Raw genomic sequence first — 72,089 nt, 5'->3', positions numbered from 1 at the left:
GCAAGAATTCTGATTTTTGCAATGACCAGATAATGATCTGTATATAAATCGCTGCCTCTATGTACTCTGACATCTGTTACATCTGGGCCTAACTTTTTATTGACCATTATATAGTCAATAATTGATCGCTGTCCTCTTGCAGTCCATGTAAATTTATGTATGTCTTTCTTCTCAAAGAAGGTGTTAGTAATTTTTAATTGGTTATAGGATGAAAATTCTATCAATAATTTACCATTTTCATTCAAAGTTGGTTCTCCTTTATTTCCCACTATTTCTGCAATTGGTTTGTTTTCTACTCGGGCATTGAGATCACCAGCCAACTTTTACATATGTTATCCAACACTGATTGAAGAACTTCATAAAGCTGTTCATATTCTTCCTGTTTGTTTTCTTCAGGAGCATACACAGCTACCAAGGTTAATTTCCCTCTCTCTACCTTCAACCTCAGCACCAAAATCCTTTCATTTATAATGGTGTAGCTTTCTGTTTTGTTTTTCCACTTCCTGTCTATTAATATTACGACTCCTGCTACAGCTCTTTTATCCTGCGTAACTCCGTTGTAAATCATAGTGTATTTATCAATTTCTTTTGTTCCTTGTAATTTCTTTTTTGTCTCAGTAATTACAGCAACATTAATTTCTTTCCTAGCCAGCTCTCTATCCAGTTCTTCTTCTTTTCATTTTATGCCTCTCACGTTCCAAGTTCCCAACTTTAATGTATCTCTAATTCCAAATCGTTTGGCCTTTGATCTTGCCTTTGTCGTCATCATAGAATCCGTCCGGTTATTCATCTGAGATTTATGAGTGAGGTAAGTTTTTAAGTGGAAGAGTTACCAGCCCTTCGCACAACCCCCAACCTGGAGGACCAGGGACTCTTCTGTAGGGGTTACCATACCTTAGCCGAGGGACCCAGTTTTAAGGCGCCAGGTACTCGCCCTCACCCATCCCCATGAGGGGTAGGATTTGCTGGTTACATTGACAGATGGACTGTCAACTAAAGCATTTCTTGAGTTTTAATGGCAGCACTTACTCTACATCAGTGCAACCCCCAAGACTCAACAACCAGCCATTGACCCTCCTCCTTTACCGGGCTTGGGACCGGCACTAGGAAATCCGAGTCATTCCTAGTGGCGGAGTTGTAGCTACACATGATACAGATATCTGGAGTTTACTAGCATTCACCGATGAACTTATACTGGAATTATAAATAGCTATTAACCCTATCATGCGCACCGACCTCATGTGGTCCATAATACGTGTCTTATTCATTTCCCTTTAAGAATGCATACAAAGTAATGTCCCTTTAGAGCTAGTACTATTGTGTTTATGTATTGTCATACATGCTAAGTTCCTGAAGTAAATACGTCCACATAAAATAACTAAATAAACTAATTATTCTAAAAATATGTGTTCTATCTAAGAGAATTATTTTTTATCATGCATTGAATTTATTACCGTTATGTTATCTAAGAATTTTGACAATGCATGTCAAGCCTTTACAGTTTTCAAGAAATGAACCTGTCATTTCGTTTGGAAAATGTCATTGTATTTCTCAGGGTCTCAATGAATAAAAAATGAGAAAAATGTATTTTTTCCGCTTCGAAATTAAAATTTGTGCACGATAGGGCTAATGAAATACCATTCATTTATAACATAATGCACTTTCCGTTGCTCCTTCTGCACTTCCTAATTACACCATCACAGTGCTTCGAACCCCACTGTCGGCAGTCCTGAAGATGGTTTTCCGCGGTTTCCCATTTTCACACCAGGCAAATGCTGGGGTTGTACCTTAATTAACGCTATGGCCAATTCCTTCCCACTCCTAGCCCTTTCCTATCTCATCGTCACCATAAAACCTATCTGTGTATGTGTGACGTTATGCAACTTGTAAAAAATACCATTACGGTGATTAGTGGGCAACGTAGCTTCAGTAAAATAGAACTCAGAAGAACATGTTGGCACTCCACAATAAGCTAGGACCGTTCGTCAGCTTTAGTAAGCATCTGAGATAAGAACAAAAAATGTCAAAAATATTTGAACTCTCTCAAATGATGAATACTTTATGGAAATCTGATTGTGTTATGATATTAAATAGGCTGAATTCTGTAGTGAGGTGAAAGTGTCTGTTCAAGAAAAAAATCTTCGCACTTACACATTTTCATATGTTTTTGGCCATAGAAGACGAGAGAGAGAGTACAGATTGCTTGGTTGTTCCCCTGTTAGTGGCCACTTACGACATGCTGTGGGTGCAAGTGATGCATCCCTTTTGACTCCACCCGCAGGGGGGATGAGAGTTCCGATAGATCGAAAGAAAAATGAGTGAATAAAGGAAAGAATAATTGTAAGGATCTTGAATTATGAGGAAATGAAAGACATTATAAACCAAACCAAACCAAACCAAACCAAACCCCATGGCACTAGAGCCCTTGAAGGGCCTTGGCCTACCAAGCAACCACTGCTCAGCCCGAAGGCCTGCAGATTACGAGGTGTCGTGTGGTCAGCACGACGAATCCTCTCGGCCGTTATTCTTGGCTTTCTAGACCGGGGCCGCCATCTCACTGTCAGACAGCGTCTCAATTCTAATCACGTAGGCTGAGTGGACCTCGAACCAGCCCTCAGGTCAAGGTAAAAATACCTGACCTGGCCGGGAATCGAACCCAGGGCCTCCGGGTAAGAGGCAGGCATGCTACCCCTACACCTCGGGACCGGCGAAAGATATTATAGATTTCGTAAATATAATACTAATCTAATAATACGGTAATATATTTTATTATTTATTATTATTATTATTAGTCAGCCCTGTGGTGTAGACTCAGCGCCTATATCACTTATTCCAAGACTCTGGGTTCTTTTCCCGGCCCGTTCAAGGATTTTAATTCTGGACTGAGAAGTAGAACGGGGCTCACTCGATACGAGATTTACTAAAGATCTTAGTTACAGGAATAAAGCGCACAGTGAGAAGACGACGCTATTGACCTGATGACAACAGAAAAAGTCAAGGCCCGATATCTCAAGAGAATTCTAGGCATTGGGAAGTCAGCCCCTTCAAGGTTAACATATCGTCGCTTCACCGGTAAAACGTTGTATCCCACAATACTCTTCCTATCCATTATTCTCCTTAAGACTGGTCACGCCTCCCAGCCACATATGGATACGCAGTCCATCAGAACAATGTCCGTTGTGTTCGTTTTCCTATGTCGACGATTACACGAAAATGAACCCTACATGCATTGTACACTAGGAGTGCGTACATAAGTAATGCAAACGTACATTCCTACAGTACGGTACTGTAAGGTTCATTTTTCTTTACACATGGGCATAGGAAAATGAACACAACAAAATTTGTTCTGATGGACTGCATATCCATACGTGGCTGGGAGGCGTGACCAGTCTTAAGGAGAATAATTGATAGGAAGAGCTTTGTGGAATACAACCTTTTACCGGTCGAGCGACGATATGTTCTAACCAAAGAGGATTACTTCATTGACTATATCAAAGCACAGTTTTGTCTACCAAACACCAAGCACTACGAGAATGCACGCCGAACCTTAAACGAGAAACGAAATGCTATTTTGTCCGACTTCTACTCCATGGACGCCATAATGACGGAAGAGTGGAAGCAAGCAAATTACGAACTACGGCACGTAATCACACTTTACGCCACTCGTGGATTTCACCACAGATTCTGCTAAACCAAAAACCTCCACCAGGCGAATGAAGACTGTAATTCTGTAACCTGGGCAACGATCATTGTGAATGATACCATGCACAAAACTGAAAAATGAGGACAACTTCAATAATAAGAATAGCATTAGCATAATTGACCATCTGTACAAAAACTGTTTTTGCACATTGTGTGCTTTTCATTTAATAATAATAATAATAATAATAATAATAATAATAATAATAATAATAATAATAATAATAATAATAATAATAATAGACGAACAGTAGTTGCCATGGTTACGGTGGTGTCGGGAAATTGATAACGCTGATTCTAGATATACCACCAGCCTATAAACATATCCATGTTACAACAACTTCTCCATAACTATTTTAAGTGTGAATTAATGTTAACGTGAAGTTCTGAGAATAACACGTGTTTAAAATATGCGTAAATGAAATGGCGTATGGCTTTTAGTGCCGGGAGTGTCGGAAGGCATGTTCGGCTCGCCAGGTGCAGGTCTTTCGATTTGACTCCCGTAGGCGACCTGCGCGTCATGATGAAAATGAAATAATGATGAATACGGCACATACACCCAGCCCCTGTGCCAGAGAAGTTAACCAATCATGGTTAAAATTCCCGACCCTGCCGTGAATCGAACCCGGGACCCTTGTGGCCAAAGCCCAGTACGCTAACCATTCAGCCATGGAGGCGGACTAAAATATGCCTGTTGCAATAAAATGAGCTGAACTAAAATAACATTAACTTCAATCATGTATGTCGCTAGATAGAGTTTTCAACTTTCATAAGCGGCCGATGACCTAGATGTTAGGCCCCTTTAAACAACAAGCATCATCATCATCATCATCATCATCATCATCATCATCATCATCAAGTTTAATAAGATAATTAGTGGATGACTTACGTTCCACTGCTTAAGATTCCTAACATCTTGAAAAACTGGATGAGGGCGCCAAATATCGTAAGCGGTGTTTTGTAAGTAATTTGCACTGAGCCTACTTACTACTCACCTCTTTTGTTCTCCTTTGTTCGTATTCTGTTTCTTGTTACTTTCATTGTCCATTGATACTGTCTATTTACCGGACGTAAACCCTAGGATGGAACTCTTGCTGGCTAATTAATCACATTGTACATACTGTTCACATAAAAGCTGAAGCTCAAAAATCACCGATGGTTTACATGGCAACCCTTTCCAATGAAAACGCTCTAACAACAATGAGAAGAAATAACGTGGTGGTGGTTGTGATGGTGCCCATTATTATCTTGAGGAGAAGTACGAGATGGTGGTGTTGATTATTGTTTGAAGAGAAAATGTAACAGAGCAATCATCCTCTCTGAGTACGAAGTAAATTGAAACTGAGGATACAACCGAGGAGACGAACACAACGGAAATAATTGTAATTATTTAATATTGTAACTTTAGGTGGGATAGAGGCACCTTCATGTACGTGGAGCTATGCCTTCTTTTTCCATTCACCATTCATGAAATGTATAAACAGTTTGTGGAAAAGATAATAATAATAATAATAATATAAATAATGGAAAATAGCATTCAAAAATATATTTTCTAAATATTTATACGACATAATTTTAGTCTTTAACTACCCTGCATGGTAGCCGCGATCGTTAAAGTGTCAAGTCGCTATGGTTACATACCATGGTTAGCCGATTCGAGTCCCATTAGATAAAAAATAGTCATCAATTTTTTTGCCGGCAGGGTAGAAGTGGTAGTCCACATTTTCTAATCACTAGACTGGTTACCAAAAGCCTGGATTTAATTCTAAACCTCTCCGCCGTGTTCGTAATGAAGTCAGGACACATGACGCTGTTTATGGTCCGAGCTCGATAGCTGCAGTCGCTTAAGTGCGGCCAGTATCCAGTATTCGGGAGATAGTGGGTTTGAACCCCACTGTCGGCAGCCCTCAAGATGGTTTTCCGTGGTATCCCATTTTCACACCAGGCAAATGCTGGGGCTGTACCTTAATTAATGCCACGGCCGCTTCCTTCCCAGTCCTAGCCCTTTCCTGTTCCACCGTCACCGTAAGACCTATCTGTGTCGGTGCGACGTAAAGCCAATAGCAAAAAAAAAAGCTGTTGATGGTGATTGGTAATCCAGAGCCTTGACCAGACACCGTCGCGTTATTGGATATGAGAAGGCTATGTACCGGCACCACGTTTCACCGCATCATCATCTACCTCATCATCAACCAACATACAGGCGTGCACGCCGCCCATAGGAGTGAAATAGAAGGACCTGTAGAAGGTGATCAGAACATATCGTCGCACAGTCGGCACTAAAAGCCATACTATAAATAAAATAGGTTTTAATCAACAGATACAACATGGTATATATATAAATATAAATCATTATCATTTTCATACAGACTATGAAAGACGTTGGAAGTTTAATTGGGATAGAATGGCTTCTTCTCTGCCCGGCGATCTTTCCACCCGTTAAGTTAACCTGTCTAGTATGGGCTACATCAAATTTGTTACTTTCATCGACCTGTCTCAGTCTCATCCTTGGCTTTGACAATATGCAAGTGACTGAGGTATGAATGATACTAGTAATACCATTCCTTATGCAGCCAGTCCCTGTTATGAATGGTGTGAAAATATCGCTCATAGGGTCGGTTGGTGCATACATTTCAGTGGGCTTGGCAGAATGATATGTAACAGCAACGGCTGGCTCGGCGAGGAAAGCAACGGGAAACTACCTCACTCCTCATTTCCCTAGTACGCCTCTTCAGTGACGCCTAGGCTATTTATGACAGTTGTTGGTGGAGCTGCAGAGGATCAAACCAGCCTTCGGGCTGAATACCCAACATAAACAAGTTAGCCTGGTACTCATATTTGGTGTACGGTGAGAATTGGCCGTGCGGTTAGGGGCGCAGCGTTGGGCTTACATCCGGAAGATAGTGGGTTCGAAACCTACTGTCAGCAGCCCTGAAGATGGTTTTTCGTGGTTCTGTTCCTGGTACATGTTCCTCTCTCCTTGGAAAAAGAAAATTCGAAAGATTTTCTTATCTTAATTACCTACTCTCCTTGTGGAACATATTTCTTGAGGTTAGGGGCATATGGGGTGACACATGGCGAAATTATTCCATCATTCTTCATGTGACTAATCAATGCTCTTGCCTCGTCTCGATATTTCTCAGGAACTGGATATTCTTTCCGTATAAGGAGAACTATCATTAACGTTGAGGTGATACTCAAAACCTTGAATTTCCCCTGGTTTCTCATCAAAGACATTGGGGTATAATTTATAAACTACTTGTCTAGCCGAATCAAGCTTTGCTTCGAGTTCTGGCTCTTCAATTGCACTGGTTAAGGGTCCTAACAAAGAAGCGCCGACAACGGAACATTCATCAAATGCGGACATTTCCTAGTCCGTTCCAGGATTTCCCATTTTCAATAGCTTTACCACGGCTAGCGCATCCTCGCATTCAGCGAGCTTATCCATGTCGCTACCGGGTTCTTCAGCAGGGGTTCCCTCTTCACGAATTTCCGCATCATAATGATCCACCAGCTGCAATTCTACAGTCTCAGCGTTGCTTAAACTGACAAGATTCGATTCGTAATGTATAGTTCCCTTATACTTGATCATGAAGTCAGATCCCAATACAACATTGAAATTGAGACGTGAAATTACAAGAAAAATATCTTCGAAAAGTCTTCCAGTTACATAAAATTCTATGAATGCTTGTAGTTTACAATTAATGTTGCGATCAGGTACCACACCTCGAACCTTCAGTTGAGCTAGAGGCATTAGTAAGACAGTGTCTTTCCCCAAACAATCTCTAAGTTTGTCCGAAATAAGCGAAACTTGCGCACCAGAGTCGATTAAAGTCATCACATTAAGTTTCTCGACTCGTATAGATATGACGGGCAATGATCTCTTAATTATGAGCCTATTCTGATGTTCATTCTCAAATAATAATTCGGAATCATCAACATGCCAGTACTGTACTTCTGTGAAACAAATAACTTGATGATCGTCCCCTTCTTCGTTTTCAGGCAATCTCCAATTTGGTTGATCGGAGTTTTTTTTTAAATAGCGCCAGTCGATCTGAGGTCTTTGTCCTTCTCTTCTTGAATTCTCACATGCTTTTGGTATTCTAATGATGTGGCTCCAAGATCCTCATTAATTCTGTTTCTGTCTCGAATGTATTCTCGGGTTTCTTTCCATCTATTTTCAAGATTTTCCCTCCGAGCACTTCTGGCTTCTTCGGAAGTTATCTCCGGTTTTCTCAAGGGGGTCTCGTTCTGTACGTAGGTTGTCGCTGATCCGTTTGCCTTTGGAATTTCCTAAACATAGGAGGAGGAGTACGTGAATTATTCGCAATGTTTTCCCTCGGTGTTATTTCTTGCTCTGTAGTCTGCACCTCGGCTGAATTATTGGATACCCCTTTCGGTTTTGTACTCTTTGGAGTTGACTGCGAATTAGCCGTGTATAGTCGTCTTAATATAGCATCCAAATGTTTAAGTGTTTGGATGTTTGCTGCCAATAATATTTCCTGTACATGGGACGGAAATTGAAGTGTCATTATTTGAATAAGTTCTGGGACCTGTAGTGGAGGATCCAGGTATTGCATCTTCTTCAATTGCATCAAACAATAATCTGAATATCTCGATGTATTCACTGATGTATTGTATTTTCGTGAATACAACTGCATTTTGACGAGATGCTGTGTCTCTGTGTCCCAAAAACGATTTAATAATGCCTTTTTAAAACCATCATAGGTCTTGAAATTGTTCTTAAAGGCTATGAATCAAGATAATGCTCTGCCTTCCAACAATTTAGATACTGTGCGTAATTGCATATCTTGTCTTATGCGGTTTCCTTGAAAGAAATCCTCAATATTTTGAAGAAATTCTCTAGCAGTATACTCGTCTCTACCCGAAAATTTAGTTGGATTGTCGTCTTGGATTTTAATGAGTGTCTTGGTGTTAATTGACTCTCTAGAGGTACCTCGACTGGATATAAATGATGAGTTTTCCATTAATCGAGGAGACTTCTTCAGCAAGGGTATCTACTTTTATCTGAAATGAGTTACCAAGAGTTTTAATTTCAGATTGGAAATCAGTTTTCAAAGTTTGAACATCCTTACCAGAAGCGGTGAGTTGTGTGTGTGTACTGTCCATTTGACTCGTGAGACGCTTGTCCATCTCGGCCTGTGTGCATTTCATAAGTCCCACTTCCGCATTGAGTTTGTTTACGTCCGATTTGAACGAGTCCTTAAGGCGCACTTGGATTTGTGCCATTTTTATTTGAGCCTGTAAAATATGTCCATGAGACTCTTGGAATTCGGCTCGAAGTTCTTTTAACTCCTTAGAAAGGGATTGAACATTTTTGAGATCTTGATCAAATGATTGAATAACATGACCTTTAATTTCTTCCTTCAATGTTTTAAGATTTTCTACGAATTGAGTTTTTATTTCTCCTAACTTGGATTCGACTTTGTCATTGGAATCCTTGAGCCTCTTTTCTAAATTAGTGCTTGCCTCACGAAATCTTTGTTCGAGATTAGCAGTTGATTCAGCAAATCGCTTATTAATGGATTTACCTGTTTCTGAAAATCTTTTTTTCAAAGAAGCTTGTGCTTCATCGAACCTTGAATTGAGGTTATTAGCTAACTCTTGCATTTTATTATGAGTGATTTTTTATCTGTAGACCTAGTTGTTTGTTAGTCTGATCAACCCTAGCATTTGATTGATCTATTTTTGTACTTAATTCCTTGATTTGAATACTTGATTGAGCATTTGATTGATCTATTTTTGTATTTGACTCCTGGACTCGAGTACTTAATTGTTGGATTTGAGTGTTTGATTGAGCACTTAATTCCTGAATTTGAGTGCTCATACTAGTGCGAAGAGTCTCAATTGCTTCTAAAATATTGTCCATGATGACAAATGTTTATAATGAACTTGAAAATTAATTAAGTATTCTGAGGGTCAAAATTGCAATTGACTATGCATAATATGACAATGCCTGTGTCTGCTAGCGTTGTCTAAATAAATTCCCATATTATATCGAATATGGTATTTAAAAATATGCTGTTATGCTTCGTATCTTGTAAAGCCTAAGTAGAACTTTATTCAATATCCTGTTAGATTTCGTGCTATAATATCTAGCACAGTTCCTTTGGAAATTCCTAAGTTGTCCTTCCTTTATTATTACGCATGAGGTGTCGTTACGCATTTGTTGCTAGCGTGGTATATCTCCTTTCGAGTCCCCTCAAGATGGGCGACCATTTAATAGCTCTCTCTGTACCGGGAAATGATTAGGGATCTGGGCATGAGAATCTTCACATAGGGGTGGACGGCTCTTATGGAGCAGGTACAGAGAGGCATACGCCGAGCAAAATAATAGTTGGGCTTAAAGTTCAATTTATTCACCATCATGTATTTATGGGCAATGTTTCCTACATTACTATTCCGCCGGGCTCAGTGGCTCAGACGGTTAAGGCGCTGGCCTTCTGACCCCAACTTGGCAGGTTCGATCCTGGCTCAGTCCGGTGGTATTTGAAGGTGCTCAAATACGACAGCCCCGTGTCGCTAGATTTACTGGCACGTAAAAGAACTCCTGCGGGATTAAATTCCGGCACCTCGGCTTCTCCGAAGACCTTAAAAAGTAGTTAGTGGGACGTAAAACAAATAACATTATTATTATTATTACATTACTATTCCTGCTCCTTTTCACGAAATATTCGTTTCGTTGGCAAATTATTTAAACATTAAAGCAAGTTCCTTTACAAAATTTTCGTAATGCAATGTTTACCTGATTTAAGAACATGATATCCACAAAAGATTGCCTTTATCTTGAGGTTTTGAAAATAATTTGTTTTTACGTAAGTCACCATAAACTAACTGAAATGAATGTCTTTCACCAGAAGATCAAATTCAAAATTCCAAATACTGAATTGTTTCCCTACAGTATTTTTAAATAATAAATATCACTTGTTTCCTACAGTCTTTTTAAATAATAAATATCACTTGTTTCCTACAGTCTTTTTAAATAATAAATATCACTTGTTTCCTACAGTCCTTTTAAATAATAAATCTCACTTTAAAATAAATACTCTTCCACTTTCAAAGTTTGTGAAGTTCTCCCTAAAAGTTTTTATACGTATGAAAAATTTTACATTTCGAAAATAACGCAAACTAGAATTTAGTAAAAGTCTAGTTTCCAATGAGCGTTGTAATAATTGTTCGTAAAGCTGCTAAACGAAATCACTGATTTTACTGCTCCACTTGGCAAGAAGAAAGTTTGCTTTGTGGAATTTTATGCACTTGTTTTGAAAGTGGTTTAAAATACACTTCATATCACTTGTTTTACTGGAACTCAGGACTGGAATGTAGACAGCTGCTGGTCAGCGAACAGCAAGTTGTCACAATAGGCAGCCGGTGTCGTGAAGTCATTACCATAGCACCACGCCCCATATCCCATGTTGATACCGCAGTTCCATTCCCTCGTTGACACGTCCCACGTCGACTCGAGATTCAGCTTGTGTAGCGGCAGGCAGATATGATAATTACGAGAAATAGGCACTCGTCAGGATTTCGCGCGTCACTGTGTAGTGTAGCGAACACAAGAAAGTTCAACTGACTGTGATTGCTTGGTAGTGTCCCATTCAAAATAAGTCGTATTTGCACTTCATAAATGTGTGCACGGTATTTTGTTATGTGCACTTGTTCACTGTTCTTAACACTAGCAGCACAATTACGAAAGCTCATTTATCGGAATAACTGTTCAGAGGAAAAAAAAGTTCTAATATAGTCATTGGTATGACACACGAAGAAAAGGTATATTTACAACAGTAGAAGTGTTCTAAACACATGCATGTTTGTGTATTCAAATAGCTACAGTGTTTTGAAGAAGTCGTCTTATGCAGCACTGTCTTGTTCACCCGAGACGAATGCTTTAATGCCGTTTAGAGTTAATCACACTTGTATTAAATACCAATCTTTAAACACCTTCATTGCGTTACTTGCTTTAAAAGACTAAGTATTTATGTATTTCACTGGAAAATTGCGTTAATATGCACCCGCTTTTAAATTACAAATGTTCCAATTTAAAAATAAATCTGGTGTGAGTACAAGTTCTACACACTCGCTTTCGACTGAGTTGAAGTTTAACTACATTATACCACAGTTTAAGTTACTGTCACACATTCTCGAAATAGTCCTAGTAGTTCGTGAAAACTAAGTTCGTATTTTCATTTTCGAAAAATTTGTAAGTCCAAAAGTACCACTTTGAACACAAGTCTTTTGACGACAATTACGGCAGAGTTGTTACCGGCGAACCTCACTCGTGGCGGCTATGTTCGAACCTCGGCGTAGTCATTCGCGTACAACATCGTGTTGTTCCTTCAGCTGCGGGTTGTGAACTGACTTTTACTTGGCGAATCCCTGTCCTTTTATACCATTCCTTTCCATGCAATCACGCGCTGTACACGTGATCGGCGCGTCATAGCAATGTCACTTCCTTGCGTGAAGCTCGTGACGTAGTTACTCGCTCTCACTCGAAAGTTCCAGCTGTGACTTTGTTTACATCGCAGTACCTCACGCTGAAATAAATTATGTTCCAGACCGCTGGCGGTTCCTGGTACAATATATTGTTAATAAACGTACTTCCTCCTAAATTGTGCAATGGTACCAAACTGCAGACTATGTTCCTGCTCGAACAGCTCATAGAAGCGACCATCTTTACAGTTTTTCTTCAAGGAAAGATGGTTTCTTATGCAAACAATTCCTCTTATCTCTTATTACTTAATGATTCCACTTCCCTGTCAATACCCACTTTGCAATGGCTATAAGTAAGGCAGCCTATGGAGGTGGATGGCGTTGATTTCAGGATCGACTGTTTCTCTCACGTTAAGCTGTGCGTAGCCTATTGGCGAGGGAGCACCCCTCAGCTTGGCAGATTCTACAGCCAGAAGGTAGAACAGAAATTATCGCTTAGAGGAGAATTCTGTAAGAATATATTTATGGTAGTGGTGATGATGAAAATGGGGTCATCTGTTTATCTAAGGCAGAAAAAAGTGGCATCTACTTTACTTTCTCTGTGTTTACTTACGGACAATCGTATGTTCTATTCAGTCTTGTGAAGAATCCAAAACATGTACAAGCTGGCATTCGAAATACAGTGGAACAAGACCAAAAGGGCGAAGGAGTATGAAACACACATTGTTTTAATACGGATGATTATGCAAGTTATGAACGATACAGGCGGATAGAAGAGGGAAACCATGTTATGTAACACTTGCATCGTTAATTCTGTCTTTAATTTTGTTCCGTGTGAGGAAAAATTACTATAATATTAATTCTAACTATTCTATCTATACTTCAAGCAACATTCTTCTAACATTATTTCATTATTATGGATGTGCATGTTATACATAATATTGGTGGAAATGTTGGGGTATGAGGTGTACTTTAATATAAAGACAACATTGTTCTGTGGCTAATTAGGCGTTAGGTCTAATTCTAATTGTGTTGCGTTTTCCAAGAAGTGTTGTGTTTGAATCACTTGCTCTCTTTTACGGAATGCAAAATTCGTTCGATTCAAAGACAAAGTATTGCGTTTGGATCTGCTGCCTTCAGTGACATAAAAATATGGTAAGGTGTTCCGTTCCTTAAAATTTCTTCATTTGTGTTGCTGTAATTAATAAACCACAATTTTAAACAGACATTCGATCAAAAAGTAGCTATTATTCCTTCCGTCCACTCACCTCAAGCACAAAATTAAGACCGTATTTGGAACATGCACAAAGCGACTTTTGCGAATTTATTTATGTAGATTATTGGGTATATTAGGCCTATATAGTCTACTAAGAGAGGAGTTCTTCTTAGTATTTGCTTTACGTCGCACCTACACAGACTAGTCTTATGGCGACGATGATACAGAAAAGGGCTAGGACTGGGAAGGACGCAGCCATGGCCTTAATGAAGGTTCAGCACCAATCTGGTGTGAAAATGGAAAACGATGGAAGACCTCCTTCAGCGCTGCCGGAAGTGGGGTCCAACCCACTATCTCCCGAATGCAAGCTTACAGCTGCGTGACCTGCCGAATGGCATAGAAGACAGAGCGTTGGCAGATTCGAACAAGGCTCCGTCCGGTGGTATTCGAAGGTGTACAAATACGTTAGGCATGTGCCGGTAGGAGAAAATTCCGGCACCGCCATGTAAAAGTACTTAGTTGGACATAAAACCAATAGCATAAAAATAGATAGCAGTTAAAATTAGTAATGTTAATTAATTACATACTGGTTAACATTCTACGCAACTGAGACGCTCACACTGGGCAAGATGGCTGGAGAAGTTGGAAAGGAAGTTCTTCAGACAAATATGGGCTAAGGGACAGAAGGTATACAAGAGCTTAGAACATATTTCGAGTGTGATGTGGGAAAAAAGGTTGATATTCGTAGCACAGCTAATTAAGATGGGTGACAACATTTAGACCAAGAAGTTCTGGAATTCCACATGCTTAACGGGAAGTATCTACATGAGGTAATTCAGAGAGGAATGGAAGACAATTCGTACAAGGGAGCGAAATACATAAACGACAGTACAGGTAGGTCTGGCTACATGATAATGGTGGAAAAGTCATAAATGAGGAGCATATTTCCAAAATGTCCTCAAATGGAACAACATCAGGATCAAAATTCAAACCTTGGAAGCAGAGAGAAACAGGAGGAAAGAGAGTGAATGAAGAGGCTTTGAGAAGGAAGAAAACGCGCTAAACAAGTCGTTGGTGATCCTGAGAGCTCAAATCAAATAAACAAAATATTGGTTGACTGCAAGACAGGTATAAGTTAGTTAATTTACAATTTGATTTACGTCGCAGCGGCACAGATCTGTCTTATGGCGACGATGGGATAGGAAAGTCCTAGGAGTGGAAAGAAAGCGTCCATGGCCTTAGTTACTGTAATGTACAGCCCCAACATTTGCCTGGTGTGAAAATGGCAAACCACAAAAAGCCATCTTCAGAGCTGCCGACAGTGGGATTCGAATCCACTGTATCCCGGATGCAAGCTCACAGCTTCGCGCCCCTAACCGCACGGTCAACTAGCCCGGTACAAGGATAAGTATCGCTAACTTCGTCAGAAAAAATAGTATTTATTTCTGCAAATACAAGTAGATAAAAATTGAGGACTAGTATTAACTTATTTCAGTATCAGTCATGCATTTCATTACATATTGCACGCCAATTACACTCATGATTAAACATTTTCAAAAGCCTGGCGTAATAATAATAATAATAATAATAATAATAATAATAATAATAATAATAATAATAATAATAATAATAATAATAATAATCATATGGCCTCAGCTACCGTATGCAGACATTTCAATTTTACGCCATCTGGCTGTCTGCTCGTCAATTTCGACGTTCCGTTTTACTCTAGGCCCACTGGATGGCAGACCGAGTAAACCGAAACTCTCTTGGGCGTCTATGGCTGAGATTTAATTAATTTTATCAGGTAAACACTAAATGTGTCACCAGAGATCTTTTACATGCCGACATCGCGCGACATGGAGTGTCGAATGGACTTTCTCCGCCCTTCAAAAATCCGACTACTTCTGCTGGGTTTGAATCCGCTATCTTGGGATCCGGAGGCCGACACGCTACCACTGATCCACAGAGGCAGTTAGCCCGGCGTAAGATACATCCGGGTGATAACGGCTGGCTATCTCAAGAATACAAACAGGAGACAAGTGTGTTAACGATCAATTGTATTCTTCCTTCAAGGCTATTTAAATAATTATAATCACCAAGAACTCCTTCATTATCCGACAGTAATTGTGTCATTTACATGCCTTCAGCTAATCTCAATGAAGTTTGCTGCTTGTGCAGGAAGTTCTATTGTTTTGCTAGCCTTATGAAATGCTGCCTTGGTATTCACCACTACATTGTAAAGTACTTCCTACATGGATCCTCGTACGTGTATCGAATTATATTCATACTTATAATGAAGAAGATCACACTATAGCTTTAAATAGAAGAATGCGGGCTTAGAATTATACTTACCATTGGGTACACCGAAGTTCTTTTGTCATCTTCTAACTCGTCTGTATATCAAATTATCTAGAAATAAGAGAATCACATCAAATATGATCATGTGAATGCATACGCACATACATACGTTCACCTGCGTACAGTATAGGCATCGTACATACCGTACAGTCCGCCTCTGTGGTGTAGTGGTTAGCGTGATTAGCTGCCACCCCTGGAGGCCCGAGTTCGATTCCCGGCTCTGCCACCAAATTTGAAAAGTGGTACGAGGACTGGAACGGGGTCCACTCAGCCTCGGGAGGTCAACTGAATAGAGGTGGGTTCGATTCCCACCTCAGCCATCCTGGAAGTGGTTTTCCGTGGTTTCCCACTTCTCCTCCAGGCGAATGCCGGGATGGTACCTAACTTAAGGCCACGGCCGCTTCCTTCCCTCTTCCTTGCCTATCCCTTCCAAACTTCCCATCCCTCCACAAGGCCCCTGTTCAGCATAGCAGGTGAGGCCGCTTGGGCGAGGTACTGGTCATACTCCCCAGTTGTATCCCCCGACCAAGAGTCTGAAGCTCCAGGACACTGCCCTTGAGGCGGTAGAGGTGGGATCCCTCGTTCAGTCCGAGGGAAAAACCGAACCTGGAGGGTAAACAGATGATGATGATGATGACATACCGTACAAATATACATAAATAAGGAATAAAAGCATATTCATCATCGCACTAGCCATGAAAACCCTGGTAGGGGTGGAACGTAAAGGCTTCCACTACCCGTATCTTCGACGCTTGGTGCGGTAGAGTCGTTATCTGCACGCCCGGCCGCCTTCGCCCTCAAGAATAAACCTGCCGCTCACTTTTGGTGTAGGTTGAGTGAACCTCAGGGGCATGTGTACCTCCGGAAGTGGAAATTTCGTTTCTTAAATTTTTGACTTCCTGTTAGGGAATCGAACTCATTACTTCCGGGTGAAACAAGCCCCACCCGTACCAGGCATATACAGTATATATATGCAGATATTCATACATACTTAAACACATACCTTTATTGATTTAAGGTAAAGTACGAGGCATGTTTTTAAAGTAAGTACCGTTTTGATATAGAAAATGTAGTAATGCAAATTTTCAAATAATTATTTTTGTGTATATAAGCCTGTATCTTAAAGTAATTCTCAACATAAGTTCCCAGCATATTACGGCACTTGTTATATCTGAAACCAGCTTCTGAACTCCATCCTCATAGAAATCTGCCACCGAGCTCGATAGCTGCAGTCGCTTAAGTGCGGCCAGTATCCAGTATTCGGGAGATAGTAGGTTCGAACCCCACTATCGGCAGCCCTGAAGGTGGTTTTCCGTGGTTTCCCATTTTCACACCAGGCAAATGCTGGGGCTGTACCTTAATTAAGGCCACGGCCGCTTCCTTCCGACTCCTAGCCCTTTCCTGTCCCATCGTCGCCATAAGACCTATCTGTGTCGGTGCGACGTAAAGCAACTAGTAAAAAAAAAAAAAAAAAAAAAAAAGAAATCTGCCGCCTGATGTGGCAGCCAGTGCACCGCGGTCGTTTATAGATTGCCATTATCGCCGTGGCGCTGATCTCCTACATGCTTTTTCAAGTTCAGGATCAAGTGATAGTGACCAAGTCTTCAGTAATGACAGACGGTCGCCCACTACGCTTCTCGTCGTGACATTAGTACGGCTTTCCTTAAATGCTCTGACCCTTTTTCTTATCATTTCTTTGCTCATAGTGTGTTCTCCATGCAGTTCACTAATCTGCTGATGAATTTCAACAGGTTTTGCATTTAGAAAAGAAATCACAGGGCGTACTTCACACTCGGCGGGACGGTTAATTGTCAGAGGCATTTTCAATAAGCACAAACAAACGTAAATACGAGTGAATGCTACCATAATGGCGTTTGTGACTAGCGTGCAGATATACGTAATGAGTGCGCACGATTTGAACGACAACCGGAGTTCTGCAGCGGCCATATTTGGAAACGGTACTTACTTAAAAAACATGCCTCTTAAAAATGGGTCCCTAACGGTACCATATGAGGAGCAGAGTTTATATTTAAACAGTCAAATCGTTGATTTTTCTAAGAAGACTCCAACTGCAAACTTGGGCTTCATTCTGCAGTATTTTCCTTTTGCTCTTTGAATCAATTTGTACGAATGTAAGGCGTCAACTTACGCATCACCGGGCGAATTGCCCATGTGGTTAGGGGGGCACAGCAGTGAGCTTGCATCCGGGATACAGTGGGGTCGAACCCCACTGCCGGCAGCCCTGAAGATGGGTTTCCGTGGTTTTCTTTTTTTTTTTGCTAGGGGCTTTACGTCGCACCGACACAGATAGGTCTTATGGCGACGATGGGATAGGAAAGGCCTAGGAGTTGGAAGGAAGCGGCCGTGGCCTTAATTAAGGTACAGCCCCAGCATTTGCCTGGTGTGAAAATGGGAAACCACGGAAAACCATTTTCAGGGCTGCCGATAGTGGGATACGAACCTACTATCTCCCGGATGCAAGCTCACAGCGGTTTTCTATTTTCACACCAGGCAAATGTTAAGGCTGTACCTTAATGAAGGCCACGGCCACTTCCAACTCCTAGGCCTTTCCTAAACCATCATTGACGTAAGACTTATCTGTGCCAGTGAGACGTGAAGCAAATTGTAAAAAAAATAATAAAAAAAATACGCATCTTCAGATACCTTAACCACTCTCGTATGTTTTCATTTCGGAATGATTAATCGTAAAGCAAATCATGTATCTCAAAGACGTCAATTTCATTAAAACCACACCCACACGAGCGTATTTAAATGAGGTTCATTGCGTGTCATTGTCTCGTGATGATGGTAGCTTTACTGGCGAGTAAAAGAACTCCTGAGGGAAAAACTTCCACCACCTCTTTACCTCCGATAGCCGTAAAGAATTTCGGACCAGTTTCATCAACCACTGTTAAAAATCTGCTAATGGAGCGTTATTTATAATACCTTGTTGAGATTTTAGAATGGCGCTATGGAAATCGCGTTTCATAGAGCACTATAACAAGCTTCTTAACCAGCGTGGCGCCGTCGTCAACCATCAGGTCAGCATTGTATAGCAATAACATTATTTCGCTTTTCTGAGCGGTGCCAGGCATAAAGTTATTCATTTGTTACCTTTCTTCTGTACTCGCTTTGCGCGGAATGAGAGATTTCATTTAAAACTTAATTTACTTGTTTATAGGACGAGATACTAAATTAGACTACGCGCAGAAGTAAAATATAATGGAGGGTGACGGAAAAATCTTCGGGGTTGTCATTTTACTTCACTGGAGAAAAAGATTGTCACTTCACTTATCTAAATTGTGGAGCGCTTTAGAATGTAAAAATACGGCTGGTACATACATAAAGGGAGATGAGAAGACGTGGAATGTGTTAGAAAATGAATTCAATAGCCACTTGAATGCGACGACGCGGTCACGAAAAAAATACCAGTACGTCAGTCTGAAAAGAAGCGCTAAAGAAGATTATTCGAAGGACAAGTTCGAGCAGCGGTCCAAGACCGGAGGCGGAACATTTTTCCCGGCATCTACATAGATGACTTTGAAGATATCGCATTAATCGGTGCGGAAGTTGAGCCTGTTCGTAATGACGACGACTGCGATGCAGAATTTCACGGCATGCCACCATTACTTCTTTATATTCAGACATTAGAGTTAATATCGTTATGTGAAATATTGCTTTAGTTTTAAAAAAAATCGTGTTTTGTGTAATATATCTCTTTCGTATTACCATTGGGAGATGTTTAAGCCGAATTTTACTAACTGGACATATCATTGATAATTACAGTGGCATAATTATATTTTATATTAGGCCTACCACGTTATACATGGTGTAGGCTACATGTGATTATATCTCTGTTCCTTTGAATTTATATTTCAATACAAGTATTTATTACATGTTAATAATTTAATGGAATATTAGTTTGTGTACCTTAGTACTACAATTTACAACATTGGATTTTATTTTACATTATAATCAAAATATGGTTAATTGTAAGAGAGGACCTAGAGCCCTAACTTCGCCGCTGAACAAGGCACTAATAAATAAATAAATAAATAAATAAATAAATAAATAAATAAATAAATAAATAAATAAATAAATAAATAAAAGTCTTTTTTTTGCTATTGGCTTTACGTCGCACCGACACAGATACGTCTTTTGGCGACGATGGAAAAGGAAAGGGCTAGGACTGGGAAGGAAGCGGCCGTGGTCTTAATTAATGTACAGCTCCAGCATTTGCCTGGTGTGAAAATGGGAAACCACGGAAAACCATCTTCAGGGCTGCCGGCAGTGGGGTTCGAACCTACTATCTCCCGAATACTAGATAATGGACGCACTTAAGCGATGAATAAAGTCTATTAAAATGTATATTTGTTTGCTGGTATCGAATGGACTCAAAAACTACTGGACCCATTTCGCTGAAACAAAGACTTATACTATAGAGTGGCCATTTCATTACTTCTCCTCCACTGCTACAGCACTTGATCATCTCGATGTTTAAGAAGCTAGAGTAAATACTCCTTAATTTTAAGATGGTAAGGAATCAATGAACCAATGTCAAACTCAGCCAGATGCCCCATGGTAACCTCACCCTTCCCCCACGTCGCGAGCATTTCACGAGATGTTGCTTTTGTTATTGGTGGTGGTAGTAGTAGTTGTTCTAAGGGAAGAAGTACAAAAGAGGAACCATCCTGTCTTAACAGGAATCAGAAGAAAATATAGAATAACGAAGGTATCGGCAAAAGAAATGGGACAGGTTTTTCTCCGGGTACTGCGGTTTTCCCCGTCATCTTTCATTCCACCACCACTCTCCAATATCATTTCATATATCATTCATTAATCATTGACCCAGAGCTGTGCGACAGGCTTCGGCAGCTGGCACAATTCCCACCCTCACCGCTAGACAGGGGCTTCATTCATTCCATTCCTAACCCGATCGAATGACTGGAAAACAGGGTCTGGATTTTCATGTTCAGTGCGGATAAAAATCATGAAAGTGAAGAGCCTATCATAAAAAAGTAGAAACAATGACAGACTCAGCTAAAGGCCCCATGATCGCCAATCAACGTTATGAAGTTGGGAGCAAATGAGGGTTACTTCTTCTAACCACCTTTTGCAACAGGCTAGGGATACCATGGATGGAGGCCTGTTCTACCTCCCACAGTAGTATTTTACAGCAGGGAGGAGATCCGGTTGATATTTTCTATATTCCCACCAAACGGGAATACTTTCTGAACTATAAATCATTACATCGTGTTTGTAGATTGGGAATACATCCAGGGTGACGTCAAATTTTGTTCGCTTTTCTATATGGTAATTTATTCTCTGATGAGGATTGTTTTTCAGGATAGACAAGTAGCTCAGTACGATGAACATTTCTTTCTGATCGATCTCATGTTTGCTACTGACAGTGCCATCTTCCCTGATACTGATGCCGAAGCTACTTAGAGCCACTCAAAAAATGAATGAGAGCATAGTATTGTATGTTCCTCGCATGTATTATTATTATTATTATTATTATTATTATTATTATTATTATTATTATTATTATTATTATAGGATTACCTTACAACAAGTGTATTTGTGTACATATACGATCCTTCCTCGTCAGAGGGTTAGGTAAACTCTCTAGCACTTTACACAAAGTTCTCCCTCAACCGTAAATTTATCACCAAATTCCGTTTGTGTGCGACTAGCAGATTCGGGTTTGTAAGTTTCACAAACAAAAGCTCTCTCTCTTCTAAGGTAGGATGACTCACCAACCGGAAAGCGCGTACTCTGTGCATGGTAACTCAGCTGTGCATAGAGATCTCGCTAAATAACAAACACAAAGGTAGAGACAAATTGATAAAATCTTCAAACAACAACTACCGTACAGAACTGTTGCACTGCCATGGTTAAGTATTCCATGCAAAACAGAAAATCGTATACAACTCAACAACTGATGCACTGCTTGTGCTTGCGATAACATTTCATCATTATGGTTTAATAATAATAATAATAATAATAATAATAATAATAATAATGGACATTTCTCCTAAGGATATCCAGGAGCGTGTATTGCTTAAGGAAAAACTACGTACACACAAAGGTTTCCAGGAAAAGCCGAAGCTGAAGACAGGGAAGGTGTGGACCCAAGAGAGGAAAGAAGAACACTGGAGACAAATGCAGGAGGACCGGGTGGCAGTTAAAGCTCAAAAAATGTGACAGTTGGAACTGACGTGGTCCCTAGTTGGCCGGAACGAAGAAAAAAGGAGAATAGCAATAATAATGTTAATAATAATATTAATAATCTTTCTTTCTCTCTTAATGTGTTTACCATCCAGGGTCGGTTTTTCCCTCAGACTCAGCTGTGGATCCCACCTTTACTGCCTCAAGGGCAGTGTAATAGAGCGCGAGACATTGGGTCGGGGATACGAATGGACAGGAGGACCAGTACCTCGCCCGAGCAGCCTCACCTGCTATGCTGAACAGGGGCCTTGTGGAGGGATGCGAAGATTGGAAAGAACAGGCAAGGAAGAGGGAAGGAAGTGGCCGTCGCCTTAAGTTAGGTATCATTCCGGCAGTTGCCTGGAGGAGAAGTGGGAAACCACGGAAAACCACTTCGAGGATGGCTGAGGTGGGAATCGAACCCACGTCTACTCAGTTGACCTCCCGAGGCTGAGTGGACCCCTTTCCAGCCCTCGTATAACTTTTCAAATTTCGTGGCAGAGCCGGGAATCGAACCCGGATCTCCAGGGGTGGCAGCTAATCACGCTAACCACTACACCACAGAGGCGTACAATATTAATAATAATTCCAAAAATGCCCTACGGAATGAAACGAACTATCAGAAGAGTTCTTAATATTCAGTCGGTCCAACACGGTAATTCTATTATGAGGAATGTTCTTGAGGAGAGATAAATATTTCAATACAATGAACATTTCTTTCCTACCGAACTCATGTTTGCTAATGGCAGTGCCGCCCGGCTCCATGGCTAAATCGTTAGTGTGCTGGCCTTTGGTCACAGGGGTCCCGGGCTCGATTCCGTGCAGGGTCGGAAATTTTAACCATAACTGGTTAATTCCCATGGCTCGGGGACTGGATGTAAGTGCCGTCTGCATCATCATTTTACCCTCATCACGACGCGCAGGTCACCTACGGGTCTCAAATAAAAAGTACTTCACCAGGCCTCACCGGAGGCCGCACGCTATTGATTAATTATTATGGCAGTGCCATTTTCGCTGATACTGAGCCGAAGTTACGTATAGCCACTCAGAAATAGAATGAGCATATCGTATCATTATGTTTTACCAAACTTATTTCAAAATATTTCAATTCCCATGTAGATACTGTAACCGTTTACTACCATGCTCATAGGCATGTACTGAGGTCCAACAAATGATATGCTGTATGTCGTTTTCCGCGTCATTTTACCACATATTTGGTCCTAATGAGCATATTCTGCCCAGTTCGGGATACGATTGGCATTGCGCCAGCTCAGAGGTCGAGGGTCTAGCTTCGCGCACAGAGGAAAAGAGAGCTCAGTACAGCGAAACCTTGAAACCGCGCTCTCTATTTGCAGAGAGAAGAGAACAGCCGCGCCATGCGCAGAGAACATACAGGTCAGAAGGCGGAGTCTATTTACAGTGTTTTAACTTAGGAACTGGGGATTCTCAGTAATTTCCCTGTGTATTCATGGATACCAACACATAGTGTCCACTTGTTAATTATAATAATGATGATAAAAGTTTTGATACAAGCTTGTGAATTTTACGAGTAAGGACTCGTTGGAATCGGCGTATTTTCTGCTATTCAATGATGTCAGAAGATGTCTTACTTAATGAAGGGATCGGTATACACGCACCTTAGACAGACGTGTTTAAGAGGAAACAGATGTAATGGGTGCGCCGCTTGGCAGAAGCGAGGGAATCCCCGTTGAATTATCTTTAGCGCGCAAATTTATGAAAGTAAGCTTACGAAATTACTAGAGGTTCAGCGATCGAGTCTACATGAAATTAAACTGATCCAGGATTTAAGAGGATTTAGGAGGTACAAATTTATTACTCACACGACTCTGAGAGATCATTATTAGAGGAGCGAATTTTCGCTCGTGGGCGGGTCCTACCACCTTTACATGCGCCAAGCCGAATCTCTATAAACGAAATACAGAATCAGCCCGACTATCCATTATGATCTGTAATACCATAGTATTTACGTGTCGTTGTGAAAATTCGTCGGTCATTGTGAACCAGTGTATTTAGTTACTGTGATTCAGGGCTTATGGAGAATAGTGTGTGAGGTTCAGTGTTAAACAAAATGTATCAGATCGGTACACGTACCGCGAAATCAGGCCTTATGGTGTGAAACAATTACTTTGGTATTTGAGTAGAGGTGTATTAAATTCCCATAGATATTTATTAAGGGAATGCATGTTCGTGAATTCAGTGACGGCTCATAGGAGCAATATTTAAGGAACAGGTAAACGCCTGATAACGCTCAGACGATTACTGCTGCTCTATTGTATGTAAGTGTGGTTGTAAAGTCGTTGGGTCTGGTCTGAGAGTGAGGTACTGTTCAGAAGTAAATTAGGTAGGTGCTGGAGTTTGTTTCGGGGTCGTGGCTGCTATATGGTAAATCTGAGTGAAGGATGCTAAGGGTGATTATGCTTATAATAAAAAATATGCATATGATGGGAGCGAAGAGAGAGTAAGTTACTGGTGAAAATAATATGATAAGAGAGGTAGTGAAATATGAACACGAAATGTGTTAGGACTAGTGGTGGCTAAGAGTGAGTAAGTTATTGGAGGATTCGTAGTGTTGTCTGTTAGTTATAGATATGTTACGGTAATTAGTGAAAGAAAAAGAAGAGGTGGTATAATTTAATGTGGAGGATGATTGTGATTCGGTGAAGAGGCAGTATGTATAGGGATTTGGTAAATATGTTCTTAAAATGTTTAGTAGTTGTGTATCGTGATTATGTATGGTTGGCAAGTTAATATATTTGGAGTTGTAGTTAGGTTAGGGCGCTTAGTAAATAGGAAGTAGTGTATATTGTAAATAAAATGTAAGGAGAATGTGACACACCAGCACGGCAGATGTTCTAACGCTAAAGCTGGGCTTGCAACCTGAGTAGGTCAGCAGAGGGGTCAGCGTACGGTCTGGATTGTCCTTGGTTGTGAGCCTTGCCGGAAGAAATACGAAGGTTTTTAAACTAAATGTGCCGACTGCCGATGTTATTTTATTTTACCCCGTTTATTATTTTATTATTCTGTTGCCGTTTTGCCATCGCCATTGGATCAACAATAAGGAGTTGATCATGGGCCACATGACAGTGCTTGTGCCAGATTGGCGTAAATTTTATTTTACTTTATTTTATGCATTTCTTATTTGATAATTGCAATTAAGTATAGTTAGGTACTACTGGTTGATTTCTCTGTGTTTTGCTTAGGTTATTTCGGATTTGAACTATGTATTGAGGGGAAGCCTGTGAGGTTTAATAAATCCTAAATTATTACTACTTCTAATAGGAGGTGACGAGATCAATGCTGGTCCCGGGCCAGTCGGATCAATTGGTTGGGAAAACATGGAGAAGATGAAAAAGTAGTCAGAGAGGCTTGTCAGGTGGAACAAAGTAGAGACCTTATTCGGGAACAGTATAAAAAAATGAAGGAGGTAAAGGAGTGCGTGAAAGAGGAGCTGAGAATAATAACGGAGACGGTTGTCCAGAATATTGGTGAAATAGAAATACTAAGGCCAAAATAAAGGTTTTACGGAAGTAGTTAAGACATGTAAAACGACAAGGAAATATGATCAACCAAGAAGCTAGGTGGAAAAATATTTTGATCTATGGTGTACCTGGGAGTGAAATTGAAAAGTTAAATGATACATTGAATAATTTGTTGGACGTTATACAAAACCATATGCAGGTAAACTTCAGTGAAGTAGACACAGATGACATGCACAGAGCGGTAGAGTGAACGGAAAGGGTCCAATTAAAGTTATTACCAGCTCTGATGGCAAATAAAGTTTTATGGAACACTATGAACTTAAAAGAGGAAAAGGTATGGGTGAAAAGGTACATGATACCATTATGAAGCAGAGAATTCCACGTTTACATTTAGGAAGAGAAAGGAATTCAGGACTCAAGGCGTATATACGAGGATTGCGTTTGATAGCTGGCGAACGTAATTGGTGGTGAGCCTCGACACCAGTGCAGCTAAAGGATGTAGATGAGAAGCAGCAGCAACAATGAAGTGAGGCGCGTACGACAGATGAAGGGATGTTCAAGGTTGCTACGAGTAATTTCATTGCTTGTGCAGCAACTTGTGAAACATCAGATGGTAGAGAGGTTCAGTGTACAACAGGGTCGGTGAAAGGAAGTGAAGAGTTAGCTGTACCTGCAAAAGTCGTGGTCGTAGAACTAGCTCCCTGCCGGTTCGAGCCACCTCCTGGATCCAGAAAAGCGTCAGAAGACAGGAGGATAGAAACAGTGGCCAGAGTTTAATGATAAAGGACTTCCGGTCCAAAAAACGTAAGTCACATGAGGACACTATGGACAAAGAAATTATTAGTACACTAGAGATCAATTCCTTAGAAGTAGAAAAAGTGAGGGTAACAATAAGCAGACTAAGGTTACCAACCTGACAAAGTGTAAAAATAACAGGAACTTGAATGGAGACTAGGGTGTGCGAATATAGGAGGATTTTTGAACAAAGTAGGAAACCAAGTGGTGCGACAATTAATGGCCTAAACTGAAAATATTACATTTGTTGAGAGTTGGATTGCACCAGGATATGAAGTCCATGTGGACGGTTTCAAAATATATAACAAGGCAAGAGACGGGAGTGATCGGATGGGTAATTATAAGGGACAATATACTTGAGAAAAATGAACTCATGGAAACAGAAATGGAAGTAGTTCTTTGGATAAAAATAAAGACGAATCAGAAGGTAGAAATGAGCTTATGTCTTGGTTTTGTGCACAGCCCTCCCGAATGTCCCTCATTTACAAACAAAGATTTCTTCCTTGAGTTGGCAACATAAATAAAGGAATACTTATGAAGATATAGGTATTATGCTGATGGGGACTTTGCGAGAATTACAGATCGAAAACCAGTGCTTTGTAAAGAGGTAGAGGAAAGAGTATTTAAAATGATAACAAGTCAAGATAAAGGTTATAATACCTACGGTGAAAAATAGCTAGAATTATGTGGTTTAAAATAATTGTATATTTTGATGGGTGCTGGCCAGGAGATGAAATAGGTAACATGACATATATAACAGAAACGAGAGGAAGTATTATAGCCCTATTGTTATGTTCAAGGGAGGCATTGCTATTCGTCAAGTGGATAACAGTTAAAGGCTGAGCATAATCCAACAACATACCACTAATTATTAATCTGATAAGTATGGGAGAGCATAGCGTGGCTTGTTATAAAGAAAATATTAAAAAGTGATTAGTGCCCAAATATAGATGGAGGGAAAGCCTCAGCAAAAACTTTGAGGATTATTATAAAGAGAGGCGTTTCGAAATTATGACGATGTGGATAAGACTTACGATTGAAAATAACAAAATGGTTGCGACAATACATCTTATAGAAAATACTACATTGATAGCATGACAGAAGATGAGAGTCAGAGAATGGGGCTGTCAATAAATACTGGGTGGTACAATGAAGAACGCAGAAATAAAATAGAAACAACGAAAGCATTAAAATCATACAGCAAGATAAGGGGTCTTGAAACAAGAATTGCATTTCTGTATCAAACAAAAGGAGTGTAGAGAACTATTAGTAAAGAGAAAGTACTCATGGCAGAAGAAGCAAGCTGAAAATCTAAGCAGAGATTCTAAAGAAAGTAGTAAATAGAATTAAGTAATTTAATAAATATATACTTACCAGATATTGTACTATGAGTTGAATCATCGGTAAGAAATGATATAATGGATGCAGACATTTACTCACGGAATTGGAGTGGGAATCATAGAGATAGGATAGGAATGATAGGAGGGGGAGTATTCATCCTGGTAAAAGAAGAATTTGTAAGGTACGAAAATGTTAAAAATGACTAACATGATATTCTAGGAGTAAGGCTCATCTCCAAAGATTATAGGGAACTTGATACCTGTGGAGTGTACAGGTTGGACGAGGGCAGCGCTGACGTAGATTCGGAATTATTTGATAAGATAATCAGCTATGTAGGAAAAGACATGGAAAGGAACGTGATTGTAATGGGTGACCTCAATTTACCAAATGTTAATTGGGAAGGTAATACGAGCGACAGGAAGCATGGCCAACAAATGACAAATAAGTTAATATGAGAAGGGCAGCTGATTCAGAAAGTGATGGAACAAACTGGAGGGAAGAATATTCTGGACGTGGTGCTGGTAAAACCAGTTGAGCTCTATAGAGAAACCGAAGTAATAGATGGTATTAATGATCACGAAGCTGTTTTTGTCCTAGTTAAAAATACAAGTGAAAGAAAGGAAGTTCTTAAGAGTAGGACTATTAGGCAGTACCATATGGCTGATGAAACAGACATGAGGGAATATTTAAAAAGTAACTATGATCGGTGGAAAACGGTAAAAAAGATGTAGGCTTAAACAGACTCTGGGATGGGTTTAAAGCAATTAATGGGGAATTTGAAAACAGGTTGTACCTTTAAATGTGGTAAGTAATAGTAATGACCCACTATATGATAACAGAAAAGTAAAGAGACGAAGAAAGAGGTGTAGGTTTGAAATAAATAGTTTTTTGCAAATAACAAAAAAAATATAGTTAGAAATGGCTGTGGAATAAGGGGAAACAGAAGGAGCCTACTAGAAAATCGAATCTAGCAAAGAAGTCTGCTAAGGATAACATGATGACAATCATAATTAGCAGTCATGGAAATTGTATTGAAAAGTAGAAGAGTGTGTGTGTAGGTACTTTAGGGCAGAAACATGTTCCAAGAAGGACATTCCAGGAATCATTAATGAAGAAAGGGAGTTTGTATGCGAAGGTCTTCAAAAGGCAGAAGTATTCAATCAAATGTATGTAAAGATTGTTGGTTACAAGGATAATGTCCAGATAGAGCAGGTGACTAATACTCAAGCAGTACTAAAATTTACCTATGATAACGACGATATTTACACTAAGATACACCGAGCTTGATAGCTGCAGTCGCTTAAGTGCGGCCAGTATCCAGTATTCGGGAGATAGTAGGTTCGAACCCCACTGTCGGCAGCCCTGAAAATGGTTTTCCGTGGTTTCCCATTTTTACACCAGGCAAATGCTGGGGTTGTACCTTAAATAAGGCCACGGCCGCTTCCTTTCCACTCCTAGTCCTTCCCTGTCCCATCGTCGCCATAAGACCTATCTGTGTCGGTGCGACGTAAAGCAACTAGCAAGAAAATCCACTAAGATACAGCATATGAAAACTAGAAAAGCAGCTAGAATTAATAAGGTTTCAGGGGATATGCTAATGACAATGTGTTGGGATATAGCACGAAATCTGAAGTACTTATTTGTTTCTTGATTGCATGAAGGACCTATTACGATATGAATGGAGAGTTGCTACAGTAGCCCCTGTGTATAAAGGAAAGGGCGATAGACATAAAGCTGAAAATTTCAGGCCAGTCAGTTTGACATGCATTGCATGTAAGCTTTGGGAAAACATTCTTTTTTATTATATTAGACATGTTTGCGAAATTAATAACTGGTTTGACAGAATGCATTTCGGGTTTAGGAAAGGTTATTCCACTAAAGCTCAACTTGTAGGATTCCAGCAAGATATAGCAGATATCTTGGATTCAGGAGGTCAACTGGACTGTTTCGCGATTGACCTATCTAAGACATTTCATAGGGTAAATCATGGGAGACTACTGGCAATATATAGTGCAATTGGATTAGACAAATAGTGACTGAATAGTAATGAATAAACTACAAGGTTGTGAGGAACTGCAAAATGACATCGATAATGTTGTGAATTGGAATGGTATGTTGATAAACGGGGTTAAGAGTCAGGTTGAAGTTTCACAAACAGGAAAAGTCCTCTCAGTTTTAATTACTGCGTTGATGGGAAGAATGTTCCTTTTGGGGATCATTGTAAGTACCTAGGTGTTAATATAAGGAAAGATCTTCATTGGGGTAATCACTTAAATATGATAGTAAATAAAGGGTACAGATCTCTGCACATGGTTATGAGGGTATTTAGAGGTTGTAGTAAGGATGTAAAGGAGAGGGAATATAAGTTTCTGGTAAGACCCTAACTAGAGTACGCTTACAGTGTATGGGACCCCCACCAGGATTACTTGATTAAAGACCTGGAAAAAAAAAAAAAAAAAGCAGATCGATTTGTTCTGGGTGATTTCCGACAAAAGAGTAGCGTTACGAAAATGTTTCAAAATTTAGGCTGGGAAGACGTGGGAGAAAGGAGACGAGCTGCTCGACTAAGTGGTATGTTCCTAGCTGTCAGTGGATAGAAGGCGTGGAATGACATTATTAGACGTATCTTTCTGAGTGGTGTCTTTAACAGCAGTAAAGATCACAATATGAAGATAAAGTTGGAATTCAAGTTGAAACACTGGGGCAAATATTCGTTTATAGGAAGCGGAGTTAGTGATTGGAATACCTTACCAAGGATGATGTTCAATAATTTTCCAATTTCTTTGTAATCATTTATGGAAAGGCTAGGAAAACAACAGATAGGCAATCTGCCACCTGGGCGACTGCCCTAAATACAGACCAGTAGTGACTGATTGAGTTTTGATTGAGTAAGAATGTTTAGAATAGAATAAATCAAATCTGTAGAGATAAGAAAAGTCCAAGACATGTGAATATAAGTCATGGTGAATGGATCAAACATTTCAGACCGCTATTATATGGGGACGTTTGTTGGAAATCTAACATAGAATATACTGCGATTTCCAGGGGATTGGAGTGCATCCCGCCTACTTTAGACCAGGAAATTTCAGTTAGTGAAGTAAAATACTTACTAGAGAAAGGGCGAAAAGGAAATTCAGGAGCCATTTTAGGTACAAATAATTAAATTTGGAAGGAAGTAAGTGTAAATACTTTATCCTATAATGCATAGTAAAAATATTCAAAATATTTGAAAGAGAGTGAGAGTATCAAAATCATGGCAGGAGGGAATCATTTTCCCTGTATATACGAAAGGAAGTGAGAGAAGAAATCCAAATAACTATAGAGGGATAACGTTGTAAGATTCACTAAGTGAGACATGTACAGGGATATTGTCAAAAAGATTTATGGATTGGGCAGAGGGTTGCACAATCCTGTAGAGACTCCAATTAGGATTTAGAAAGGGAATGAGGACAAGCGATACCATGTTTGTTAAAACAATAATGGATAAATATATGAAGAAGAAAGGAGGCAAGTGTACATCACAGCAATCGATTTAGACAAAGCTTTTGATCGGTGAGTAGATGGGCATGTCGTATATAGCTTGTGTCAGGTCGGAATATCAAGGAAGGAAATTAAGAACAATTGAAAATACGGAACATAGGAGAAATTTTCATTTTATGTAAGAGAGAAAGGTGGGGTTGTAGTGGGAGAGATATTTTCAAAACTGGGTCTACTACACGGTTGCCATTTATCAACAATATTATTTTCTGATTTATTAACGATATTTTCCAAACAGGTAGGCTCCATGTCTCGAGAGCCAAGATGTTCCGGGTCTGATCTTCGCAGGCGATATCTTTCTACTCACATTAAAACCTATCATAGTGCGAAAATGGCATTAATGAGATCGTAAATTGTTGCAATGTGTGGAATATAAACATTAGTCCGAAGAAAACGAGAGTTATGGTGTGTAAAAAGGGTGACAAACTCGCAAAATATGAACAATGGTGGATGAGTTAGACAAAATTAGAAGTTCTTAAAGTAATTACCTTGGGACGATCATAAGCAGCAATGGTGGATGGACAGAACAGATATACAAATATTGGACAGAAAGATGCCGAACACCGAATACGAAGTTCAGAAATGTATATTTAATTCAGTAGTAAAAACGAAGTTATTGTATGGAACAGCAATTTGGGAAGTAGCTGATGGAATTGTACGATTAGATGTGGTTGTAATAAATGCACTTAGCAAGAAGTGAGGACTCGCCCCCACACCCTGGGAAACGAAACTTTCTACATTTTCCATGCATCTTTGTTAGTCAGAGAAACCTGAGATGTGCGAAGAGGAAAGAGGATACCCGAAGTCCTTTGAACTAGAATGGTGGACCCCGAAGAAAAATGGCTCAGACAATCAAATTGCTCCAGTTTTAAGCGCTGAAATTTCCCGCTGAGGATATTTAGTCTATCTTGAGAGTTTGTATAAGGTTGCACGTCAACTGGTCTTCTAATAACTGTATCAGAGTGAATAACATTTTCGGTGGACTCATTTAAATTAATTACAACCTAACTGAAATACAGTCAACGTGTGCGACTGATCACGTGTTGATGGCGTGAATAGAAACGGAAGACAGAAAGTGCCGCCATCAAACAAATTACCGACATTAGTTTAGTTGAACCAATGCCAAGTGAATCACACAAAAGGATACGATCGTATACCCACTTTCAGCTTCGTACCGTTATACCAGCAAAATTAGGAACAACGGACACTTGCTAATGACTTGTCGAAGCCCCTTCATTAATTTGTGACGCTCAGTATTACATCGAAGTTGATTTAGAAGCACGTAGTCGGACTGAAGGTTTATAACGTAGAGGTGAACCGAACCCGCAGCGAGTGAGCAGTCAGTCAGTCAGTCAGTCAGTCTACCTCAGTCTATGTCCGATCAGCCGTGTGCGTGTAAAGTATTCGTTTGTATCCAAACGACTTCGAGTGAACGTCAGGTGACCGACTATTCAGGACTGGCATCAATATAATTTTGAAATATAAGTGAATAATCATAAACTATAAGTTATTTATTCACTTTCAGTGGGAAGGAAAGTCTCTAAGCAGATGAGTTAGCTTAATAACCCACCTTTGCCTAGGAGAATGTACGATCTCGTAAGACAATAGCCGAGATAAAAGTAGCAAGCTTGTTTTAAAACAGTTGAATTGGAGAGGCTGAGCAATTAATAGAGGGAACATTTTGGTAAATGACAACCTCTTGTGTATTCACCAGTTTTCAAGTTCGATAGCCAGTCCTTGAGCTCATTAAGAACGTTGCGTTAACCCGACAGACAGAGGGCAATGAACGAGAGTGGAAGACTGTAAACACTTGCTATACCGCCTGCTAGGACAGGTATCCCGAGGACTGAGATTTTATAGGGCCACTTTTTTGCCTGCAGAGTTGACCAGCTGACAGAAAATTATGTAACTGCAGGACAACGTCACACCACCATAGTAGAGTCAGATTATCACCGGGAGTGTGTTAGGTTGACAATTAGATCATATAATTTATTTGAAGAAGAGTGTTACGCGTGTGCAAAAATAAGGCTTGTGTTACCAATGTATAAATAATGTGCCAATTTGGATATTCACCAATCTTCCCCATGACAACGCGCGTGTTTAACATGGCATAAAAACCCCTGAAGGTGTCGATAGGACGGCATGGGATAGCCGAAAGGACAGCTTGGCGACGTGAATACTAGATTATTAAAATTTTGTTTTAATTAATCTGTAAATAATGAACTATATCTGTGACCACGCTGTCATCCGATAGAAATGATTGTGGCAAGTTTAATCTTATGTTGTAGGAAGGACAGATAAAATCGCCTTAAATATAAATGTTATGTCACATACCATAAACGGGCATGCAGTGAATTAATTTTGAAGACAAAGTGAATTAATTTTGAAGACCTGACATTAAGTCATTATCTGCTTAACGTGTATGATTTCATGATATTCAGGTTTTGGGATATCTGCTGTGTCACTTAATAATGTAAATTATATCCACCTTGTCCCGAATTTCTAAGTCATATGAGAATAATAATAGTAATAACAATAGTAATATGTTTTGTTGCGAATGAAATGTTTGTATTGATGGGTCACAACGACAATCATAATTGTCATCATATTTTTATGACGTGATTAAGAATAACTATTTATGCAATTTTGTGGAGTCAGATAATAGGAATAATAATACTGTTGCGATTTACCTGAGTTATTTATCCAACTGTAAGTTATGGGATTTACGATGTTTTCAACATAACGTCAGAATATGAGGATATTGATGCCCATGCAAGGATCTGTTATTGATAGCCATTCGGTAATAAAGTAATGGGAAATTCTAACAAATAATTGATAAATGTTTTGTGTTGTTACGAAAAAATGAGTTAATTGATACAGTGCCGACAGGATGTGTAGAAGTGAGGTGAGGTCTGATGTAAATAAAAATATCGAGTAATAAGCAAATATTGTCACACAATGGAAAAGTAATAAAACCCCGCAAGAGGAGAAAATGTTACGTTGAGGTACCAGTGTAAAAAATCCTGGATTAATAAGTGACGTGTTACGCTCCGTTATGACAGCAAACGTCTACGAGTAAGCATGAGAAGTATATAAATAATTAAATAAATAGGCTAAATAGGGACAAGATGCTTTGTGTTAAAGAAAGGCAGATGCCTGCTTATAAATGCTCGGACACAGGATATAAATACCGTCATAATCACAACAACCAGACGCACTGGGAATACATAGTTGATATTATTAGTTGATTCCAGATTGTTTCCTATGATATGAAGCCGAGTTAAATTGATACAAAATTATTTTATACCTAAAAAATACACCTGTGAATATTATTGTTATTATTATTATTAATAATAATAGTAATAATAATAACAATAACAATGATAAATTAATGATAACAATAATAAATTAATGATAACAATAATAATAACAGTAAAATTAATGGTATATACCTGACATGGTAGCATTTCGCTACGAAGTTTAAACAATAATATTTATGTCTATGGTTTTGCTTGACAGTTCATTTGTAATTGTATCTAAGAAGAACAATTATAGGATATTTTACGAGGATTTTGCAGCCGGATGTATTTTCGTGAAGTAGGTTACATGCCTATTTATTTCAATCCGAATCTTTTGATGTTTAATTTAAGCAACATTTTAAAAGTTTGTTTACAATATTATCGTGACCATGATATGAGATAATAGGACTTGGTCACACACCGTCCATGGTGGGACATTACCATAGCTACTGTGACTCGTGAGATCATCAGAATATTTAGTTTTTTTTTTTTTTTTTTGCTAGGGGCTTTACGTCGCACCGACACAGATAGGTCTTATGGCGACGATGGGATAGGAAAGGCCTAGGAGTTGGAAGGAAGCGGCCGTGGCCTTAATTAAGGTACAGCCCCAGCATTTGCCTGGTGTGAAAATGGGAAACCACGGAAAACCATCTTCAGGGCTGCCGATAGTGGGATTCGAACCTACTATCTCCCGGATGCAAGCTCACAGCCACGCGCCTCTACGCGCACGGCCATTTTCAGTCATTTGACTGACGGGTTGCGGTCAGCATCGTAGCATCGTAGTCGTATATAACGTATATAACAGTCTGATTGGTACGTGATTTTATTGCTTTGTGTAAATAGTATAGTTTAGATATAATAGGGTGTATTCTCTTTCATGTACATATTTAGATGGTAGAACTAGGATAAAATGTGCTTAGCGCTAATTATTTCCCGTGTCATTTACTTTGTTTTATGGTGAACGAGGGAGGCTTCATCCACACTGTAATGTAAATATGAGGTCAGTAACTTAGGGAAGGAAGACAGCTTGGTTACTTCTCTTAAAACAACATTTCGCTTATAGTATCCAAGGAAATTTCAACTGAATAATGAAATAACTGAAGAGGCTCTGTAAAGTGTAAATAAGTAAGGCTTCAAATGTTAAACCTTAGACTTTAAGACATTTCCTTAGTGACTGGGGTAAAATGTCTGCGAATCATACAGACCAGATCGGGTTAAAAATTTGAGTGTGTAAAATGCTAATGTGTAAATGTTAGGCAGGTCTGCTCAGCTAGTCTGAAGGAATAATTAATACAAAATTCAGCCACACGATCCATGTATACAATTCAGTGTTCATAAGTGCTCGTACGTGTTTAAAGTTTGCTCGTATACAAATGAATCATACAGGCTATAGTCAGCTCGTATTCCTTTCATATCCAACTCAGGTCGATTATGCAATGCAATAAGTTGATGTAATTTTATTTGAATACCCATCCGATACTAGATCATAAAAGGCCAGTTGAAGCCATATGTATTTTTGGCTAATTTAATTAACAGTAATATATCAAGGAGCAGTAAACTCCCAAATTAAGGTGTGTTCTCAGGAAACTCCTGTTACTTATTAGAGCAGTTTCAATTCATAAATTTCAGTGTAACTTTTATTATTTTATTTTTATTTTCATAACTTTCAGTTTAAAGATAACTTTAACACTTCTCAGAGTTACCTTATGTAATGAATACTGTATTTGACGTTTTAAAATGAAATATAACTAAGGTTGCGTCAATCATTTAATCAATATTTTACACATTTGGTGTCAGCAATCGATTTCTAATTAGTTAATCATTTTAATTGATGGTGGTCTGGTAAGAGCATTTATTTAAGAGATTTTAATGAAGTGTTGTTATTTATGGCGTAACATAACTACAATTTGAGTATTTTTAATTACTTTTTGTCCACTTAAACTTCCGGGATTTTAGTTAATATCACGTTTATTATACATTAATTAGTTGAAATTTAGTATAGCCCATTCTCACTTAGTACCAATAGTACCCGTAGTATTTGATTCCGTTATGTACGAACTTATAAAGAAGAATCCCGAACCGATCGCGTCCCAAGCAGATGAGAGTCTCCGAGCGGTAAGTATATTTTACTACAGAGCACCGTGGTAGAACCCTAAACCAGATTACCACCACTTCAACGTTACCTATCTTCCTATGTTCAACATTTCAGATCTCTGCCTGCCGTACATTTGGCTGGGTATAGCACACACACACACACACACACACACACACACACACACACACACACACACACACACACACACACACACACACACACTTCCTTTTATTATTATAGATTACTTCGTTGATTTTACCTATATTTTGATAATATTTAACAGAAATATTGTTTATATATTTTAAAAATGTTTGTAACAAAAATTAGTGTTTTAAAAAGCAAACTTTGCACGGATATTTCATGAATTTTACGGTAAACAAGGATAGAAACCTAAATATCGCACACGCCTGACAACAAATCCGTATATTTTTTCTGGTTTACATTCACTGTTATTGATTATCTCGATAAATACTTCATACTGTGGAAGTCCTGTGTGTGTGGGTTAGTGGAGTATAAATACCAGGCAAGCAATTAAAAACAAACGGAACAATATCATCTTCTTTCTTCCTTCGGGGAAACGGCGGCGAAACTTCAGTTTCAGTTGTTTACCGCATCTCCTTCGAACAATATTTTCACATTGAATAACTACATTTCCTGCACAAAATTCAGCAGATTTTTCAATTAAAACTTGATGTATAGGCATAAATATGTCTTATGGCCGGAGATCATATGAAAATTCGTGTCACGATATTAACGATACAGAATGAGTGATGCAATGTTATCTAACAACCGTGCAGGCTGTGATACGGAGTATTGATGGACAGCCATGACTGAGAGACATATGGATGCGTCATGTATCATAGAGGCCTCCTCTCATCACACTCAAGCGAAAATGAGTGTACATACAGTGTTCAATACCATATTTACTGAGTTAAATTAAGTTGTTCGTCTTGTGCAACACTCTGTATAAGAATTTAAAGATTCTACGGTGAATTAACAAATAAATGCATGTCAGGAAACAATAAGTTTAATAATTTATATTTATTCTGCCATCAATTTACAGATCAGTAAAAAATATTGCGTATTTATTACTGGTTAATATAGCTCCAATTCATGTTAATTACGTAATAGTAATAACGTTATTCTTCTTAAGATTTACTAACCACCGACGTATTTCAGGACCTTCAAATATCGCAGGACTGAGCTGGCATCGAACCCACAATCTAAAAATAAGATGGCCAACATTCCTTCTTCTGAGCCACTCAGCATGTCGGTGTGTCAAAGGAAAGAGTGTGAGTTAAAATAGATGAAGACAAAACATACCTATATACATATCATTTTTATATGTGTAACTTAGTTCTCAAGGATCACGTATAAAAATACAGTACTCATATTCTTAATACTCTCAAGAACACTGGACCCGGAAGGTAAAAGTTGATGCATCATGAGGATAAGATGGAGAGTACTGTTATATTAGGTGCACAGGTCTAAAATATGTGGATGATTTTGAAAAGCGAGTGCCCTGCTTTTGCTTCCTTTCCTCTGGCACTCGAGTAAATAATGAGTTTACGCAAGTTGTTAAACTTACCTCGAAGTGGAACTCAAGTTTCAATTTGCCAGAGTTCCTGGGCGAAAGTTTAGAGATCAGAAACTGTTCAGGTTTTTTTCACCAAAATTCACTACTACTGTAGTCGGGCCGCACGTTACCTCATGTGTTAGAATCCGAAAGTGTCATTGTTTGGAGTTCTGAAGCTCCCAATGGATGTCTTGAGGATTATTCCGTCTACGTATTTTTATTTTCACTCCTTGAAAATATTACCGCATTGCCTAATTTCCAGTCTCATAACCATTTCTCCCAATAAGATCAATTCCAGTGTTTCCTCTAGTCATAACCTAGCGTTGGGAACCCGGTCAGGATGACTGAGGCCGGAGTTTAGTTCCAGGATTGTAGCCAGTTCTTTTTCCCCTTCCTCATTGTCTCAGAATTCAACAGAGGATCCCGGCACTCCATCATGCAGATACTTCTGAATTCTTGGCGTTGGCCTTTGGGCCTCTTGTTAGCCTATTATTACAACTACTATACTAGGCAAGTGGGCCTCAGAACCTAGACACGTTATAGGACAGTTACATCACACGTAACTTACAGGATGATACAAATTGTAATAATAATAATCATAAATAATAATAATTCGTGATCGTTTGATACTGGTTTTCGACATAAGTTTTCTGTGTCTTTTATGCCATAGGCGTCAGTAATTTTGTTTTGTCTACAATCCATAGATAACAATACGAACAGGGACACTCGATATATTTGTTTACTATATTTGCATTTGCCCTAAGTGTCAGTCATTTTGCTCTATTTCCAATCAATGCCATGGGAACCATGACGAAGACGGGCACTCTGCATGCTATCATCGGCGTCGCCTAGCACTTGGAGTCTACATTTCTGGTTGTCATTCCATTCAACGTATTTTGATCGGATAAGTATTATTACCTTAATTCTTATGACTGTGTGCTGTTAATAATCATTTATCTGGCGCCGTACAGAGGTAAACAGCCTTGCTGAAGTACGACGGGAATCTGCTGCTTCTCTTGGGAATAACGCGATGATGATTTAAAAAAAAACACAAGAATTTGTCAGAAGAGGGTACCGCTATTGGAGCTGGTCCTGGAACGGGGCTTATAAGGAACGATCAGCGACCAGCGAGACGTCGATGCCCTGATGTGGCTCAACGTCACTTTCAGTCGAAACAGGTTCCCTATGTTAAGCACACTCGAATACCAGCCGGCAGCACTAGGATTTATTTTTAGAATCTTCAGCGTAGAAAGCGTGAACCTAACGTACGACGCTACACAGCTGGATTGACAAAATATTGACCTAAGCCTCTAAATTCAATCAGCATCGACCCAACATTATTTTTGCTTAATGAAATCATAGTTTCCAAACTTCATCCCTTCATTAGCATAGTACAAATCTTGCTTGTGATGACTTGTATATTACGTTAAGTTTGAACTATGGAGGCATAGATTTAGTGGATGAATAGGTTTGAACTCTACCAACCAAACCCAACGGCACTTAACGCCCTTGAAAGGGCTCCGGCCTACCCAGCGACCACTGCTCAGCCCGAAGACCTGCAGATAACGAGGGGCCGTGTGGTCAGCACGACGTATCCTCTCGGTCGGTATTCTGGGCTTTCGAGACCGGAGCCGCCATCTCACCGTCAGATAGCTCCTCAATTCTAAACACGTAGGCTGAGTGGACCTCGAACAAGCCCTCAGGTTGAGAGAAAAATCCCTGATCTGGCCGCGAATCGAACCCGGGGCCTCCGGGTGAGAAGCAGGCACACTATCCCTACACCACGGGGCCGGCTTTGAACACTACGCCAGGTCTTTTTGAAATTGTTTTCCATATAGCTCCATTTCATAAAAAGCTGAGAATTCCTACAACCTGGCGCCTCATTAAATCTACGGGAATTTAAACGATATTCTAGTATAACGGTTAGCACTACTAACTGACATCCTCGGAGGCCCTGATTCGATTTCCATTATTGTCAGAAATTGAAGATTATCAGGAGGGTTGGTATGAGCTTAAAATGGTGCATGCAGCTCATCTCAATATGGAAGGGATGTGTCTGGTTAGAACTGCACCACCTCAAGAAGGGGACACTAGTTTAACTTTTTAAAAGTATCGTTATGCCCTACTTAGGAGCACGGTTGAACTTGCTTAGCTGATGTGTTAGCCTTCTTTTCCTCCCAAGATCCCTTCATCCTCTCGCTGAGCTTCGTCCTTCGTTCTTCCGTCCAAGTTATAGTGGCTCTGGTGTTGGGTTTGTCTTCAAACTGGTGATTGTCGATTTTGGTTCTGAATTTACATCTGTCCTGTATAATGTCTTCCGAGATGTTGATTTCCTGGAGATCTCTTTCAGTTTCACGAAGCCAACTGTTCTTCGTTTTAGGTGAAAGGGCCAGGTTCAGAATTCTTTTAGTTAGTCTGTTACTGTTCATTCTGATAATGTGTCTATAGAATTTCAGTCGTATTTTCCGAAGGAGTGAGATACTTTTTCAGAATGACAATATATTTCCTGGTATGCTTTCTTCCTCCATATTCACTCTATCCAAACTGAGCCAAAAATTTTCCTTAAAATTTTCCTTTCCTGTTAGAGACCCGAACACTTCAGGTTTGATTACTGTATTATAGTGACTAAGTTTTGCTTTCCGAGATATTGAATTTTTAATGTATCTGTTCCAAGTGATCCCGTAAGTTCTCTGTAACTTTGAAATTCTTTCTTTATTTGCTTCGCGATTTAAACCAGACGGCTGAATAATTTCTCCCAAAATATGTGAATAGGTTCACCTGAAAGATTTTGCCGAATTTAGTTTTCTTCTTATTATTATTTAATTATTGTCCTTCTCTGTGATGTAGAAGTTAATGTGATTTTCTGCCACCCCCGGAGGCCCGCGTTCGATTCCCGGTTCTACCACGAAATTTGAAAAGTGGTTCGAGGGCTGGAACGGGGTCCACTCAGCTTCAGGAGGTCAGCTGAGTAGAGGGGGTTCTGATTCCCTCCTCAGCCATTCTTCCACTTCTCGTCCAGAAAAATGGCGGGGTGGTATATAACTTAAGGCCACGGCCACTTTTCCAGATTGGGCCTGAATCAAAGCAGTTAATTGTGCGAACATAATGTTTACCTGGCCGTTGGTTTCTTCCTCCGAGGTGACTGCGAAGTCGAAACTGTCTGGGTCCTCGTTGTCCATCAAATCCTGGCGCAACCTCTCTCGCAAGTCCGCTTTGCTCCCAGCCGTCAGTAAACGTCGGGATGCCAGCGCTTTTCGTAAAATCGCCACGGTCATTTGGTCGATCTTCATTGCTGCGTCTCGAAGTGTCCTGTCGCGGTCGCCAATTTATCGCTCTTAAATGCTATTTCATTTGACGTAAATAAGTATCACACGAGAACACGTTCACTTCCTTGTGTAAACTACTTTATTGTCACTGTAAGTCACAACACACAATTACACACAATAGCAAGTGACACTGCAACACTTAATAGCGGAGTACCATGAAGTCGATTCTGACAAGTACAGATAACAGGAACACTGACTCACTCAGTATAACACACACACTCTTGAAATGGCTAGCTCACTGACTGATAGCTCGATATATATACTGTTCGATCAACCGTATAGAATTATCGCTTTCTGGAAGGGTTCTTGCAACACTCTAAGTGGAACACTCGAAACATCGATCGACCAGCTAGTCGAATGGAGTACTTCAGTAATGGATCCAGCTCGAACTTTCCAACAGACATGGAAATCTCTCCAACATTTCCAATGTCTCTAACTTACATGTATCTGGATAATAAACCTTACAAGCTGCCTCTGTGGATCAGTGGTAGAGTGTCAGCCTCCGAATCCCAAGATAGCGGGTTCAAACCCGGCAGAGCCAGTCGGATTTTTGAAGGGCGGACACTCCATGTTGTACGATGTCGGCATGTAAAAGATCTCTGGTGACACATTTGGTGTTTACCCGACAAAATTCATTGAAATCTCAGCCATAGACGCCCAAGAGAGTTTCGGTTTACTTGGTCTGCCATTTAGTAGGCCTAGAGTAAAACGGAACGTCGAAATTGACGAGCAGACAGCCAGATGGCGTCAAATTGAAATGTCTGCACAAGGTAGCTGAGGCTATACGATTATTATTATTATTATTATTATTATTATTATTATTATTATTATTATTATTATTTGAAAAACGTTACAGTAAGTTAAGTTTCCAGAACCCTTCATATGTACCCAATTACAGCAGAATATAACTAATATACGAAAGCCCGTCTCGTTGGCTGAATGGTTAGCGTACTGGCCCTCGGTTCAAAGGGTCCCGGGTTCGATTCCCGGCCGGGCCGGGAGTTTTAATCGCTTCTGATTAATTCTTCTGGCTCGGGGACTGGTTGTTTGTGTCCGTCCCAACAATCTCCTCTTCATATTCACACAACTACTACACTACCAACCACCACAGAAACACACAATAGTGATTACATCCCTCCATATAGAGTTGGCGTCAGGAAGGGTATCCGGCCGTAAAACAGGGCCGAATTCACATATGCGACGCAGTTCGCACCCGCGACCCCACAGGTATGGGAAAAACGGTAGGAAAAGAAGAAGAACGTTATATAGTTTTCTACAGCTTTCGAATATACAGATTTCGAGGTTAAACTTATACACACCGGACGAGTTGGCCGTGCGGTGAGGGACGTGCAGCTGTAAGCTTGCATCCGGGAGATAGTGGGTTCGAGCCCCACTGTCGGCAGCCCTGAAGATGGTTTTCCGTGGTTTCCCATTTCCACGCCAGGCAAATGTTGGGGCTGTACCCTAATTAAGTCCAAGGCTGCTTCCTTCCCTCTCCTAGCTCTTTCCTATTCCATCGTCGCCATAAGACCTATCTGTGTCGGTGCGATGTAAAACAAATAGTAAAAAAGTTAAAAATCTTTTATACACAATACGTATTTGAGGTTATACAAATTTATAATACATATTTACAGGGAAATCGGGAATTAGTCATGTTTCACATTTAATAAAAGATAATTTAGCATTTAATAAAATATAATTAAAATATATTAAACATAATAGTTGATGGTTTTACAACAGTTAGGATGTCGTACCTACGACACAATGGGACAGGAAATTGCTGGTGTGAAAATGGGAAACCACGGAAAATCATCTTCAGGGCTGTTGACAGTAGGGTTCGAACCCACTATCTCCCGATTGCAAGCTCACAGCTGCGTGCCCCTAAGCGCATGGCTAACTCGCTCGGCGTGTGATATTTTTGAGTGTAAAATTTAATCCAAGTGTACCGAGTTGTTCAGTGTGATAATTTCAGACGGATTCAATCACATTTTTACGTTTAGTATGTCAGTATTTCTTTGAGACTGAGTGTTAAGAGTTGCCTTATCCCGCGCAGTCCGCAGCGCATGAGTGTGGTGGCCTCGGCAGTCCTGCCACCTTGTGAGTAGTCAGTGCCCCTTGTGCTCCGTCGTGTTACACAGATACTCGCTGTTCCTGACGCCTCACACCTCCGCTCCTCACGTCGGTCGTGTCAAGGTAATGTGTCAGTGTCTCATTATACCACTACAGCATCGATTAATCCCTTGTGGCATGCCATGTGCTACATCACTTTACCACGTGCGAGGGAGTAGTTAGAATTGCTCTCGAATATTCCACGAATTATTCAACCACTTGTTGTTCCTGGAAAACAACGTATTTAGATTTCACTTCCTCAGTCGCAGATGTTAAACAATGCATTGTAAAAATACAACTGCATTTAAATTTATAAGTGACGTGATGAATAGTGTTTGTTCTTCTGTATTTAAGGTAGCAGGACCCAAACCTCGCAAAATTTGGTGGCATTTGAGAATGTATAAACATGAGAAATGAGTATTTAGATCTAACGTCTCTTTAGAAAAGATCACTTTCAGAACAAAATGTCAACGCTGCCGCCTTGTTTGAGACGAATAGCTGAAGAGACATTAATCACATAGTTTTATTATTGTAGTAATAATAATTATTAAAGAAAATTACTCATTTTGAACTAGGGCTTCACAAAGTAATGAACAATACTGTCATTTAAGTTATAATTAGCCCGTAACTACAATAAGACCTTTCGCCATTGCAGCCTATAATCCTCTAAATTGCTTTACGTCGCACCGACGATGGGATAAGAAAGGAAGCGATCATGGCCTTAATTAAGGTATAGCCCCCAGCATTTTCCTGGTGTGATAATGGGAAAACCATGGAAAACCATCATCAGAGCTACCGACAGTGGGGTTCGAACCCACTATATCCGGAATGCAAGCTGAGAGCTACGTGATCCAAACTTCCTATAATCTCTCTAGTAAATATGGTAAGGGAACATACAGATCGCTTTAATTTTTTTTTGAGCCATTGGTAGAACTGGACACTGGCATCGTTACACCCACATCTTGTCCTTCAAGCAGCACAGGATTATGAGATTGCCTCTATGTGTACCAGACACTGGCATTTTTAATTAAGCACTGATGTAAGCTTATGAAATGTTATGAGTGATCCTTTAAAACACCTATCATCATCATCATCATCATCAACATTGATGGGTATCAAGGGAGTTAGCTGCATGCTTTGAGTCACGTAACGGTGAGCTTGCATTCAGAAGGGGGGGGGGGGGGGAGGAGGGTGTTCAAACAACACCGTCGACAGCCCTGAATTATATGTTATTGTTTTAACGTCCCACTAAATACTTTAGGAGACGCCGAGGTGCTGGAATTGTGTCCCGCAGCAGTTCTTTTACGTACCAATAAATCTACCGACGCGAGGCTGACGTATTTTTTAGCACCTTCCAATACCACCGAACTAAGCCAGGACCGAACCCATCAAGATGGGGTCAAAAGGCCAGCGCTTCAACCAGTTGAGTCATTCAACCCAGCGACAGCCATGAAATTAATTTTATGTGGTTTCTCATTTTTGTACCTTAATTAACAACATGGTCGCTTCGTTCCGCCCTGCGCTATTCCATCGTTTGTATGAGACCTGAGTCAGTGTGAGGGAAGAGTGAACGCTTGTGTTTGGCGAGTTCTATAGTGACTCACAATTGCATTGTAAAAGTCTCGATGTCATTTTACTGACACGGAGGGTATGTTGAGGAATAGCGAACCTAGTAACAGCTTTAAAGCGATAACGATTCCGGTACAAGTGAATCGCCGGATGCATAAACAACACGAGTCCACTTTTCGTCAGAATGGAGTTACAGGCAATCCAGCATGCACGTTTAGACATAAAAATAACACGATTCCTTTTATTCTTATTCTGAGCGGGACATAAAAATGTTCATTTCTGTAGTACATTCTGGCAGTTCTGTTTTGATGTAATCAACCAAAATAGAGAATATTTAATTGACTCCTTTGTGGACAGTACCTTCTTAGAATACACAAAATTTTGACTTACTGCTCTTCAGATCTGCGACACAGAATACGCTAATGGTGAGCTGGCGTAGATAAAATTTTTCCTGGACAGGTATCTCTGGAATCTAAATATTCTGCGTATAATCGAAACACAAACTTTCTACACTCTTATTTTTTGCACACTTCTCTTTCACTGCTTCCATTAATCCATTCATTAATTAATTAATACGCATTATCCCACTATACTCCAGTACAAATTTAAATTTTATAAACCAAGCGCAATGGCTGTGTTGTTAGGGTCCTGTAGCTGTGAGCTTGCATTCGGGAGATGGTGGGCTCGAATCCCATCATCACATCAGCAGCCGTGTAGATGGTTTACCGTGGTTTTCCATTTTCACACCAGGCAAAAACTGGGGATGTACCTTAATTAAGGCCACAGCCGCTTCCTTACCGATCCTAGCTCTTACCCATCCTTGCGACATCGAAGCATTAAATGTTGTAAACAGGTGCTGTTACGAAACAGTCAATAACTAAACAATGATAATAGAATTGTTTTCTCGTAAGACAGATAAACCGCCTGTTGCCATGTCTTGGTGGATGCAGTATTTTTGTGTCCATCTCTTGGCACAGGCGAGAGCAAAGTACAGCTTCCACCGAAGTCCCAGTCTCATCCATGGCTGTGACAATATGGAAGTTGCTGGGGTATGGGTGGTGCTGAGTGATGACATTTGGAACACAACTAGTGTCTGAGGGTTGTGAAAGGTGTTGCTCATAGGATCAGTCGTGCTGCAGTAGCACCTTCTGGTCCAGTGAGGAAAGCAATGGAAAACTACCTCACTGCTCATCTTGCCTAGTACGCCTCATTTGGGCTCTGCCATTGCTTTTTGCAGTTTCCTTTTAACTGCATAGCCTTTGGTGGTGCTATTTGGGGATCCAACCAGCCTATGGGCTCATAACCTGACAGGCAGAAAGACAAGATAGATAAATGAATTGCGTAACATATCTCACCAAAATTTCTTTCATGCAATAACATGAGTCCATTTTTCTTTTAATTTTGATCAGGAACAGTAAATACTTCCATTTTGGTATTTTGCAGAAAGTAAGCAAGTGCTTTGTGTAGAATTAATTGGAGACTCTCCTTCGGTCGCCATTTGATGCTGAATTATTTTATCCTCCTCGTATAAAATTTACTGTTTTGGACTGAAATTTTTAATGTAAATACCTATTCAAATGTGTTAGTCTTGACGGCTACAGTCACGGGATTAACAGCCACATAACATACAAGGCTAGAAATAGGCTTCATATTATTATTATTATTATTATTATTATTATTATTATTATTATTATTATTATTATTATTATTATTATCCGGCTTATAATCTGAATAATAAGTGCACAGGCCTTTGGTTCAGTAGGCCCTTAATTTGATTCCGGACCGGGTCGTGGTTTAACTGCATGTAGTTAGACTAATTCGTTTAGCTTGGGGACTGGGTGATGGTGTTCGTCTTAATGCACTTCTTGTAATTTACGTACAATACACCGCACTACTAAACACAACAGAAATACGCAATAGTAAATACTTTCTTCCCCATGCAGTTGGCGTCTTGAAGGGCGTCCAGTTGTAAAACTAGGCCAAATCCACCTCTAATGCCGACCACAATACATTGGGTAAAACATTAGGAAGTCTTTATTTTATTTTTTATTCTTTCTTTCTTAATCAGTTTACCCTCCAGGGTTGGTTTTTCCCTCGTACTCAACGAGGGATCCCACCTCTACAGCCTCAAGAGCAGTGTTATGGAGCGTAGTCATTGGGTCGGGGATACAACAGGGGAGGCCACACCTGCTATGCTGAACAGGGGCCTTGTGGGGGGTTGGGAAGATTGGAAGGGATAGACAGGGAAGAGGAAAGGAAGCGGCCGTGGCCTTAAGTTAGGTACCATCCCGGCATTTGCGTGGAGGAAAAGTGGGGAAACCACGGAAAACCACTTCCAGGATGGCTGAGGTGGGAATCGAACCCACCTCTACTCAGTTGACTTCCCACAGCTGAGTGGACCCCGTTCCAGCCCTCGTACCATTTTTCAAATTTCGTGCCAGAGCCGGAAATCGAACCCGGGCCTCCGAGAGTGGCAGGTAATCACACTAACAACTACACCACAGAGGCGAACTTATTTTTTGTGTTTTAACGTCGCACTAACAGATCGAAGGTTTTCGCCGACGCAAGAATTGGAAAGGGCTAGGATTTGGAAAGTAGCAGCCGTTTCTTTAATTAAGTTACAGCCCAGCATTTACCTGGTGTAAAATGGGAAACCACGGAAAACTGCTATTATTATTATTATTATTATTATTATTATTATTATTATTATTATAACGTACCTATTTTTCTTTCGGTTATGCTTATTTAATTTTTCACTGGATTGATTGATTTATTATATTTACTTTTAACGAATAATTTCTAACGTTGGCGGCGGCGGGGGCAGGTGACGGGGTGGGGGGCGGCAGTTTTACAGACAGTCTCCGGCTTTTCACCAAGGCGGTCATTGTTTCAAATTCAGACCAATGCATGTATAATTTTCAATGGAATGCTATGATGTAGGATTTTGATTCCAATTAAATCTGGAAGTCAACAGTCAGGTGGTAGTGGTGGTGATTAGTCTAAGGAGGAAGTAGAACTTGACAACCATTTCTTCCTAACAGTGGTCAAAGAAAACATGAAAGAGACCATCCTTTTGCAAAACAAGACTACCGCTAAAGGAAAAGGATGGACGACGAAGGGCGTGAAAGTGAACGACACCCTGTGCCTTTCAGTCCTAATACCATTGGGATCGGAAGATAATAAGGGAGCTCTGATGGGAAAGCTGAAAGCAGGGAGCTTGGCACAAGAAAATAGATTCAATATCAACTAGGAAGTAATTTTTCATTTCATACACAACTGAGGTTTTGTAATAACTCATTTCGTCGCCTAAGAATGGAGACCTCTTATGTTACAAAAACATCGCTTTGTAACAAAGCGAAAGAAAAACCTATCGTATGATTGGAAATGGAAAAGGTAATTGTGCCAGTTAGAAATTATGATTTCATTTTTTTCTTTCTTTGCTAGTTGTTTTTGGTCGCACCGACACAGATAGGTCTTATGGCGACGATGGGGCAGGGAAGGGCTAGGAGTGAGAAGAAAGCGGCCGTGGCCTTAATTGAGGTACAGCCCAGGCATTTGCCTGATGTGAAAATAGAGAACCACGGAAAACCGTCTTCAGGGCTGCCGACAGTGGTCGAACCTACTATCTCCCGAATACTGGATACTGGCCGCACTTAAACGACTGCAGCTATCGAGCTCGGTTGATTTCAATTTGATAGTAATCATATTGATTAGTACAAAAAAGTATCCCCTTAAGATTTTTCACCGAGCGATTTGGTCGTGCGGTTAGGGGCGCGCAGCTGTGAGCTTGCATTCGCGAGAAAGTGAGTTTGAAATCCTCTATCGGCACTGCTGAAGATGGTTTTCCGTGTTTTCCCATGTTTTCCCGTGCTTTCCCAATTTCATACCGCGCAAATGGTGGGTCTGTACCTTAATTAATGCCACGGCTGCTTCCCTTTCACTCCTAGCTCTTTCCTATCCCATAGTCGCCATATGTAAGTTGTAAACGAATATTGTGAGGCGAATTTTGCGCGACGCGAACTCCTGCCGTGCAAATCACACCCGATTAATGGAAAAGTGTCAGACCCGTACTAACTAGGTATTTCATTTCCTAAATACGTATGATGTCGTACGTATTCTACATCACAATATGCGGCCGCGGCCTCGACATTACCCCGATCGTTTCGAGTCCCGTAGGTGGAAAAAATTGTCACTACCAGAATGTTAACAAGGCCCCTGTTCAGCATAGCAGGTGAGGCCGCCTGGGCGAGGTCCTGGTCATCCTCCCAAGTGGTATAACCCGACCCAGAGTCTGAAGCTCTAGGTCACTGCCCTTCTGGCGGTAGAGGTGGGATCCCCTGCTGAGTCCGAGGGAAAAACCGACCTTGGAGGGTAAGCAGATAAAGAAGAAGAAGGCTAAGGCTGCGATACCAAAAGGTGATTTAAAAAAATAGAACTACGCCTATTTCTGTCGCTATACACGATTGTTCGTTAGCAGCCGCATTCAGGGATGCAATTATTTCCACAGTTACTTGTAGCACTAGTTAAAAAGAGTACTGAATCGTGCACGCTTTCACACGTGGTGCCAACATTCTGAACGTTAAGGATAGGTTGAGAGTAATGCGTCAGAAGTTGCTTGTATATTTACTCCCCCAGGTGAAATCAACACCAGGTACTGTACAAACCATACGAAAAACGTTGTCTTCTTGACTTACGGGAAATAGCTACTGAAGGAACAACATTTCGGGCGTGAGAAGAGATGATCATGATAATGACGTAGGGAGAGGAATAAATTCAGTGTCGGCACATAGCCTACTCCTGTCCCATTACACCACGGGGTTATCTCAAGGCTTAACGCTCCTTCCGACGGAAGAATCAACATCAACAGCGCCATATGCCCCCACTCTATATGAACACGGTTTTTGGAATTGAATCCAGGCTTTTAGCACGCAATCTACTTATTGGAAAAAATATACAGTGTGAATCAGCAGCCCCTTCCAATATCGTTTGCTGCAGCCCAACTAACGTGCACGTGGCTATAGGGGTGCTATTGCCCGGCAGGCGTACTGTATGGTACTAACGTTCAGTGAGCACATTTTGCACACGACACTGAACCCTAGCGAAATGTTATATCATCCGTCCGCAAAACATGACGCCTTGAAATTATGTAGCAACGTCTTTTTACCATGTAACTATGTTAATGGTCCGCCTCTGTGGTGTAGTGGTTAGCGTGATTAGCTGCCACCCCCGGGAAGCCCGCGTTCGATTCTCGGCTCTGCCACGAAATTTGAAAAGTGTTACGAGGGCTGGAACGTGGTTCACTCAGCCTCGGGAGGTCAACTGAGTAGAGGTGTGTTCGATTCCCACCTCAGCCATCCTCGAAGTGGTTTTCCGTGGCTCCCCACTTCTCCTGCAGGCAAATGCCAGGGTGGTACCTAACTTAAGGCCACGGCCGGTTCCTTCCCTCTTCCTTGCCTGTCCCTTCCAAACTTTCCATTCCTCCACAAGACCCTTGTACAGAATAGCAGGTGAGGCCACATGGGCGAGGTACTGGTCATTCTCCCTATTTGTATCCCACGACCCAAAGTCGGAAGCTCCAGGACACTGCCCTTGAGGCGGTAGAGGTGGGATCCCCCGCAGAGTCCGAGGGAAAAACCGATCCTGGATGGTAAACAGATTAAGAAGAAGAAGAACTATGTTACAATATCGTACCTCGTGACCGGGTGTAACGAAGAGGTAGATCCATGCATAAAACTAGGTAACAGTGCAGTAATTAAAGTCTTAAACACCAAATCGGATGGCGTTTGTACTCTGCTCTCGTCATACTACAGTATGTTTCCAGAAGTTTAGCGAAGCGGATGCGGTTAGGCGTTCGCCTAGTAAGTTAAGAGCTCCTCGGGGTTCCTTCTTGAGCGATCTCTGCACATGGTTATGAGAGTATTTAGGGGTTGCAGTAAGGATGTAAAGGAGAGAGCATATTTGTCTCTGGTGAGACCTCAACTAGAGTATGGTTCCAGTGTATGGGACCCTCACCAGGATTACTAGATTCAGGAACTGGAAAAAATCCAAAGAAAAGCAGCTCGATTTGTTCTGGGCGATTTCCGACAAAAGAGTAGCGTTAAATTTTTTTTACAAAGTTTGGGCTGGGAAGATTTGGGAGAAAGGAGATGAGCTGCTCGACTAAGTGGTATGTTCCGAGCTGTCAGTGGAGAGATGGCGTGGGTGGACATCAGTAGACTAATAAGTTTGGATGGTGTCTTTAAAAGTAGGAAAGATCACAATATGAAGATAAAATTGGAATTCAAGAGGACAAATTGGGGAAAATATTCGTTTATAGGAAGGGGAGTTAGGGATTGGAATAACTTACCAAGGGAGATGTTCAATAAATTTCCAATTTCTTTGCAATTATTTAAGAAAATGCTAGGAAAACAACAGATAAGGAATCTGCCACCTGGGCGACTGCCCTAAATGCAGATCAGTAGTAGTGATTGATTGATTGATTGATTGATTGATTGATTGATTGATTGATTGATTGATTGATTGACGGACTGTGGATACTGTGTATGAATTCGACCACCCCTATCTTCTCGGGTCTCTATTAAACCGTCAATAGCATTCTGAAGTCATTTACTTTTCACAGTCTCGGAAGTATGTGGCAATCTTCGATAACCGGTTCTAATTATGTTCCAGGTTGAATGAATAAGATTTTTTAATTTCGTGTGGATATTTCTAGCCGAGTGCAGCCCTTGTAAGGCAGACCCTCCGATGAGGGTGGGCGGCATCTGCCATGTATAGGTAACTGTGTGTTACTGTGGTGAAGGATAGTGTTATGTGTGGTGTGTGAGTTGCAGGGATGTTGGGGACAGTACAAACACCCAGCCCCCGGGCCATTGGAATTAACCAATGGAGGTTAAAATCCCCGACCCGGCCGGGAATCGAACCCGGGGCCCTCTGAACCGAAGGCCAGTGCGCTGACCATTCAGCCAACGAGTCGGACATGAATAAGATTGAAGGGCGCTGATTTTCTTTGCCATAGTTGGCGGATTCGATCCCTGTGTTATCTGAATCTGCTCAAATACTTCAGCATCGTGTCAGTACATTTGCCACAGAGAAACGTAAAACAAGGTAATGGGAATTAAAAATCCGAACTACAAGGATATTACTTCTATTTATAAAATCACACATAATTGTCGAACAATCTAACTCTAATCTCCTTGGTAAGAAGCCGGTGACATTGCCACTCTACAACATTTTCAACTACACCTGAATGCCAGGCGCATGTCTCAGGAAATACTCTCCTCAGGTCAGTCAGTGGGTAATGGGATTACACCGATGAGCCATAATATTATGAACACCTGCCTGATACGATGCAGGAGCACCTTTTGCCCGCACAACTGCGACCATTCGGTGAGGCATCGATTCAACTAGGTGGCGGGAAGTCCTTCGTTGGAAATCGGTGCACTCGCGCTCTGCCGTCGACATGATGAACAAAGAAGTTCGATTCATCGGACCAGGCGATCCTTCTTTTTTTTTCATCGTCTACAGTGTTGGCGACAATTTTGTGCCCAACTAAGTGCACCCCTTTCGGTGGAGTGCAGTCAACACTGGCATACGATCGTGTCATCGACTTAACAGCCCCATGTACTGTGTGCTTGGAAACATTGGACTGGTCATCACCGTTGGCGATTTCTCAAGCTGTGGCTCCGCAGCTACGCCGAACAACCCGTGACAGCCTTGGATGACCTCTAGCATCAATGAGCCGCTGTTAACATGCGGCTGGACGACGCGTCGTTTATCGCCCATCGTTGCACCACTTTCGATACATGATCACAACAGTTGCTTGAGAACAACCCACAAGCCGCGCCGTTTCAAAGATGTTGATACCCAGCCGCCGTGCCATCTCAACTTGCCCTCTATGAAACACAGAGTGATCGGCCGCTTTTCTCATTCGGACATTGGAGACGCTAATACCCGCAAGCCATTTCTTAACTTCGTGGTGAGGGTGATTGTCTCCAAAGTTCGACCCCCCCTGCGTAGCGATCTATAGGAGCTACCTCGCCTACGACATACTATCTTCTAAGGAGAGAGAGGTACAGCAGAGTGTTTGGGAAGTGATGATGCAAAAGGAAGTATCGTGCCTGTCCCCATGTTAAGCATGGTACCAAACAGATATGGTACTGGGTGCAGTACTGGAGTATGGTAATAAGGGCCAGGAGAAAACTACATAGGCAGAGTTAGAAAGATGCCTACAGATAAAAACAGGCAAGTTCTGCATGCCAGGAGGTTCCAGGGGTAGCATTAGTTAGGGATATGCATCATGCAATTATAAAAGGTGTTTTCCTAGCAGTTTTAATTATTCCAATCAGTCGGTAACAACAAGCCTGTAGACCTGCCCTATATACAGAGTTATTCACCTAACATGTTACACAGATATAACTTCTAAACCATTAAAGGTATCGGCATTCTGTTTTCATATTCGTAAATGGTACCCAAGTCCTTGTAAAATAACGTAAATAAAATAACTTAGTCTCATGAGGTGATTAATAACCGAGATATTGATACTAACTCCATATTTTTAAATGGAACGGCACAAATTCATACAGCTGGCCTAAAGGGTGAACTGCGTTCAAGTTCAAATATGTAAGTATTTTCAAAATCGGACAATTACTTTTCGAGATATAAATAACAGCATACGCGGTTTTGCATGCCGCATCAGACGACGTGAAGTCGGGCAAGGACATATTGAGGCGCAAGCTGTTTTCTGGCCTTGATTCCAGCCACAGAACGGATACCAGGAATGTACTGTAAACATAATGTGATGTACCGTAACATACCCTGGGTGTGTAACGTTATTGTATGACTGGCGAACACACAACGGGGAAGGGAGATTAAAGTTCTATTGTTTTGTTTTGACATGTAATAGGTTGCGCTCAGTTTAGCGTTATTTTCTCACGGATGGGAATGGGAAGGAATTGGAAAGGAAGTCGGCCGTGGCCTATCACAAAGGTACCTATCCGATATTTGCCTGGTGTTGAACATGGGACACCATGAAAATCACTTTCAGGTTGAGCGAGGCAGGACACGAACCTACGCTGTCCTGAATGCACCCACTACAGTCACGCTGGAGCTTTGCGGAGGTTAATGCGTGTAAAATAAAACATAAATAATAGTGTTGCTGCCATCTCACCACGATCAGTTCTGACCATTTGCTTTTCTAGAAGGAGGTCTTCCGGTGTTTTGTGTTATGTTTATTTCTCAACTCATAGAGTAGTATGAACTGTACACTATGTAACGGTTCAAATCCCGTTACAAGATGATATCTGTATTTTTATTATTGTATGATTTTATCTTTATTATTATTATTATTATTATTATTATTATTATTATTATTATTATTATTATTATGTCATTATTATTATTTCATCTGTGACATTACCACTATTTTGTTATAATTATTATTCAATTCCAGTACGCAAAGCTTGTCGCATGCGTATTTGTAATTGAGTGTATGCATATATACGTATATGTAGATTATCATTAAATACCTGTACAGTGAAAGTTTCGATGTATCAGATGTGGATGTGACGTCGTTATATTGTTATTCTACTGGCGATTCTGCCAAGTCATTGCTACGCCATGGCTACGTCATCGTATTTATTTAGCACTGAGCTCACTTTCTTTGAGAAACCCAACGAGCCGGCGGCGGTTTCACAACTGTATGTAATATTTGCCGCGTTGTGGGAGTATGTCATTGTTATTTCTGGAGATTGCGTAGGTGTGTCAACCAGTGGTTATAAATACGAGGACCAGCGCCTTATAGCGTCAGTCTACGGGAAGGAGAGGCCTCAGTCGGTCATAAGTCATTATTTAAACGGAAGCAGTACAGTGAACAAGTCTACGAGATGAAGAGACCTCAGTCGGTCAGTCAACGAGTGTGAACGAGAGATGGAGAAGACTCAGTGAGCCATTAATTATTGGTCATTGAGAGAGTGAGGACAAAGTTGGTCCGTCACTTAGTTGAAGACACCGACGCAAGGCTTACCATGGAGTCAGAGAGGGCAACCCTGGACCTGCCAAGAGGTAATACCATATTGACTTATAAAGAAGTCAGATGATATGGAGAAGAAGCAGTCACAAGGATGTATCACCAAGTTAGGCGTGACACATCTACAGTAAACACCAGATCCAAGGAATACGTCGTAATTACACTCAAAGTGTTGAAGGTACAGTCAAGTGAATCAGTGAGGGAAATATTTCGTATAAATTGTTAAATGTCCGGTCAAGAAGAATTCAAATTCATGCCTAGTTTCTTTCAGTTGCAATGTCATAATTTCATATTCTCATCCGTTTTATCGCAACATGACTCGCTATTTTTTGATATATTATTTAAAGAATATATATTGTTTTATCAAACGAATTCATAGTTTTATTTCATTGACAGTAAAATATCTTAACCTCAAAATTAATGGGGAAACCGAACGCCAATCTCCTTTTCCCAGAACTTATATGGTATGTTGTCAAAAGTAAGCTTATTACCCCACACCCTAGAGATAGTCAAGAGTCTCATTCTATTATTGCTGCACTGAGTGGCAGCTGGCGCCCTTCAAATAACGTATGTGTAAGTAAGCAGGTAACAAGTAAGTGTGAGTACAAGGTCCGACGAGTGTGTATTTTATTTAATGAATGTTAATTTTTAGATTTTCCATTTTAAATGCAGATATTTCATATTTTTCAAGTAAAATGCAGATTTATAATATTTATAAAATTAGTCAGACAGGAAACTTTCAACTAAAACCAGTGACAATTATAGCTTTCGTTATGTTCCTTTCAAAGCAAAGTACTTATTTTATTCCTTTTAAACACATCAACCCTTTCTGTCCTGTCATGTGTTCGTCTGTCATACACACTTTGCAAAACCCATCACATGTGTACGAGGTGCTTACACGCCTGGTATCCATTCCGTGGCTGAACTCACTCCCAGGAAACTGCTTGCTCCTCAATATATCTTTGCCCGACTTCACGCCGTCTAATGCGGCATGCAAAACAGCACATGCTGTTCTTACTTATATCTCAAAAAGTAATTGTCCGATTTTGAAAATACATATTTGAACTTGTACGCAGATGAACTATTTAATCAGCTGTATGAATTGGTAACATTCCATTTAAAAATATGGAGTTAGTATCAATATCTCGGTTGTTAATCACCCCATTAGACTAAGTAGCACGTTATTTTACAAAACCCTGCGTACCATTTACGAATATGAAAACAGAATGCTGATATCTTTAATGGTTTAGAAGTTATTACCGTGTAACATGTTAGGTGGATAACCCTGTATATACAGTATGTACCAGGCGCGATGAATGTTCCCTGGTCGTGGTCGTCACGATCTAATGGTTCATCGGTGTATATCCCCTTTCTACGCAGTGATCATGTAATTATCTTACGTAGTTTCCGTTTAACTCTCCAACTTCACCGAATCAGAGTGGAAACTCTTGTGCCTCTTTATGGTCAAAAGCAAAACAATACACATGTGTGCTGAATTAAATGTTTAAAATATATTCCGTAATTGCTTGTAGAGCATCATAATCCTGCGACCAGTCCTGAATAAAAAAGTGCATGGATCGCAAAAACATTCGAATCTAGGTTATGTAATCCGTCCCTCATTTTATCCTGCCAGTGCGCGTAAAAATATGTATTTCCCTTGCTTTGTATTCTCTCTATTTTCTACATAACATAACACTCAATTGACAACTGTATATAGTTACCATTTGACGTTTTACACATTCCAGTCAGTTATTTGTTTTTAATTGACTATTATCAAGTAAAACTACATTCATTGTCCTGGAAAATAAAACATGTTGTACTAAGAAGCATTTTATATTCTGTTTGGAGCAAGTCAGAGAAGCTATATGAATGCTTGATTAGATAGGTTGTGAGGTTTGTAAGTTCCATGGAGGAAGCCATTGAGATGGGGTGGTATAAATTGGGCATAGGTAACATCCGTCCGCCTCTTTGGTGTAGTGGTTAGTGTGATTAGCTGCCAACCCCGGAGGCCCGGGTTCAATTCCCGGTTCGGCTACGAAATTTGAAAAGTGGTACGAGGGCTGGAACGGGGTCCACTCAGCCTCGGGAGGTCAAGTGAGTAGAGGTGGGTTCTATTCCCACCTCAGACATCTTGGAAGTGGTTTTCCGTGGTTTCCCGCTTCTCCTCCAGGCGAATGCAGGGATGGTACCTAACTTAAGGCTACGGCCGCTTCCTTCCCTCTTCCTTGTCTATCCCTTCGAATCTTCGCATCCCCCACCAAGGCTCCTGTTCAGCATAGCAGGTGAGGCCGCCTGGGCGAGGTACAGGTCATCCTTCCCAGTTGTATCCCCGACCCAATGTCTCACGCTCCAGGACACTGCGCTTGAGGCAGTAGAGGTGGGATCCCTCGCTGAGACCGAGGGAAACCAACCCTGGAGGGTAACCAGATTAAGAAAGAAAGAAAGAAAGAAAGAAAGAAAGAAAGAAAGAAAGAAAGGTAGCATCCTCTCACTGACCATAATTGTGATAAAATTTGTCAGCGGAATGCAATGAAATATAGTGAATGCTTTCTGATGACTTCTCATTTTCTATCATAAGCTGAGGTTAGTTGAGCCCAGCTCAGTACAGCTAATATCTAGATAAGGCTATTGTTTTCATTTTTATGAGTAGGGTCTAAAAAATAAAACCGATTTACTCGCCCTGGTGAAACCAGTAACAATACTTTTTTGTGTACGTGAACATCGCAGATTTGTACAAATGTATTTTATAATTGATAATAGTAGACTAATTTGAGTCAGAATACTTGGCTGAATGGTCAGCGTTGAGGACTTCGGTTTAGAGGGTTCAATTCCGGGCCGGGTCGGGGATTTTAATCACGCCTGATTAATTGATGTGACTCAGGGACTGGATGTTCATGTTTGTCCCAATACTTTCCTCTTCATATTCAGACAACACGATATACTACCCACCACCACAGGAACACGCAATAGTGATTACATTCCTCCATATAGTGTTGGCGTCAGGAAGGGCATCTGGCTGTAAAACAGGGCCTAATCCTTATGTGCCACACAGTTCGCACCCACGACCCCATAGATGTGGGAAAAGTGGTAGAAAAAGGAGAAGATTAGACTAATTTGAAGATACTGCGATTTTCAATTCCCTATTAAGTTGTTTAATAAAAATAATAGTAATAATAATAATAATAATAATCTGACAATGAGAACTGTGTGTGTGGATGCCGGCAAGAGGTGGCAATGCCGTTAGAGCGACGACAATCCAAGCAGGACCAGCGACGAGCGAAACAATAGCCCCGGCGAATTGTTGAATTACTTGATAAGAAAGTTTACCGAGCTCCTGGGAAAATACTGAAAGCAGGCCAGAAATAGAAACGCGCCCGGAATGATTTGGATGCTGAAGCTGTCAGATACTTTGCCGAGAATCTACTGTAATTGAAAACAGAATGCGTTGCAATTCATCACGTTGTGGTTCCTTCAAATTGGTGATTATGGCTCTGTTTGGCCTAATTAGTAACTATTTATATTGATATCTACTAAATAACGACAAAATAAATCTTGGCACAAAAACAATAACTATATAATGTGAGGAATAATTGATGCTTATGTACAGGAGATCTCGTCCGTCACATGGTTTGAATTTGGGCTACTCAACCGTCACTGTTTCCACACTACAACATCCTCAATGATTCTTCCAGTTGACAATTGGTTTTACGTCGCACCGACACAGGTCTTATGGCGACAATGGAGTGGTAAGGACGCGTTCGTGGCCTTGATTAGGTACAGCCCCAGCATTTGCCTGGTACGAAAATGGAATACCACGGAAAACCATCTACAGGGCTACCAACTCTGGGGTTCGAATACACTATCTCCCGAATGCAATATAACAGCTGCGCGCCCCTAACCACACGGCCAACTCACGCGGATTTCCAAGAACGATTTGATTTTCTGACGCAGTTGAATAACAGCGAAATGAACCAAAACGCAGAGTCCAAGGAAAACCAGGTCGTGTCATATTCTATTAAAAAGCAATATTTCTCCGTGGATATCTTGGGCAAAATGTGCGGCGAGTACGATGTTCCTAGAAACTGTCGATGTTGGCCATTGGAAAAATCTCTTAATCTAATTAGCCTTGGTCAAATCAACGCTGTAGTTATTTACGAGAGGAATAATTACTTTTCAAATAGATTGAGAAGAAAATTCCTGTATGAACATTGGATGGATATCATCAAAGATTGCAAAAATAGTTTTTTAAAAAGGAATTTAAAGGAAGGTAAAAATTATTCGTGGGAACTAAAGATGATGAGAGGACCGCTAACGTGCAGAAGTCGAAGCAATTGTACGCTGCTTTGTTATATGTGCGGAAAACATCGCAAACAGATAACAGCGAAATACTACGGTATATCGATGGCCTAATTAGAAAACCTCGTATCTCCCAATGCTTTCCGCATCTATTATTTCCCTTAAGACTGGTCACGCCTCCTAATCACGTATGGATATGTAGATCATCAGAACCATTTTCGTTGTGTTCATTTTCCTGTGCTCATGTCTAAAGGAAAATGAGCCTTAACTACAGTATACTGTAAAAGTGGGTAAACACGTCACGCAAACATACTTCCTATTGTACGGCACGGCAAGGGCGATTTTTTTACACATCGGCATAGGAAAATGAACCCTGCGAAAATTCTTCTGATGGACTACATATACATATGTAGCTAGGAGAAAACGATGGATAGGAAAAGCATTGGAGCATGCGAGTTTTCCTGAATAGGCCATCGATATGCTTCAAATGGATTTACACTGCACACGCAAACAGAGCCTTCCTCCCTCGTTCGAAAGATACAGGAGAGAAGGCATGAGACACGAACGTGTCTCAGGAGGCAGAGAGATGTAAGCAGTTTCAAATATCTTGCAGACTCTGTCGTATTTATTAAACAGACTGTTTGTAAAACATAATACTAAATTAGAAAAATAAACGAATATGTCTGAGAAAAAATAAAGCTTCTATTTAATAGATAAAATGACCTGTGCGACGCCTGCACTGTCAAATATGACTTTTAACTCGCATCAATATAAACTATTTCTCGTTCGAAAGATACAGGAGAGAAGGCATGAGACACGAACGTGTCTCAGGAGGCAGAGAGATGTAAGCAGTTTCAAATATCTTGCAGACTCTGTCGTATTTATTAAACAGACTGTTTGTAAAACATAATACTAAATTAGAAAAATAAACGAATATGTCTGAGAAAAAATAAAGCTTCTATTTAATAGATAAAATGACCTGTGCGACGCCTGCACTGTCAAATATGACTTTTAACTCGCATCAATATAAACTATTTCTTTATTTCACTACATTCACAACACTAATTTTCGACACTTCGAACTGCACAATTAATTAAGCACGTGGTACTTGATGAACTTGAGGTAAATGAAATGGCGTATGGCTTTTAGTGCCGGGAGTGTCCGTGGACATGTTAGGCTCGCCAGGTGCAGGTCTTTCTATTTGACTCCTGTAGGCGACCTGCGCGTCGTGATGAGGATGAAATGATGATGAAGACGACACATACACCCAGCCCCCATGTCGGCGAAATTAACCAATTATGGTTAAAATTCCCGACCCTGTCGGGAATCGAACCCGGGACCCCTGCGACCAAAGGCCAGCACGCTAACCATTTAGCCATGAAGCCGGACAGAACTTAAGGTACCTTTATTCTACGTTTAGCTTTCAGTGAATCCTCGGACAACCCTGAGATCTTGATGCAGTGCTATTGATATATCCGATAGCAGAAGGTTAAATTTAATTTAATTTTGTGTCATAAGGAACTTTGTATTCTAAGCTTATTGCCATAGTTTCCCTATGTGGCCACAGCGAAGCTCTTTATTGTGTACCTTCATAGCTGAAAGGGATTGAGAATAAAAGTAAAACCGTCTCATGCGGACCATGGAAGCTCTCACAGAAGGGAAATGCATAGCTTCGATTATCGTTAAACTGGGCACTTGGTAAAAGTATTTGAAGGGGATTAAGGCATCTATCAGGAAAATCAATCAACATACTTAGTGATGATAACTTTTTTACAAAATTAAAAGATAAGACAGGAAAAAGAAATCATAATGTATTACATGTTTTCATGTGACACTAACAACACTCCAGCTCTTACTTTTAAATCGCTATTTGATTCAACGTCTCACTGACACAGACACGTTCTATGAAGACGACGGACTATGACAGGGTTAGGACTGGGAAAGAAGCAAGCGTGGCCTTAATAAAGGCACAACCCCAAGATTTGCCTGGTGTGGAAAATGGGAAACCAGAGAATTACATCTTCAGGACTGCAGCCAGTAGGGTTTTAACCCACTATCTGCCGAATACATTCTGATAACTAGGCTTACATGACGCGAACCGTGTAGCCAACTCTCGTGGTCTCGTCATCTGTTATTTTGAAGGACCTTATGTCACAATCACATAAGAATTCTCCTACATATTTGACAGTATAATTCTGTAATTCTTTTTTTTTTTTTGCTATTTGTTTTACGTCGCATCGACACAGATAGGTCTTATGGTGACGAAGGGATAGGAAAGGCCTAGGAATGGGAAGGAAGAAGCGGCCATGGCCGTAACTAAGGTACAGCCCCAGCATTTGGTTGGTGTAAAAATGGGAAATCACGGAACCATTTTCAGGGCTACCGACAGTGGGATTCGAACCCACTATCTCCCGGATGCAAGCTCACAGCAGCACTCTCCTAACCGCACGGCTAACTCGCCAGGTGATTCTTTTCCTTTACAATTTATATCGTAGACTCGTCTTACAATTGCGTAATGTACATTTCCAATTATACAGAGGAATTCCACATTTAATACAGTAAAATACTACATTGTCCGCCTCTGTGGTGTAGTGGTTAGCGTGATTAGCTGCCACCCCCGGAGGCCCGGGTTCGATTCCCGGCTCTGCCACGAAATTTGAAAAGTGGTATGAGGGCTGGAACGGGGTCTACTCAGCCTCGGGAGGTCAACTGAGTAGAGGTGGGTTCGATTCCCACCTCAGCCATCTTGGAAGTGGTTTTCCGTGGTTTCCCACTTCTCCTCCAGGCGAATGCCGGGATGGTACCTAACATAAGGCCACGGCCGCTTCCTTCCCTCTTCCTTGCCTATCCCTTCCAATCTTCCCATCCCTCCACAAGGCCCCTGTTCAGCAATGCAGGTGAGGCCGCCTGGGCGAGGTACTGGTCATTCTCCCCAGTTGTATCCCCGACCAAGTGTCTGAAGCTCCAGGACACTGCCCTTGAGGCGGTAGAGGTGGGATCCCTCGCTGTGTCCGAGGGAAAAGCCGATCCTGGAGGGTAAACAGATGATGATGATGATGATGATGATGATGAAAATACTACATTGTGATTTAGAGTTTTTGCGTATTAATCGCTAATTTAGAGTATGAAAGGATCTACAGTGCTGGATAGCAAGGAAGAGGCAGCTAGTTTTGGCAAAGATACAGTTGATCAGTAAAAAGCACCAAAAACACCCAGAAAAACATATTTACTGCACAATGAGTAATACAAGCAGGACCAATTGAAATATTTATAGTGTGAATGGCCCTAACACATCTAAGCGTGTTTCATAACAATCTTCGCAAGGTAAATTACCCTGAGTTTTGGTAAAATATCAACTTACGTGGAGCTCTTCAGATAACCCAATACAGAAGGGCTAATGACAAACTGCATTTTCGAGAAGGAATTAAAATAAATTTCGACTGAAAACAATGTATTGATTATGTTATGTACCCTAGAAGCCCATCCTGTTCACCCGAACTGCCAAAACCTAACACAAAACCTTGAAGAGTAGGGCGGTAGAACTCGCCTTATGTTTATCCAGACAACAACCCGGACAATACTACCCAACCGATAGGTTCCCCAGCAGCTCAATGAGCAGGTCGCTAAAGTCGCCTCCCCCCCCCCCCCGGGCCCAGTATGGCATGTAATATCGAGGATACCAAGAGATACCAGGGGAGATCATAATATAATACTAATCAGTAGAACAGGTCAGTCTCATAGACTAAAGATTTCCCTCAAAAGTATATTTACGTTTCAGATACCTAGTATGAAATTCACTCTTACACTTCTATTTCACCAGAAAGTGGACACAAAAAAGTAACGTGACTTTGTATTCAATGTCTAATGTTCGTATGACCATTCGAACTATTTTAAATTCGGCACTACGAGCAAGTTGGCCACGCGGATTGGTTACGTAGCTGTGAGACTGCATTCGGAAGATTGTAGTTTCGAACTGCACGAACTGCACTGTTGACACCCCTGAGGTGGATTTCCGTGGTTTCTTATTTTCCCACCAGCCATACACTGGGACTATACCTCAGTTATTACCACCCATAACTAATGTCACAATCACTTGCTTCCCGATCCTAGCCCTTTCCAAAACCATCGTCTCCCTCTCTGTGTCGGTGCACCGTAAAACAAGTAGCAAACACTCGGAACTTAGGTACTCTGTGTTTGAAAAGAATGAATTAATGTTCCTTTCATCCGGGTTGTGTGGCACATTTTAACTCTCTTCCATAGAATTAGTTATCTCAAGTTCTGCACACTTCGTTAGAATAAGAGTCCCCCAACAGTATCGAACACACGAGCATCTAGATCAGTGTCTTCTATTAACTCGAGCACGTACCTCGCATATATGAAGTTCGTGCTATGAGCTGTAGCAACCTAATTATTGTAAAGTAGAGTGAATCTGATTATCTTATGCCACGCTGTGACTGCCAACATTGTCAACGTCAATTTATGTCAAATAGGCGTTCTTGGCAATGCTAAGAAATAAGTTGCTTCTTCTGGACTATGTGCACTCAATAGCACAAACATTGGCCGTTGCAGAAGATGACCTTCTTTCAAAATTACCTGTTTGAAATTAAATGAACACAGTTTACAGGCACCGATAGCTGCGGTCGCTTAAGTGCGCCCAGTATCCAGTAATCGGGAGATAGTGGGTTCGAGCCCCACCGTCGGCAGCCCTGAAAATGGTTTTCCATTTTCACACCAGGCAAATGCTGGGGCTGTATCTTAATTAAGGCCACGGCCGCTTCCTTCCCATTCCTAGGCCTTTCCTATCCCATCGTCGCCATAAGACCTATCCGTGTCGGTGCGACGTAAAGCAACTAACAAAAACAGTTTACAGGTCACCGGCTATCCAGAGTTTACGAATGTTCTCGCGTTTCTAGAATTTATAAAATTAAGTATGTGTTTGCTGGCCAATTTTTGTGCGATGGAGTGTACAATTAGGCATAATAAAATGAAGATTCGCACATTCTTCACCTTAGATGAACGGCATGTATGGGGAATGATTAGTACTGCACTGTCCGACTCGTTGGCTGAATGGTTAGCGTACTGGCCTTCGGTTCAGAGGGTCCCGTGTTCGATTCCCGGCCGGGTCGGGGATTTTAACCTTCATTGGTTAATTCCAATGGCCCGGGAGCTGGGTGTTTGTGCTGTCCCTAACATCCCTGCAACTCACACACCACACATAACACTATCCTCCACCACAATAACACGCAGTTACCTACACATGACAGATGCCGCCCACCCTCATCGGAGGGTCTGCCTTACAAGGGCTGCACTCGGCTAGAAATAGCCACACGAAATTATTATTATTATTACTATTATTATTATTATTATTATTATTATTATTATTATTATTATTATTATAGTACTGCACTGTGATCGACCTTAACTAGATCGAAACTCATTCACGGAGGAGATGTCTCAGGCGATGAAATCAAACTCAGAAGGGTAGATCACAAATATTCCGAGGTGGTGCAGCTCTTGTCAGGCACACCCCCATTGGGGGTGAGCTGTATGTACCATTTCAACCACATACCAGCCCTCCTGCCATTCTTAAATTTCTGGCAGTACCGGGAATCGAACTCGGGCCCCCGAGGACGGCAGCTAATTACACTAACCCTTACGCTACGGAGGCGGACGTTCATAAATATAACACTCTAGTAGAAAAAGTCAATGCACCCCGTTATCTGTCTATATACTATATTATAAAACTGAAAAATGTGTGTGTGTGTGTGTGTGTGTGTGTGTGTGTGTGTGTGTGTGTGTGTGTGTGTGTGTGTGTGTGTGTGTGTGTGTGTGTGTATTTGTCTCACATGGGATCAAAATCTACTGGACCGATTTCGCAGAAAATTTCACAATTTGTTCTTATTACTCCAGAGACGGTTTAGGAAGTGGCTTGAACGAAATCCGATAGCTATTTATTATGATTAGTAATTTGATATAATTAATTTAATTACAAAGCCGCACCAAGATTGGATCGACATTGATGGACAGGTTGTCGCTAGGAAACAGCATCTAACTCTGTATCATGATAGCCCTGTAAGTAATGCTGTATATAGGAGGATGTGAACACGCCGCCATGTTTTATAAAGTATATTTCTTGCTAGGAGTTTCATGACTGTGGCTGTATATAGAAGGATGGAAACACGCAGTCATATTTTATGAAGTACATTTCTTGATAGGGGCCCTGCAACTACAGTAGGAAACTTATTGCCCGTTGTTTGGAAATAGCAATCCAACATGCCGTGATAGAGATGTACTTTAATGTGACAAAGCAACACATTGCCTGTTATTTTAAACAGCATTAATAAATTTGTTCTGCTTAATAGGTCATGAAGTGATTAACGTTTCAAGTAAATACATTTTACTTACAATTTTATTTGCTTTTTCCTTCGTCATTATAATTTTTCTTTCAACGATAGAATTAGAATTCTTTCATCATGCTATTTTACAGGGTCTCTTTCCTTTTTAGCTCTGGATGAGTGACGGAAAGGCGATGGTAAGTCCGGGTAACTCACTTGCCGAGAGATATGTTGCTTCATGTCAGGCTAATGTGATGTAATGCAGTAGCGATTAAGCAATACGTTCCGTGATTTCAACGCAACAGTTTTGTTTATATCTGGGGTACTGACAGTGTGTTCAATGTGTTAGCACTGAAATAGTGAAATTTCTGTGTGAATACAAGAGTATTCGTGCCGTTAATGAGTGTTGAACGCAGTTCAACAGCGTGTATTCATTATGTTGTACTACACGAAGCATTATTCTCTTATAGAGTGTCGATTTCGATTCATTCGCAAATTTCCTGGCATCTTCCCTCCCCATAAGAATACGACACGTAATTTAGTGAAGAAGTTCTGAACCACCGTGTCCATTCCTAACAAGAAAACACTCAGGAGACGAACTTGCCGAGAGATATATCGTTACGATGTGATGTAATGCAGTAACGACTAAGTGATAACTCCGGCGTCTTCATTGCATTAGTTTGGTTTAACATCTGTGGAATTGATACTGTGCTCAATGTGTTAGCTTAGAAATCGCATCGTTTCTGTATGAATACAAGAGTTACGATATTGAGTGTTTATTGGGTAACTTATGCAGTAGAACAGCGTGTATTAATTGTGTTGAGCTATGCGAAGCGTTATTCTGTTAGAGTGCCGTTTTCGATTCATTTTCAAATTTCCTACTATCCTTCCTTCCCCATAGGAGTACGATACGTAATTTAATGAAAAACACCCAGTAGACGAACTGTTTTAACAGAGGAAAATGTGAAATAGGAGCTCTCTTAGAAAGAACTCCAACAAAATCCTAGTCGCGTCTCTCCGTACAAGCTAATGTGTCATTATCTTCTTCCCACAGAGTAACAAAACGGTTAAAGGCCAAGCCTTATAAACCCAGCGCTGCCCAACGTTTAAGAGAATCAGTCAGTTTCTCTAGGGTCCGGTACTGTAACTGGTTTTATAAATAAAGTTGTAGGGGTCCGCTGTCTTTAACGTGATTTATTTCGCCATGTTTTGATATTTTTTTCCGTTCTGGGTCAGCTCAAGATCGTATCAGTAGTTCTTAATTTTCGTATTTGTTTGTCTGTTTGTTCCACCGTCCCGGGTAAACAGCTGACTAGATTTCGGTCAAACTACACATTTAGAGTCTACTCATTGATGAGCAGGTTTAGATAGGCATATGATTTAAAAATCATCGAACATACTGGGGATTTATAGTAAGACCAGAAAAGTTTTCTTCAATTTTATCTTTCACTGTTGATTATATATCGACCAAACTTCATATTTAGAGTCTACTCATCCAGGCGCAAGGTTTTGTATGCATACCTTTTAAAAATCACTTAATAGACTGGGAGTTTATTGGAAGACCAGAAGAGTTTTCTCTTACACTATTGTATATATCTCGACCAAATTTTATATTTAGAATCTACTCATACAGGAGCAGGTTTCGATATACATACTATTTAAAAACCAATGAACAGACTGGGGGTTTATGGGAAGATTAGGAGAGTTATTTTTAAAATTTTCTCTTACACTACTGATTATATGTAAAATCTGTCGACTATATGTAAAGTACCCCTTCATTTTATATACAGTAATATTTGTCATAGGCATAATTTCGCCTATTATTCAAATGACAGAGAAAATGACTATTTTCTACGGGCTTCATGCTCTACAGCCAGTGACTGACACCATCTCAGACATACAGTTATTTGAAGGATCCATAACAAGAGAAAATCAGAGGTTGCATAATATTTCGTTCGGCTTGAAAATTAACTCCACCTAATGTAACTGAATACCGAGGATACACGAAGTAAGACTTTTCCCTTTGGTGTCAGTCTATCTGTCTGTCTATCTGCCTATTCCTAAAATTGGAAAACCGCCGGACTCATTTCAACCAAACTACGTATTTAGAATCTATTCACTCAGGATTGTTTTATCAGGAGCATATGTTGTTATGGTAATCACAAAGTGTTGGAATTTATAAGAAGACTGTTATCAAATATTTTTGTTAACATTAGTTCTATCAAAGGACTGTAAGGACTGTTTAAGAATATGTTATATCCGTTCCTTTATCCCATGTAGAGTAAGAAGTATACAGTAGTTGTTGACACTCTGACAGTCATTGACACTATGTTGGTAAATCCTTTTTATAAGGGTAGGCGGGCAAATAAAAGGAAGTAAATTATATCAAGAGAGAGGGAATTTATTCCTCTAAAGTTTTACTTTCATTCATTCTTCTAACTTGGCAACAACATTCTCATTCCCGCCTTTTCGTACAGAGCTACATAAGAATGTAAGGTTCCTTAAACATTTCTTAAAAAAAGAGGATTTCATCAATCGACCAGAACAACTGTATATATTTCTGTAAGTACATTAATATAATGTTAATTCAAAAGCATAGGAATTCAAAGTTTACTTTATTTACTTCTGTGTGTAAATTTTAGTTCCCTGGAGGTTAAGTTGGGGTGTCAACAACTGCCTCCTGATTTCTTAAATTTTCAGTTATTGACACCCCACAAAGAACTAGGCCTACGTATTTGCCCGAAACATCAATATTCTAAACTGCGCATTTCTATACCGTATATATCAGTAAGCTTTATTGAAAATGAAAACCTGCAACCTGTTTTCCAGTCATTGACGGGGTCAGGGATGAAATGAATGAAACATATATAGGCTGTTATTACAATGGGGTCGCCACTCCCAAGGTGATTTATTAATGAGTGATAAATGCTATGAAATGATAATGGAGAGTGTTGCTGGAATGAAAGATGACAGGGAAAACCGGAGTACCCGGAGGAAAACCTGTCCTGCCTCCGCTTTGTCCAGCACAAATCTCACATGGAGTCACCGGGATTTGAACCACGGTATCCAGCGGTGAGAGGCCGACGCGCTGCCGTCTGAGCCACGGAGGCAGTAAGCCTTATTATTCCTACATAACAATTTCCACTCATGATCTGTGTTAATTTCAGGCAATAATATTTAGCCTTTAGAACCGTGATTTTGATTTCACCTTATGAGGGTCGCATGATGCCGAAAGGAAGGTACACGGCTGAAGCTCTGGAAGCTGTCAAAGATGGTATGTCGAAGAAGGCAGCAGCACTGAAATACGGAGTACCACGTACTACCATTTCTCTCAAAAGAAGAGGAGCAGACATTTCTAAAGTATGCCTACAATGAAACAGACTATGCAATGAGCAGAGAGAAAGTTTTGATTTATGCGTGTACGTTACTTCAATTAGATTTACTACAATATTGTAATTTTTTATGTTCAAGATGGATTATATATTGTTCAAGAAAAGGCTTCCCTTTGCGAAAAGAAGATGTACAATGTAGTGTGGAAGAATTCTTGATCCAAAATCCTTGATGGAATCCATTTAAAAACAACTGTCCTGGTGGTGGCTGGTTCAAGGTGAGAATATTTTGCAATGTTGAAAATAAATGACTGGGAGATACAATTTTGGGTGGTTTGTTGGTGTCATTTCTGAAAGAACGCAAAGTAAACTTGATTTCCTTTTTACATGCATTTATGCGACGACATCCAGAAATAGTTGAAAGAACAAGCGAGTCGGTAACATTTGCTAGTGCTTGTGTGGGTGAAGCTGACGTTCGGAAAAGGTTTACTGAAATAGAATGCCTGAAAATTGATAATGCTATCGAAATATTACAGGATTGAACTCGAAAGTTCATTGGGAACGAAAACATTTTCAACTTTGTCCCAAGACAAAAAATGTTCCTTCAATTAAAGGAGCCAAGAATGTGTACGAATTTTATCAAGATGTAGAGGAGAGTGCAATTCCCTGTGATTCTTTTTGTGGAAGGTCACAAGACACACCTTACATTTCAACTGAATGATCTGTGTTCAGAGCTTAAGGTTATTCTCGTAGCTCTGTACCCCAACGCAGCGAGAATTTTGCAGCCGGCAGATGTTGCATCATTCTATCCCATGGAGTGGGGATGGAGAGCTGTGGTACTTGAATGGCGCAGACAAAGTCCATCTCAGGCTCTGAATAGAGAAGCATTTGCACCAATTCTACGATAAGTAGTGAAAAAGCACATCGAACCTGAATCGCTGAGGAATGGTTTTAGAGCATGTGGCCAGTTTCCATGGAACAGCAATGCTGTTGATTACAGGAAATGTCTCGGAGCCAGTAAGAAGGCAAATATTGGTAATGAAGTAGTACTTACTCCTAGCGAAGATAATGTAACTGAAAGATATTTAACATACCCCAGGTTCCAGGAAATATTTGGAGAAGACCTTATCTCAAATTTCCAAGCTGTAAAGGAAAAGGCAGGAAGCATTACTTGGGAAAATACGGAATCGCGTATATTGTACCACCTGTGGTCTGAATTCTGTAGTTCTGCCCAATGTGTAAGTGAAGATAAAGAAGAAGATCAAGAAAAGACAGCTGAAACAGAAGGTCATCCTGTTTATTAGCCGCAGGAAGCTTTGCCAGTTTTAAATGGAGAGAATGTGGCTCAAGGAGTAGAAAAATAACAAACTTCTCTAGCTTTGGAAGCGTACCTTCAACCTCAAAAGCTAACTTCACTTCAGAAAAGCTTGACAAAGAATTTAAAAAAATAAATACATTTACTAACACTAAAACGAATACAATGTCTTACGATTGACAATACGTCGCACCGACACAGATAGATCTTACGGCGACGATGGTATAGGAAAGGGCTAGGAGTGGGAAGGAAGTCGCCGTGGCCTTAATTAAGCGATTTGTCCGTGTGCTTAGGGTCGCGTAACTGGGAGATTGCGTTCGGGAGATTGTGGGTTCGAATTCCACCGTACCGGGCGAGTTGGCCGTGCGGTTAAAGGCTGCATTCGGTAGATAGCGGGTTCGAATCGCACTGTCGGCAGCCCTGAAGATAATTGTCCGTGTTTTCCCATTTTCACACCAGGCAAATGCTGGAATACAAAGTTTAGGGAATCAGAGCGTGTGAATACAGCATTCATAATGAATAAATCTGTCGGATGGAGTGCTTAAGCCACAACCAGAGACAATGATATCACACATAATGATATTTAAATGAGTGAAAGAAATAAATTAAGTTATAGTGATATGATAGAGAGAAGAATGAAAAATCGTGTCTCCAGATTAAATGGAAAAGTACACGATAGTCACTCAAAATTATAATAGACCCAAGAAAATTATGGAGTTTGAAATTCTTTGGAAACAATAAAATGATTTTCCCAAATGTGAGGATAAAATAACTAAGAAGAATTCTTCAAATTCTGCTAGTAAAAAGTAAATTCGATGACACAATCATGTCAATATCTAGGATTAAATTGTCGATTACATAGTCGTTTCATAAATTTGGTAAAATCATAATGAGGGTAAGTATTTTCAATACCAAATTATATGCTTAGTTATCACATGAATAAAATTTAGTTTGACGGAGGTGGTTGCTGTTTATATCAGCACAAATTTCAACACGGAATTTATTTCTGTTATTTGCTTTACACACTTAGGTCTTATGGCGACGATGAGGCAGGAAGGGGCTAGGAGTGGGAAGGAAGCGGCCGTGGCCTTAATTAAGGTACAGCCCCAGCATTTGCCTGGTGTGAAAATGACGGAATTTATGTAGTAGAAGATAAACATACTATAATATCATTTCATATAGAAATGATGGGTTTAACCTAAATATAATTGATATGTATAGTCCAGAAAATACCAATAGAAACCAGTCCTTTGATCATTTGGAAATAGTATTAACACAAACCAAAGGCTGTTAATCAGTGGGAAATGAAAGTGGACTTGTGGGCTATAGGAAACGACTGCTCCCAATATTTGATTTTACTATTATCAAAGAGCCGTCTGCGTGGTGTAGGAGTAGCGTGCCTGCGTCCTACCTGAAGGCGCCGGGTTCGGTTCCCGGCAAGGTCAAGGATTATTACCTGAATCTGAGGGCTGGTTCGAGGTCCACTAAGCCTACGTGATTAAAATTGAGGAGCTATTGATGGTGAGATAGCGTACACGGTCTAGAAAGCCAAGATCAACGGCCGAGAGGATTCGTCGTGCTGACCACAGGACACCTCGTAATCTGCAGGCCTTCTGGCTGAGCAGTGGTCGCTTGGCCGGCAAAGGCCCTTCGAAGACTCCATATTGCACCAAATAAGGGAACGTGCAACTCATCCCAAAGAAACT

The sequence above is a fragment of the Anabrus simplex genome, chromosome 3 (assembly GCF_040414725.1).
Source record: "Anabrus simplex isolate iqAnaSimp1 chromosome 3, ASM4041472v1, whole genome shotgun sequence".
NCBI lineage: Eukaryota > Metazoa > Arthropoda > Insecta > Orthoptera > Tettigoniidae > Anabrus > Anabrus simplex.
Note: the sequence above shows the minus strand (reverse complement) of the source record.